At 34.6% G+C, this 72,089-nt stretch overlaps 1 long non-coding RNA gene across 1 annotated transcript; it reads left to right on the forward strand.

The window, feature by feature from the left end:
- Positions 1 to 24,938: 24,938 nt before the first annotated feature.
- LOC120235572 lies at positions 24,939 to 49,215 on the forward strand. The gene is made up of 3 exons (XR_005529455.1): positions 24,939 to 25,346; positions 26,044 to 26,170; positions 49,138 to 49,215. It is a non-coding gene; the product is annotated as an uncharacterized LOC120235572 (long non-coding RNA).
- The last annotated feature ends 22,874 nt before the right edge of the window (positions 49,216 to 72,089 follow it).

Consider the following 72,089-nt stretch of genomic DNA (forward strand, 5'->3'; position numbering starts at 1 on the left):
TATTTGGGATAAAATATGGACCTACTGTGATCTAGGTAAAAGTAAGACTCAGAGGAAAACTGCTGAGGTAGAGGCTTAAATATGTAATGTCAAATTAGACAATTTAAGCATTTTTCTTTAAAAAAAAAAAAACCCATTTATGGTTTTCACTTGCTACGGCCCTATGATCTGAACCCTGCAAACTTGATCTGAAAAATCATTTCCCTGATTAAGCAGTTTAATTTGCACATGTAGTTCACTACATACACAGATCTTTCTATATATTCTGATTTCTTGGTGGGAAACTTTCACTGATCCAGAAGAATTTATATTAAAATTGCTTGGTAATGTGAAATCTGTTCAGGAAGATTAGAAAACCGTATCATATTCCCAGTATATTAGACTATCAATTATAACAGTTGCATCCAAACTAATTCATATTTACTCAATTGCAAACAATGTTACATGAAACATCTTAACCCCAAATAAACATGCTATTTATGCAAATAATGTTAAGTGTTGGGGAAACAAACAAATAAACAACAACAAAAACAAAGATGCCAAAGTCTTTTAGCAACAAGGAGCCAGAACACTTCTAAGGAAATTAACTTTACTAAGTCAATAAAATAACCTAAATCCCTTAAATGTAAGACTCCTATATTTAATCTATAATACAGTTCAACAATTCCACTCTATATTCTGCACCTGAAAGTATATCAGGTTTTCTTTTTCTTCTTTTTTTTCCTCCCACAATCAAACTCTTCTGACAAGAGTAGGGTATCCTAAATCTTCCCCTATTCTCACCATACATCAAAGTTATGTCCAGCAAAATCACAGCTTCTACTGCTTGCGGTTTCTCAAACAATGCTTCTAAAATATTAATGTACAATTAATCTGGGGATCTTGGAAAAATGTGGATTTTAATTCAGCAGGTCTGGAGTATGGCCTCAGATGCTGCATTTCTAATAAGCTACCAGATGATGTCTTTCTGCTTTCAGGTAGCAGCAAGGTCTTAAGAGAAGGTATATATCACCAAATCTTTAAATCATCACAAAAGTTTTGATGTAAAAGTCTTGCAAATCTGAATAGTTCAATAAGAATATAAATATAATATAGGGGGAATTATGACTGTATCCTTAAGAAGTAGCTGAGGAAACTGAACTAAGGAAAATGGCGCTAACCACAGAGGTCAATGCTCCTGTATTCCTGTCAAGAGGAAGTAATGCTTTAAATTTCTCGTTAATACTCATAAAATATTTACTATAATAACAATGTAATGCACTATAGGTGCACTAGTACTCTATTTTGAGTCATAGAGTACTTCTCAATGCTTCTTCTGGAAGCAAATTTTTTTTTCTTTAAGCTTTTATTTTTTTTTTCAAATAGTTTATTGTCAAATTAGTTTTCACATAACACCCAGTGCTCATCCCCACAAGTGCCCCCCTCCGTGCCCATCCCCCCCCCCCACATCCATCAGTCCTCAGTTTTTGTCAGCATTCAAGAGTCTCTCATGGTTTGCCTCTCTCCCTTCCCCCCACCATTTCCCTCCTTCTTCTCCCCCTTGCTCCTCTGTTAAGTTCCTCCTAATCCTTCTATACATGCAAACATATGATATTTGTCCTTCTCTGCCTGACTTATTTCACTCAGCATAACACCCTCAAAGTCCATTCATGTTGCTACACATGGCCAGATTTCATTTTTTCTCATTGCCATGTAGTATTCCATGGAAGCAAATTTTGAATAAAACCTTATATTAATAAATACTATATATTTTTTAAAATGTTATTGCTAAGCATCAAGGACAAAATTGTGAGCAAAAGCTGTAATTGATGGTGTTTAAAATAAACAAATATAACTAATTATAAGATACTTTCTGTATATCAAATGCAAATGCCATAAAGATGAACTCAGCTTCTACTTGCTAGATTAGTAGTAGACAATGCTATCCATTTTTGTTATCTTTATATCTATAGAAAAAAAAAGACAGGTGAGATGAGCATTGATTTGGAGAAAGAGAAACTCTGAAGGAAAATTATCACCTCTGATAATTTTCCATGGCCTCTGAACCTGAGCAGTTAAATAGAGATAGTAACTCACTCATGTAAAGCTGGAAAAATGAAATGAGAGGCATAGAAGATCCCTGCCTGGCACTGTGCCCATAGTTAGCAGCCTACAATTACAAGCTTAACTTATTAGTACTCTTAACAATCTGAGGTTCATTCATTACATAGATGAGGACATATTTATAAAGCACTTTTAACTGGCTTCTCCTTATGACCACAATAATTATATCAAGTCTACTGTTTTTTGAATACTTATATCAAACATCGTGTGAAAAGCAGTACGTAATCTCTTTTAACCTTCATACTTGTTTGAAGAATGTATTTCATTTAATAATTACCAAATCCAGAAAAATAAAGTGGTTTACATAAAATCCCTAGAGTTTATACAAAGCAGAACTGATATTTCAGCATAGAATTGCCAAACTTCACAGTTCTTTCTACTATAGGGTATTTAAAATTATTCCTTGTGGGTGGCTCAGTAGGTTGAGCAACTGACTTTTGACTTCAGCTCAGGTCATGATCTCAGGGTCCTGGGACCAAGCTCAGGCACCTCCCCACCCTGATGGGCTCTGCACTGGGTGAGGAGCCTGCTTAAGATTCTCTATCACCCCTCTTTCTGTCCCTTCCCACACTCATGCAATCTCTATCTCTCAAAAAACAAAATAAAGCCAAAACCTCTTCCTGTGGTTTTGTCATCTGTGAAATGTGATTAATAATGTGGAGAACACACATTGTTTTAAAAATTAGATCAAATAATGGGGTGCCTGGGTGGCTCAGTTGATTAAGCGTCTGACTTGGGCTCAGGTCATGATGTCATGGTTCATGAGTTGAGCCCCACGTTAGGCTATGTGCTGACAGCTCAGAGTCTGCTCTGTCTCTCAAAAATGAATAAACATTAAAGAAAGAAAAAATTTAAAAATGAAATCAAATATTGAATACTGAAAAGCCAGTACAATGCCTGGCACAAAATTAGCAGCTAATAGGCAGTCTCTAAATACAGTCATAGATGAGTGATGGAATGAATATTAAGTTTAAAATGGGTTCTGCTTACAATAACAATAGCCATGGTAATGTTTTTAATCTTAAGACTTTGTCATCATCTACTCTAACCTTTACAACTGTCTGTGCAGAGTTTCCCATCATGCCATTAATTCTATTTAGTCAGATATAGTATAACATTATTGTGGAAAAATAAGCATTCTGCTTTTTTTGGATTCCTGGCAGAATATTCCACATACAACTTCCCTTTTGCTGATGCTGTTAATTGCACAAATGCTCACGTCATCTTGTTTAGACTATGGTTTCATCCTGTTTTGACTATCATGTTGCCCTTATGCTGGTCTCCCTGTTGACAGACTTCAGCTGGTACATATTGCGCCTCAAAGTCGGATAGGCATCAGATGCAGCAAATAGACAACTTCTGCTTCAGCTAGCTGCCAGACACAAGTTTGTATTAAATTGTACTTTTAATTCGCCTTAAGAAAATATTTTTAGATTTATGTATGAAAGATGCCCTTCCATCTTGAGCATTTAGAAATGTCTAATCATCCTTTTTCTCATATGTGCTGAATTGAGTGGCATAAAAAAAAAAAAAACAACAATGGACCTTGCTTTTATACGTTCCTAATAGTGGTGCCTTTTATAAAGCTACCATTCACCTTTTATTAGTACTTTTAGGGCTGATGAAACTGGATTTATTACATGTATAGTAAAAAGAGAAGATAGGGATGTCAGAATTTTTTTTTAATTTTTTAAATGTTTTATTTATTTCTGAGAGAGAGAGAGAGAGAGAGAGAGAGAGAGAGAGAGAGAGAGAGACAGGGTGAGCAGGGGAGGGTCAGAGAGAGAGAGGGAAATACAGAATCTCAAGACAGGCTCCAGGCTCTGGACTAGCTGTCAGCACAGAGCCCAACGCAGGGCTCAAACCCACAAACCGTGAGATCATGACCTGAGCCAAAGTCGCATGCTTAACCAACTGAGCCACCTGGGGACCCCTGGGATGTCAGAATTGTTAATGTTCTTTCCTAACAACAAAAGAAAAGCAATTTACTGGCCCTCACCCAAACAAATGCATGAATGCTAGCCAGTTTAGTGCAGTTTTGCTACAACTATGCATTCCATTATTTTCCATCTTGCTTCCCCCTTTATATTTGTGGTTTTATCTTATATGAATTATAAAGACCAAATTTTAGGGGCATAGGAAAATGCAGAGGTCCACAGCAGAGTGTTAGGAATCTGTGTATGGAAACCATGGCTCTGTCATCTGGGGTCACATGTGTCTCTGAGTCCAGAATGTTATTACCACTTATCTGAGACAGTACAAGTCTGTAATTGTTCCTGTCTGGTTCTTCTCTGATCCAATGGCTCCTGCACAGTGCTGCAAGACCTTAGTTCTCTAAAGTGTTGTATTTATTATGTTGTAGACATTTCCTTTTTTGGCTACCAGGTTTACATCACCCCCCTCTGTTCCTAAGTACACTATTTCTGTTGGAGAATTATCTCTATTCACTATGTGTAATCTTGGTACTATGGAAATCCAGCTGCCTTCCATCTACTACTGTAACAGAAAGGATTGGAGCTTTGTATTTACCACTCAGATACAGCCAAGGAGTGAGCATGTGGATTATATCTCACCCATGAGAGACATTCTCTTCAGGAACTTAGAATCTTGGGAGAGTGTCACAAAGGTAGAAAAAATAGCTGGAGTTTGTTTTCTTAATTTGAGAATCCCCAAGTAAAAGGGGGAGGGGATCCCAACTGGAAGATACTTACTACGAATACACTCCTATCATTCCGACTTCTCCTTTATCTGGGGCTTCCCAAATCCTGCCCCTTGTCTCTTGACTTCTCTTGGAACGTTTGAACTCTGATTACAAGTACAATATATTATTTTGCTTATTTTAGCAAGATTTTAACCACAAACTCTGGATGCTTGCAACTCAGGAATGACCTTTGCCAACTTCAGACTTCTTTATTAGTATGATTGCCTACAGAATGAAGTATCAATTCCTTAGAATCTGGATCAGTTCTATTCTCCAACATTACTACTTTTACCCAAACAAATGTTTTATGTAAGGTAGACTTATTTCTTTATGATTATGTGTGTGTGTGCACATGCACACTTACATATCTTCACTCTCTTAAATGGAATACCCAGTACCCATCCCTTCCTAATTTCTTCCTTTTCCCTCTTATTTGAATCTTAATTATTTTCAATGTCCAAATCAATTTCCCAGTTCCTTTGTGGGGCTTTTTCTTTAGTATTAAATCTATGATGACATCCTCTCTGTTCAAATTTTGTAATAGTCATTTCTATGTAGTGCTAATATTCAGTTAGGATTTTTAGCAGGATTAATTCAACAAAATCTTTTATTTTCCCATGTGCTTTATTTCATCAACTAGACTTTAAATTCTACCATGGATGGGTCCACGTACCCCCATTGAATTCCTATAGGGCTTAGCATATTGTCTCATGAAATACTTTTATTTAATTTGTACTTTCATTCTTAGCAGTTAATTCCTTTTTGTTTTTGGGAAATTCTAGCTGTGAGATTTTTTTCTCCTTTTTATATTTTGAAAGTAATAAGACTACTTGCCTATGCTTTGTAACTCATGTGTATTAATGATGTTAGTTTTCTTTTCTAAATTCTTTTCCATTAAGGAAAATATAGATTGTATATGTGGTGGCTTCCAGTCACAGTAGAGAAAAATATTCAAATATTTAAGAAATGACTTAGTTTGGTGGTCTAATAAGCTGATAATAGCTAATGGTTATTTAATATAAACCAAGTGCCACTCAGTGTACAAAGTTCATACTGGGAGGTACTATTTTTATCCACCATATTAACAGATGAATAAAGTGAAATTAATGATTTTGAAGGGCCTATCCAAAAATCCCCAGCTGATAAGGTGTAGGGTAAGTGTTAAAACTAAGTCTTCCTCCAGAGCCCAAACACTGAACAATGCTATACCAGCATTTGTTGCAGTTTCTGGATATAGATCAGCAAAGGGCACTTAAAAATTTAAAACAACAACAACAACATAGTGATTTAAGAATTATCTTCAGTGATTATAGAATAACTTTGTTTATGGAGTGATTTATATAATGTGATTTTGACCGAAACTAAAAAGACTGACTGTTCTTAAGATACCAAGGCAGGTCCATGATTGAATGTTCTAAAAGACTCCCACTGGAACTATTTCTTTTCAGAACATATTCTACCTACTTAAATGGACTTTCTTTTACCCAGAAAGTATATGCATTTTTATGCCAAATCTCAAAAAGTGGATTTAAGCTAAGATATTTTTGAATACTGTACAGCATGTACATTCACATTCATTAGGTGAAAAATATTGCCTCTTTAGTTTTAAGAACATTGTGCATGCAGTCTGGAAAATGCTCCAAGTTAAAGAACACTAAGGAGGCAAAAATAAATTCAAAGTCTGACACTCAAGGGAATCTTAGATGGAAAAAAATGCCATAAGATATATTATTATGACAAGTGGCAAAATTTAGATATGGACAATATATTGGATAGTATGGCACTCATGTTAAATGTACTGAATTTGACTCTACTGTGGCTATAAACAGATTATACTCATTCTTAGGAGGTAAACTTTGAAATATTTAGAGTAAGGGGATATGTTGCTTTTAGTTTGCCATCAAATGAGTCAACAACAATAGCAATATATTAATAATATACACAAATAGAGGATGCTAAAATGAGTGGTGTGTTAATTTGTGAATCCAAGTAAAAGTTGTGAGCTAAATGCATTTTGAAATTTTCTTTACATTTAGAACTTTTTAAGAACATAAAAAGTTTAGAAATAACTATAAAATGTTAAGAACACTATTTAAAATGCTTTAACTCTTTGGGATATAAAATATTTTCTAAAATATTCCAGCTCCTTTAATATAAATACTTTTATTTACATGAATCAAAAACCTATATAGGTTGTTGATTCTTATTGAGCATTTTCATAAAAGTTGCTTAATGATTACTTGAAGTCACCTGGCACAATGAATTACTTTTAGTATATCATTACATAGTAGCTTAAATATTCTACAAATCTAAAGCATTTGAACTATGCATCAACTGCAATGTTTAGCATAAAATAAGATCTATCTTCTTCAATTCACTTTTCCTTGGTTTTATAAAGTTGCTTGAATGAAAAACTACAACATGGAAAACTATGGTGAAACATTATAATAAACGTGCATTATCCAGGGGCACCTGAGTGGCTCAGTCCCTCAAGCGTCTGACTCTTGGATAAGCTGGGGTCATGATCTCACAGTTCTTGAGTTGAGCCCTGCATTGGGCTGTGTGCTAATAGCATGAAGCCTGTTTGGGATTCTCTCTCTCTCCCTCTCTCTGATGCTTCCCTGATTGCTCTCTTTCTCTTTCAGAATAAATTTAAACAAACAGTTTTAAAAAATGCACTACCCAAATACAGTACAGGTAGCTGGTAACATTAACTTGGTAACATGATATGAGAAAAGGCATTTTGTCATATAATAAAACATAACTTAATATATAATATAATATACAATTCCATAATTCCAGTCATTAATTCAGTACCTTGTTCTTAACAACTGATAGAGCATTTTTAGAGAAAATCATTAAGAATACAAAAGATTTGAAGAACGCTATCAACCAAATTGATCTGACTGATATTTGCAGAACATTCCACCCAGAAGTATAGTAAATATTCTTGTCAAGCATGTATGGAACATTTATTGAGAAAGACTATATCCTAGTTCATAAAGTATGTCAAAATAAATTCAAAAGGATTCATGACTCATAAAATAATTTTTTTGACTGTAATGGAATTAAATTAGAAATCAATAAAAGAAAAATACCTGGAAAATCTCCAAATACTTAGAAATTAAATAATATACTTCTAAACAACCTATGGGTCAAATAAAATTCAAAGGGGGAATAATAAAGTATTTGGACTCTCTAAGGGAAAATATAAAGTTATGTGGATTAAATAAAAATGAAAACACAAATACAAGCAAAAACCTTAACAAAATGAAGCTATTAAAAATAAAATCAGTATTGGGTTGCCTGGGTGGCTCAGTCAGTTGGGCGTATGACTTCAGCTCAGGTCACGATCTCACAGTTTGTGAGTTTGAGCCCTACATCAGACTCTATGCTCACAGCTCGGAGCCTGGAGCCTGCTTCTGATAATGGCTCCCTCTCTCTCTGCTCCTCCCCCACTTGTGCTCTGTATCTCTCTCTTTCAAAAATAAATAAACATTTAAAAACTAAAACAAAATAAAATCAATATTTTCTCTACCTCAAAGAAGTTTTTAAATAATTAAAACTTTATTTTTATTTTCTTACGGAGGCTTCACACCCAGCACAGAGCCCAATTCAGGGCTTTATCTCACAACCCTGAGACTTAACCAACTGAGGCACCTGGGCATCCCAATAATTATGACTTTAAACAAACTAACAAATCAGCACACTGTTTAAAAGTAGTGAGCAAAGTTAAGACATTAATAGACATTAATTCATAAAAGGGCCAAGGTTAAGAATGTAAGGACCAAAGATGGTGATGGTGGCAGAGAATTTGTTTTTGATCAAATGTGACACTGGGTAAAATTCAATAGCTGTCACATAGAAAAGTCCCACAAAATATTTTACTGTTAGAAACATATTGGAAACATTTCAGTTCAAACTGAAGCACAGCAGAAGATCATATAGGAAATCCCTCATTGATTGCTACTATACTAGTATATAATGTATTAATGACATCCTCAAAGTCATTTATTCATTCCTATAATAAATATACCCTGAATGGTGTCATCATTACATATATGGGATATAATATGGGATATAACAGAGATTGTTCCTATACCCCATCTATCAAATAGAACAAATCTGATTCTGGAACTGGCCCAGAGTTAGTCTCTTTGGTTCTAAATTCAAGAATCCCAGGTGTCTATTCATGCTGTTTCAAAAGAACTTCTCATAAGTTAAAAACTTAAATGTTATGTGTGTTTTATTCATACAGTGTACATTGTCTTGGATTTTAGAATGTGAATTCCAGATAAAAATATAATTTCTTTAGATTTGTGACCATGAATTTTCAAAAACCAGTTTAAATGAGCAAAAGTAAGAAACTGAAAGTTAAAACTGTGCTGGAAAAACTTATCAAAACATTTGACAAAGTACTGACAAAATGGAACATCCCTCATTGAAAAACCCTGCATTTCATGAATTCCCCTGTATTTCATGAAGAAATTAACATGTGGAATGCAAATTATGTGTTCTGGGAGAAACTGAGTCATTGTAGCATGTATCAAACTAAACATATACATCAATGATCATTCTGCAACAAATTAAAACAATATATGTTTTTGTGTGTATATATCTATTAGTGATTGTTTATGACTTATAATGTATTACATTATGTGTTTGTGTATATTCATATAGGTTTTTCCTTATTTTAAAAATGACTCATTTTATGTATCATACATATTATAACACACAAAAAAAGTTCTATTTAAGCTTTGCCAATATTGCCCTATTAAAAAACAGCATCTCAAGACTATGTTCAGATTTTTCATCATAGAAATTCTTAATTTTCATTGTTTTAAGGAAGTTTTAAGATTTAGAAGAGCTATAAATCATCAAGAAAATGTACATTGCAACTTGTTTCTGTGGTCAACTCAGTATGTTTCTTGAGCATTCGTTAAGAAGTTTGCATGGTATACTGATAATCATTGTAAAAACGGTTTCTTGGGGCGCCTGGGTGGCTTAGTCGGTTAAGCGTCCGACTTTCGCTTAGGTCATGATCTCGCGGTTCATGGGTTCGGGCCCCGCGTCAGGCTCTGTGTTGACTGCCAGCTCAGAGCCTGGAGCCTGTTTCAGTCTGTGATTCCCTATCTCTCTGACCCTCCCCTGCTCATGCTGTCTCTCTCTCTCTCTCCTAGAAATAAATAAAAAACATTTAAAAAAATAAAAAAAAAATAAAAACGGTTTCTTATTACTTACTATGTATAAGATATAATTTCTTTTGCTTTTGTAAAACTGTGAATATAGACACTTAGCTGAATTTTTCCAATAGATATTAAAAGTTATCTTCCATTTTTTAGTCCATCAGAATTCTGTAAACAGCCACCACCAATGTTCTAAACAAAATATTATTTGTGTTTAGCAAATAGGATTATCTCAATAATCTGAAGAATGGAATGCTTTGGCCAGTGAAGCAATTGCACATATTTACATATGTATAGATATTTTTTCATTGAGGAAGGCCATATAATAAGCAGTGTAGACTAAATTCATCATCAAGATAAATGCCATAACAAAATGGCCAGTGGGTATTTGGATATTTCAACTACCAAGAAGGCAATAGGAACAATGCTATTACCATTGGATACCTAACTTTAGCCAGCACAACAACATAATGGGCACTTTCAATGATTTTTTACTGACTGAAAGAATGACTTAAAACTTATGTTGCTTTGAGAGTGGGTGTGCCTGTGTGTGCATTTACAAGTGTACAAGAGTGAGAAGAGGGAGGAGAGGAGGAGATGAGAGAGAAGTGAAGAACTGGATGTATGTGAACAGAGGACAGTAAATAAGTGTTTGGTGGTAAAAGTGCAGTTGTGGAATACAGACAACTTTCTTTGTGTGTTCACTTTTGGTATAGTCTCACCACACAACACCAATCAAGGTCTCAATGAAAACTATTGACTTCTTTTCACACTCTTGTATTTCCACATAACATTATGTCTTCTAAATTGTTTCTTCATAATTCTCAGACAAGACACTCTATCCCACATTTTTCTTAAAACATTGCAACTTTGCTGATATATGATAAGTGGTGGTATATATATTACTACATACTAAACTATTACTACATATTAGATTTTTATTGGAGGAAGGGGCTAAATGTGTGATCTTGCCAAACTTTGTCACCTGTTTCTCAATGAGCAAAATGGGATGATAAAGGAAATTATCTTGTTGACATATGTGACATCTGTAGGCTATACATTCAGACCTAACAGGGACTTGAAACCCCTTTCATTTTATAGATGTGGGAACTGAAATCTCAAGAGGTAAATTTACTTGTCCAAGGTCCCATCCCTCATAAAAGCTAAAATGTCCTAACCAATTTCTGCACTTCTTGACCCTGAAACTGAATTTTGATAAGACATTTGCATTCACCCTTTCCTCTAACACTGGATTTAAGAGACATGTGCTTTCTCCCAAAAACTGAACCGTAGTCTATCTCTTTGTTCTTACTGTCTGAATTTGTATGAGTCTGACTGATACATTTTTGAAAGACTACTGCATTGATCTTGTTTTCCCTCAGATGACAACTTTCCAGTTTTTAAACTTCTGAAACCTGTCCTTGTGCTAAAATTTTAGGTATAACCCATCCTCACTTTGAACAAAGATCTCCCTCTCTAGGCAGCCATCTTGTTCTTTGCCATCTCCCTGTCCCATCTTTTCCCACTCCCACAAGTGTTCATACCCAATAAGTACCTTCCACAATCATTTTTCACTTGTTTATCTTGTTTTCTTTACCTCAAATGGAGTTTTATGCCTTTTTCTTACTTATTCAAATTATACCTCCCTTCCAAAATCATATCAATTCCCAAATGGTTCTAGAAGACTAACTCCTTCACAGCTACTCAACAAAGACCCTTCCCTTTCTTGAGGGAGCATTTATCTTGCATCATGATTCTAAATAGCACTCTATGATGCATTAAATGGTGTCATTTTTCAATTGTTTTATGTGTTTAGGTGTTGTCTACACAATCAGAATTGTTAATTTCTTGAGACAAAGACTGAGGCTTATATGAATTCTGTAATCCTTGTCATTAATAAGTATGCTATAACTTCATATTGACTTTAATGGAGAGCAGGAAATAGCCTGACATAATATCCAACAGTCCTCAAATTCTATGCTTATTTAGAGACACATTAAATTGAAAATTAGTTCAATAAGTCTTTCCTTTCTTTGAATATAATATGAAAGTACTTTAATTAATTCATTGATTTGTGTTAAATATTTTCAGTCTTATGTAGAACATTTCAGAGAGAAAGCATTAAATGAAGTCAAAGTTATTAATTAATCTCATTGGTGGTCATTGTACTTGTCTTCCCAACATTCATTTTATTAATTTCAGCCTTCCCTTCATGTATAGCAATCATGTAATCTGAAAGGGATTGATTTCTTCTTTCTTCCTCCATTTCACGGATTGATTTGTCTTGTCTAAACAAATAAGTATTGTTTTCTATTCCAATAAATTCCAGTAATACTGGCCTAAGCCAGTTAGCACGTGGTATTCCCCTGGCTGCAAAGCTGGTTCTGTGTTGACCCATTCAGCACAAAATTTAGCTAATTTTGCCAACAGAAATTATTTCCTTTATGGTTACATGAGCCAATAAGTTCTCTAAAAGGTTTAAGATAATTTATATTGGAATTTCAATTAAATATAACCCAAAGCATACTAATGATTGTTCTTGGTTGTGGTGTTTTAAGAGAATAATGTGTGAAGCTATTAATAATTTTTATCTTACATAGATATGTGTGCTAAAGAAAGGAAAAAAATGATTGGAAGTGAAATGATAGATAACACAGATTTATAAAGGTGAAACAGGAGCAAATGACTGCAATGGTCTCCGACAATGAGTTGACTCCTTGGGAAAAGCTGATGAATTTGATATTAAAGATATTTTCAAAGAAACTTAAAATCTAGGCTTCATTTCTTTATCATTACAAGAAATGCATTATGTAATGTTATGCCTAAAAATATAACCCTATACAAATTCACACCTTTAGATATTCTAGTAGATTTTTCACAATAATCCATATTGTTTATATGCTAAGCCTATTTTGTAGATTTGTTAAAATCAGCAAATGTGTTTTCAAAGTTCTTTAAATAGATCATTAGACTTATCATATTACAAAATTGCATGCTTTTAATTTGAAAATATTCATTTATTACATATATAAAGAACATTGAGGAAAAGATTATGATTTAAAAAACTAAAACAACCCTTCTCCCAATTCTTAATAACTTGCCAGGATATTTTTGACCAGGATGCTTCTAAATGTACACAATATGTCTAGGTATTATTTTGTATATTACATGTGGTAATTGGGCTCAACATCTATTGAAGAAGACCCAAGTGCACTGTGATGAGTGCTCAGAAAAAGAATAACTCTAAGATCATGGAAATAATCCTAACTGGGGTGTGCCAAAGTGTGACTTTTGATCTGTATTTTTGAAGTATGAGTAGAATAAAAAGGCAGGGAAGGGAAACAGCATAAGCAAAGTCATGAAGTAGAGAACAGTTTTGAAAATTCTTGGACTGCCCGAAGGACGTAGGATGCGACAGAGTCCAGATTGTAGAAAATGCTAAAAATACTATATTTTATTATGTAAGCAATAAGGAACAAACAAATGTTTTCTGAGTAGGAGATAATATTAGACATTGCTTTAGAGAGGATATTCTGTTGGTGTTATGAAAGCTGGATTAGAAAGGGAAAAAAAATTAAAAAAGGAGAACACTTTGCAAAGAATTAGAACAATAGCAAAAATGGAGTGCAGGGAATGTAAGTAACAGATGTTTCTGAGGTGATTGATAGAACTGGTAGAAGCTAGTCAGTTGTGAGGATGAGGGGAAAATGAGTGCTACAATAGCTGAGGCCCCCAAATACACACATATTTCTTGCAATAATCAAGATGGTGAATACTGAAGGAAGAGCACGCATAATAAGACAGATTGAGCTGTGGGTGTTCAAGAAATTATGTTCTGGAAACCATTGGTAAATCTGTGCCGGGACTTCAGAAAAGAGAGACCAGGACTGGAGAAGTAATATCTGTTAAAGTTCCTCATTATACATGAAAATGAAGATGATGGAGGATGTTGCCATTGGAAACATAGCATCTAAAAGGGTGAAGGGAAAAAAGTTCGAGAAGAAACAAAGACAAGATTTTGATGGAGGAGAAGAATGCGGATAAAATACAGGGAGAGTCCTGACAAAGAGGTTTTTGTACAGGATGGAAGAGATGTCATCCAATGCTGCCAGAACATCAACTGACATAAAAAGTCTGAAAGCACATGACTGGGTTTAGCAATAAGTAGCATTTCTGAGAGGACATTTTCAGTACCTTACTGAGAGAAAAGAACATTAGAGCAGGCTGCCTATGAAAACTGAGAAAGCAGAAACTGCAAATATAGAATAAATGAGTTCTGGGGGGGTAGGGGGAGAAATCAAAAGGGAAGGTGATTTAGGGAAGGCAGGATTAAGGGACGTTTTTTAATTGGATTGAAGGGACTCAGGCTTTTTGTGGGCTAAGGGAAAAGAGAAAGGGAGGGTGCTGAACTATGACAGGCACTTAGGGGAAAATCATAAGATGACATGTAGAGAAGAAAAAGCCGCACGGGAGGGGCTCAAGGGCAGTGAGTTGTAAAAGGGAAAAGATGATTTGTTTCTCTGTGAGAAGAGGTACCAAAAGTTCTGTATTTTGATAAGAATGGCAACGTGAGCTTTATTCAAAACCTGTTGCACTGTATAAGGATCAGGAAAACACAGGGGATAAGGGGCTATAAGTAGATCAAGGTGATTGGATACACTTAGATATATTTTATGTGAGTTATGTGGAAACAGATGTCCCATAAACATGGATTTTTATTGTGAAAGTGAATATTTTACGTTTAAAATAGCCTAGAAAATTATTACCTACTAATGGGAGAGTGCCTCTGAGAACCTAATTAATGAATGAATTTTCAAACATAGCTCATGCCTTTCGGTAATATATACCTTGCGCTCTACTCATTTAAGTACGCTAATAAGTCTTGTTTCTTCTCCTTCCATACCATACAATGAACATTAAGTTAATGCTAAGAATAAATAAAAAAGAATTAGGCAATTATAAGTACAATTCTACATTTTATATTGTACATATATAATACATATTATTCTACATATAATTATATATGAAGTTGTATATGCAATTAATATACTATTATATTTAAATATAGTATCTAAATAGAACAATAATATGAATTAAATATTTTTAACTTAAATAATTTAATTAATTAAAATAATTTATTAAAATAATATCTATTATATGTTAGGACTATAAAATATAAATGAATATAAATAAAATAAAAACAGGAATCTTTTCGGGTGCTCAGTCAGTTAAGCGTCCTATTTTGTCTCAGGTCATGATCTCATGGTTCGTGAGTTTGAGTCCCATGTCGGGCTCTGTGCTGACAGTTTGGAGCCTGAAGCCTGCTTCAGATTCTGTCTTTCCCTCTCTTTCCACCCCTCCCCCACTCATGGTCTGTCTCTCTCTCTCTCTCTCCCCTTCTCTATTTCTCTCTCAAAATTAAATATTAAACAAAAAGAAACAGGAATCATTTACTGAACACTTACCATGAGCTAGCATTGTGCTAGCTAGGGACTTTATATATTATTTCATTTATTCCTCATAGTCACACAGTGAAGTAGAAATTGAGACTCAAGGAAAGGGACACCAATTTATTCAAAGGCACAAAGCAAGGGCAAGACATGAACTCAGGTCTCTCAATATTGCGTTCAGTGGGTTGCTTTAAATAAGTCTGTGACCATGACTAATAACATAATTTTACCTTATTTCCTAGTTTAGATCTGTCCTGGGGTAGAGAACAGTTGATTCTTACCTCATATCTACAACTCTTTAAGAACTCATCTCACAGTTTTTTATTTTTTCTCCAATCAGTAAGTCTAATTTCTTAATGGTCCTTAGTTAGTTTTTTTTTTTTTTTCTTCTTCCTTTTTACTTGATTGGTACTGTCACTTTATCATTTTTTGGGAATCTGTGTGGTAGTCAAATCATAGCAGTTGTAATTTCAAAGGCTGAAGATAACATTTTACCTAAGCTTCCAATGTTATGAGCTAGGCAGTGAGTTTGAGAGTGACTCTAATAGGAAAATTTATTAGGCAATAATGTAATAATGAATTTGGAGGAAGTGCCTGAATGAGGTGCTCTGAAGCATAAGTATGCTATCCTTACTCCGTAGAGTAGTACACCAGCTAGAGAGAATCTTAAGCTGAATAGTGAAAATGATTTTATGATAAAAATACTGGATGGTGACTCTGAACACCAAAAACTCATTTGTGACTGTGTCACTAAATGGGACCTTGGTCAAGTTTCCTTAACATTCTTTGCTACTGTTTACTCAAACTTAAAAGAAAGAATTTGTTAAACAATCTTTCTAATTCCACATAGTCAATAAAACTATAGGATAAAGCTCTATTTATAAAGAACATCCTAGGAGTAGGGGTTACCTTAAACTAATAGATTTTGGAGGAAAAACAGACTAATCACCCTCTCTTGGCCTTAACATATAGACCAACTTCTCAAATGGCAACTGATCAGAAGCCAGAAGGAAAAAGCAAAGACTACACATATCCATTCATTGCTTCTCTGCCATATGAAACTCTGAAATACCCCCCTGAACTGAGTTAACTGTGTTAAGTCCAAAAGGGCTTTTGTTTTCCTAAGAGGAGTTAAAATAAAAAGTACATTACATGTTTCTGGAGTTAATGCTGCTGTTCAGATATCTTCATTCAAATCTCTTGTGATTTACTGTCACAAAAATTTCTGAACAATGCCACAGGAACTCTACCTAACAAAGGAAAGTGAAGCCATAACCGTATATTGTCATGTGCGACAAGTTAATGTGGAGCATTTTCTAGTGCTGCCCTCTCCAGAGGGTCCAACACACAAACATCAGGCTGAGTGTATTTAAACAAGCAGTGTTTGAATTCATTCCAACCTTTCCATTTACAGTAATTTAAGACTATTTGTATTCAGGAAACAAAATAACAAGGGACAGCTGTTTCTCCACTTTGCTCTTACTTGTAGGCTATTTAAAAACACTTTGACAAGTTAAAAATGTAAAAGAGCATCATTATAATTTAGGGAATGCGTAAGTCAGGTAAAATTATGGAGACTAGCATAAAATCAATAGTTTCCTTTTTAAACCAATTTTACCAACAGAGAACTAGCTTATATTTTGGAAGACTGGCAGTGTGCTAGGTATTTATACGGCATATATCTTCAATCTTAAGAGATTCAAGAAGGAGCCCATATAAGAACAGAACCTTATCCATGGGTGGTCCTACATATATCTAGTCCTGTGAAGTATGCTCATATTGTTATGGGGCCAATCCACTCAATCCCACCACTAGCTGAACACCACTCAGCTGATGTGTATAGACATTACCTCTGCATTCACCAGTGGCATTTCATACTATAAAGATGCTGTATGATAGATAATAAGTTAACTCTTCCACTGATTACTGAAAGAAATTCTGGGCTGATATGGCGGCCCAGTCATCTCACTAAAGCAGTGGAAGGGATTGCGCCCACAACCTTAAACTGTCTCCATTGTTATTCAACCAAACAATGAAAGGATGATGTATGAGGGCCTAGTGTGTGCCTTACATTATTCTTTCTCTGTGGCTGATTGTAATGCCGTGCTTGAAGAATTCAAATTTTCAATGCTGGCAGGGCTATACACAACCAGAAATTTTCAAAGATGATCATAGCCTATTGGAAATCTACCTTTCACAACTCTGCATATGAAAAATTAGTTTGGAATCAAACTCGAAATTGCTACTTCAAAATGTGGCACTATTACAGCTACTTAAGAGAAAAAACACAAACCCACTGATTGAATGTGCCCAAAAGAATGCTTTTGATTTAAAAAAAAAACAAAAAAAAACTAATCAACAGATTTTTCCTGCTTCCTAGGACGTGTTGCTTCTTTTCCTGAGATACCACAGATGAATATTAACAAAAGAACAGTATGCACAGGAGAAATGCTTTTTTTGTAAACTCAATGGAATGAATGTTAACAGTTTTAGGAATATGTTATGGTAAGGGGGGTGGGGTTTGTCCATATGCATGTGGTTATTTTTAGGTAAGTAAATTACCTTCCAAAGGAGCCAGATGGCTCTAGGAACACATCTGCAGCTTTGGTTTCATTTTCTCACTACTCACACTGATAATGGCAGGGTCATTGAGGAGATGGTCACAGGCAATCCTATGAAACATACAGTGCCTTGTATAAAAATAGGGGAAAATATAACTATAGATTTTTTTGAAGCTAAGGTTATAAGAAGACGGACTTCTATTATTGTTTAACCAATTGACAACATTTCCCTTCCTGATTGCCGTATGGAGAGGTGAGGAACTTGTTGAGGGCCATTACATCACTGCAGGTGATAGGAGGGAAATCATCAGATTGAAGATTATCCATGAATTAAAAGCCACCTTATTTGGTGGGAATATGTTTGTTTGTTGATATTGAAAAGAAAAACTATGGCATTGTTTTCCTCTTATTCAGTTCTAAAGAGAGGAGCTTTGTTGTGATGAAGACAAGCATGTTATGCAATAATTTCATGGCATACCCACTGTGCCAGTCATCCGTTTTGTGCCTTTCCACTTTCCATGTTTCTTTGCTCCATTTCCTGATACTGATGCTGTATCCTGGAAACACATCTTCCTTTTCAGCTGGTAAGATGGTAAGCCTTTTGGGTAGAATGTGTTGGGGGGACACCTTCAGAGAAGGCGTTCTCTGCCTCTGGTACAGCTTCTAATTAATTCTTTTTCCAAGTACACGACTCCAAGTCTAGTGGAGGAAATCTAGTGGTTCTCACATTCCAGCAAGCTTCCCAGTACCTCCAGGGAATTTCCTTGTAAGATTCTTGAACTTGCAAGCAGGCATCTCTCCCAGGAAGTTTTTATGGGAACCTGGCAGACGGTATCATGCTAGCTATGGTTGGTCTGCATCACCTCAACTAATTCTGTCATCCAGGGATCACTGCCATATCCTCTCCAACAAAGTCTGACTCTCAGCATTGGGGGACAGGGCAGCAGGTAGATAATGGGGCCTCTTCCAAGTTTGCTTCTTCCTTGGGTACTGTGTCTCTCCCTAAAGGTAGTAGCCACTCTCCATATTTGCTATATGAATCCTTTGAAGTTCTCTTTATCCCTTCATTGGCTAATATCCTGCTACTACTTAATCATATATTAAACTTTCCATGTTCAAATCACTCATGTGGCTTCTGCCTCTTGACTAAATCTTAACTTATACACTCAATTAAGATATTCAGGACAAGATGGATAATAAGACAACTAAGTTGAAGAAGTGAATGGGCAACTGAAAGTAAAAGAGTCTGGAAAATTATGAAAACACACAAACCAGGAAGGTATGAATGAAATAGACAAGTGTGGCAGAGACTATTAGCTCTTCACTAAAATTGGCCTTTCTCCTCTTTAAAAAAAATTAAATGTTTTATTTATTTCTGAGAGAGAGAGAGAGGGAGACAGCATGAGCAGGGGAGGGTCAGAGAGAGACACAAAATCCAAAAACAGGCTCCAGGCTCTGAGCTAGCTAACAGCACAGAGCCCAATGCAGGGCTTGAACCCACCAACCATGAGATCATGACCTGAGCCAAAGTCAGACGCTTAACTGACTGAGCCACCCAGGCACTCCTGCCTTTCTCCTCTTTAATACTTACAGGATTATAACCAGGCACAGAACTGCCCACTTGGTCTACATTTACTTGCTGCCTTGCAGTTATGTGTGGCCATAGGACCAAGTCCTCACCAATAGAGTATGAACACGAGTGACACATGCCATATCCTTTTCTGGGACTTGAGAGATCATGTATGTCTCTATTACATTCCCTTCCTCCATTCTGGTTGGAACACAGAAGGAGGTAGAGTGGATCAGCTATGACCATATAGATGACAAAAGTGCGCTAAAGGATGACCGAGCAACCGTTTAGAAGGAAGTTAATTCCTGAATGACTGTGATAAACAGAGGTGCCATGTAAACCTGGATTGCTTACCTGAAACCTATCTCATAGAAGGAGGTATGTTTACAGTTATTAAACCACTATAATTTGGAGTCTATTTGTTATAGCAGTTTAGTTTTGTTCCAACTAATATATCTGCCAGGGAAAGTCACTGTTGTTCCTTTGGCTCAAGTCTGTATCTGAACTAGACGTTATTATCTATAGTTGTTCATAAATATTAAGCTATTATCCCACCATTTCCATATCCAAATGTGTTTAATTGAAAATATATTATTCCCAATCTGTAGAACATGGTGTTAATTTTCTTTTCTGTATAGATGCCCGAGTTTAGTGATTCATTATTTACACCCAGTGCTCATGACAACAAATGCACTCTTTCATGCCCATTACCCATTTAGCCCATCCCTCCATCCACATCCCCTGTTGCTGGTATTGTCAATCCCTATTTTGTATTCCTCGTGTCAATAACACATGAACTAAAACTGGGGCTCAGAAGTTCTCTCACCATTATATGAAGAAAACAATAGTTTAAGACTATGTAGGACTATATAAAAATAATTCCTTAACCTTCACTAGTAATTAGTGACATTAAAAAAATTCTGACATTTTAAACAATTATTGAATATGCACCATGTTCCAGGAACCAAAATCTTATTGAACATCGTAGACCTTATCTTTGCCCTTATGGATCTTACAGTTTAATGAGAAAGACAGATATTAAATATATAATTAGAGGGGTTGGGGTGCCTGGGTGGCTCAGTCGGTTAAGCCTCCGACTTTGGCTCAGGTCATAATCTCACAGTTAGTGAGTTCAAGCCCCATCTCAGCCTATGTGCTGACAGTTTGGAACCTGGAGACTGCTTCAGATTCTGTGTCTCACTTTCTCTCTGCCTCTCCCCCACCCCACCAAAATTAAATAAACATTAAAAAAATTTTAAAAAGGTAATTAGAAGGGTTATTTTGAAAAAGAACACCCAGCAAGAATCCAACGAATGCTGTGGTATTAACTCTAACTTATAAATAGCATTATGATGGAGGTCATGTAGAGTTCAAATAGGTCCAGTAAATAATTTACCTGATAAATGCCACAAAGCATTGATTTTTAAATGCATTTGATGTTTAGTTTGGGAACTTAAAACTAGAGTTTTATCATTCAAGAATTCAAAAAGCATTTGCCTTCCTTTTATTGTTCTCTGCAGTTGCATGCCAAAGGATGGTAGGGCTGTGTGAGTGGTTGACTCTGGCAGAGGGGAGCATTTTATCACTGAGATTGTTTGGAATTGTCAGTACATATTATAGTTAAAAGTTGACTAACTTTTGGTCAGTTTATTGCTGTTTAAGATTCACTTCCGACAAAGAACACAACATGGAAGGCACTTGGGGCAGAATATTCCAAGGGTCCTAACCTCTTGCAATGCCACTGATTTTCTGCAGTGATCTTGGAATCACACAGGCAATAATACTCTAAACATTAATGATTCTTTTGAATTGTGGTATTTTATTATTTCTTACCATTTATTATATGGAAGGCATGGTGCTAACTGCTTCCCAGATACTCCCAAATCTCTCATAACAACCTTTTAAAGAAGATAAAAATAGTTTTAAAAAATAAAGTTCAAAACTATTCATTTAGAGTCAGTGATTTTCTATGAGCAAAACAACTGGTAAAGATTTAAAAATTGTTTTGTGCTGTAGAATTGAGTTTTACTTTGTAGACTGAAATAACAGCTATTGTCTGGGAGAGAATTAATTTGACCTCTTTGAAATGCTAATTAAATTCTTATCTACAAACCCAATATTTGCACTGTTGAGCTACGTAAAGGAAATATAAAATCCATAGGCTTGATGAAATGATAAAAGACATTTGTTTAACTAAATCATTAAAAAGGAACAGTCACTTTTATTCTGGGCATATGTTCTGTCCCACATGTAAGAACAAAACAAAATAATACCGATACGTAGAAAGCATTTACACTTAATTGTATAGTGGTGTTTGTTATTTAGGTTGTTTTGACAATACACAGAGGAATAGTTCCTAAATTTTAAAATTATAACAGACTGAGTTAATACGATTATGCCTTCAGATAAACAATTGAATGATTTTAGTTTGATTTCTGTAAGCTTAACAACTTACATTTTCACCAGCTTCCAGGTGTTCACTCCTGTAAGTCAAATATCCTTTACTCGTTAATTTATTTCTATCAACATATTCTAATTTTAATTAAAACATATTCTTAGTAGGAAACTTTATGGCATAATTTTCAGTAGACCTAATCAGTGGCAAGGATTAGTAACAAACAGATACACAATAACCCACACTACACTACATATTTTAAATAATAAGTGCATATTTTCAGACTCCTACTTCAATCCAATTCAAGAAATCCTGCTGTCAAAGTACATCAGTGCAGGGAATTTGGTATACCCACTGGGATTTCCTGATATAAAAAAAAGAAATTCAGGCCAAAAAAATTACTGTCATTTAGTGTAATTCATTTGGCCATGGCTGAATGTTTCCATTTTTAGATTTTTATTTGATTTTATTTTTTAAATTTAATGTTCATTTATTTTTGAGAGAGAGTGTCAGACATACAGAGAGAGAGAGAGAGAGAGGGAGATACAAAATCTGAAGCAGGCTCTAGGCTCTGACCTGTCAGCACAGAGCCCCACGCAGGGCTTGAACTCACAAACCGTGAGATCATAACCTGGGTGGAAGTCAGACACTTAACCGAGTCACCCAGCCACCCTCCTTTTTTAGAATTTTTAAAGAAAACTGAATATATACCAATACTATTTTTCCTCTTTCTTACAGCCCTATCATGATGCCATAAGTTAAATACAATCATAATAAAATAAGATTTTGTTTTATTTTAATTATCTAACTCAAAGTGATAAAAGAAAAACAATAGGTTAACACTTCTCTATAGGTAATGGACTATAGTGCACATAAAAGGACACTATTTATCATATTGATTCAGGTATAGAAATTATTTCCTATTGAAACTAATGTCATGTCACATGTTTCATAAATAAAATTTCCCCATATGAGAAGGAATGCGCATGTTCAGGGTATATGGATGATCGAGAAGGCTAGAGGTGTTGATTTAGATGAAATATAATTGTAGTTGAAAGTCTGATGCTTAAAATCACCGTGAATCAGAATAATGTATACATGGAACAAATCGATCAGCAGGGCTTCTTGAATAACTGACATGTTAGTGAGTCTATATTGAACCAGGATTGAACAGTCAAGTCAGAGTGTCACTCATGATTTACCTGGTGGAACATTTTTTTTGAGTGAAAGTGAGTTATGTCTTTGATTAGAACATACAGAAAAATAGAGCCATCAGATAGACAGAATAGAGATTGACTTGTTTAAAAACTCCTATTGAACCAAAGCCAGTATTTATCCTTTCTCCCAACATAGGATTAAATGACACAGACACAGGTCCCAGTTGAAGCTGCTGTATAAAGATAACAGCAGAGCTTTTGTTATCGCTCTGAATAGACCTTAAAATTAAAAAAAAAAGGCTTATTGGATTATATCTTTTCACTATTTTTTGTATACTAGATGCTTACTCATAAAACTGATGATCAGCGAATTAATCTATCGTACCATTTTTTTCTAGGATAGAACATGATCTACTCCCTGGAATTCCAACATAAGTGGCTCTCTGTTTCCTAAAGATCATCAACATGCTCTTTTTCTCTTCTTCAACTTACAATTTTTTAGTAACGTTTCTGGGGCTTGGGATGAGGAAAGAGATTTCCAGAGGGTCGGACACGTTACAGGACAGCACTGATGTCAAGAAACACAACTATCAGCTAAAGCCCAGTAGCTGAACAGAAGGTTCAGCTCAATAAGGGATCAGAGAGAAAATATTTGTCTAGAAGAAGGTGTCCAAAGAGACAACAGACTTTCTCATGGCCTAATCTACCTAACCCCGTGTCCCCACTTCCCTTCCCTAATTCTTACTCATTCTTCAGATCTCAAGTTAAATATCATTTACAGAGAGATGTCCTCCCTGATCCCCTGATTATGTTAAGTGCCTTGTTATATTCTCATAGCATTCTCCACTTCTTTTTGGTATAATTCATTTGTAGCTTGTTTATCTTATGAAGCTTTTATCTAGTTTCACTGTATATCTCCAGTGCCTTGCTCATAACAGGCACTCAAAAATATTTGTTGAAAGAATAGATAGCTGAGATCAGTAATAGCAATTGCATATTATGATGGGTTTCAAGAGAGAAAATCTAAGATGGAGAGTTTGAGGTTGAGGAGTTGATACTGGATCATTTTTCTGTAACCTTTTTTTTAATAATTTCCTTCCTCTGGTTTGGAGTCACAGCTCTTTGTTTTAGCGTAAAGAATACAATTATCCCAATTATGTCTTGACAGACACAAACATACTCATCTTTATAGTACACAATCTACAATGCCACAATTTCCACCAGCTTAATGAGTGGACCATCAAGCAGCCATTTGAATCTTCTACCCATTCTTTGTTTACATACTTAGAGACTCCAAGTGTTGACAGTAGCTCTGAATTATTTTTAATAGGCTAATGGTTGACATTAAAATAAACCACAAGTACTTGAACATGACAAACATCATATTGAAAGTGTTGTTAATATCATAACTATCTCATGTATTAAACATGTATCTCACTGACCTTAAACTTAAAAACAATAGCAAAGCAATTATGGTCACTACTTCTACTTGATTCTTAATCACTTACTTTGACTCATTCCATGATTACACTTATTCATGGAACATTTCTTGATGATGATACTGCACCAATTCTACTGAATACTGCAGGGCACTAAAATATATTAATGTAAGTTCACTTTGAACATTAACTAGTATTCGTAAACAACAACAACAACCGTGTTTTTATAAAGATCTTACATTCTTCTATAGAGTGCCACTGATAAAACAATTCCCAATCCATATTTAGTCTTCGAGTATCAATGTCCTGCCACTGCAGTATGGACTGTTTTCAATTACTCAGCACTTGCTGCCAGAAATCTTTTCCTTTTCCCTTCTCACCTCCTGTTTGAGTAGCAAAAAGGATAACACATATCAGGCAGTTTAAAATCCTCCCTGGTGTTATCCATAGGCAGTTAGTCAGAAAGATTTCTAAGGAAAAATCCTTCTCAACACAGAAAAATATACTTGAATATTCTGTAAGGCACTTTGTAGAGACAGAAATAAATGGGGAAAGCTACAAGCTGTTGAATTCACTCCCCTAACGTGTCTTTGCCATCATAAGAGCAAGATTTAATTCAAAACTGAACACCGCTCTGGAAATTTACTTTCCTCAGGAAAAGTGCAGCCTTGAAGAGAAAGTAATTACTAAATATGAGTGAGGAAAGGGAACAATGAGCCGAAGCCTAAACAGATCATTATAGTTGTTACCAGAGGGTTTCAGAGTCAGGAAGAGGAAGAAAATGGTATGTACATGTTTGACATTTTAATATTACACTCTCATTAGCTGCTTTCTAAACTCTGAAATGTTTGACATGTAATTTAACTACCCAGAAGATGGGCCATTTTCTTTAGCCCTCACCGAATGATACTACTTAAAATAGAAAATGAAGAAAAAAAGGAAAAAGTGGAAGAAAAAGGTAGTGTATGACTCCATTTATAGAATTATACAGAAAATGGCTGAAAATGCAATATCCATCTTTTGGGACTAGCATGAATCATTGCCAGTATTTTTAATAGTTATAACCTACTCATTGTTGATTGCATTAACAATTTTTCAATTTTATTGGACATCATTTATTGCTATTGACTGGGAAAAGGTTGAAAAGACTTAAATATTTTGCAAATTTAAGTTTAAAATAGTTCTATTTAATGAGCTCCATGAATCCATACCATAACTTACAAAAAATTCACAAAAAGCTTTGATGACTTTCAAAATCTCTACTAGAGTTGAGGTGATATTTGCTATCTTACTCTCTACTGGCTGTTAAGACATTTGATGTAAATATTTTTCTCCTGGATGCTTTATAAAATATTGGATACTGAATTTCTCTAGTACAAAGAATAAACAATAAAAACTACTGTTAAGCAATGGGATCAGTAGCTTGGCTACCCTATCAAATGGAATTTAACAAGAAGCTCATTTTCTGCTCCTAATTTCAGAGCTACCAGACGAACAATGCATGTTTGAAAATCCTAAGTGAAGAGAAGGCATGACTATCAACTCAACTACAGACGTTTGTGTTTTCTTCTCTAGATCCTCAGCACTGGCAGATTCTCAGCAAATGAGGTATTTTGTTTATCAGTTTTGCATAGTGGTCTGGTTCAGAAAATAGTAAATCCCCTTATTATAAGTTTCCTATATTGTTTCCAGAATTTTTTCCATGTTCATTTCAATTATCTCTTTTGGCACAACATGAAACAAGTCTATTATAAAGAGAGCTTCCAGGTGTAATATGTAAAGTTTCTTTTTTATTTCTTGAATTACATGGTTCCTGGATCTGTCTCTTAGGACTTTATTGTAATATATTAAGACATGCTAAGTGTGTATTTTGTATAATATTTAATCGATCAATGGGAAAAAATGAAGTTAGCTTTTTTATGTATTCTCTTGCGTCAGCTAATTTAACCTAAAGAGTATATTTATTTTGCCCAAACTAACTTTAGCTGCTTCCTATTTATCAAATGGGTTAATTTTAACTCATTAGAGAAATGCTCGTTTCCAATGTAATGGATAAATTGACATGTACTGTATTTACTCTGAATGCTGACAGCTGCTGAGGTTTTTGTTCTTTTGGAATGGTGGAGATGAAAAAGAATTGGAGAGGAGGAAAGGGACAGATCCTTCAGGCTTCTAGTTTTATTCCAGTCTTGTCTTCTACCTCTACCACACTTTCTCTGCACCATCCCTGGACACAAACACAATTTGTAATATTCTCCATTGTCATGGTCATCTAACCTTGCATTAATATGTGTATTGAACAGGGTGGGACACACAGTACCCTTTTATTTAAATGAATTTATATTCTTAACAGCATTGCTTCAGAATGCTCATTTTCTCGTATACTAACTAGACTGATGTTTTGTTTTTAGTTTGCCAATCCAGTTTGGAAATATATAATGCCATATTTTGTTTATTTTCCTGATTACTCATGAAATTGAATATTACATTTGCTTACCTAGCATTTGCATTTATTTTGAGAATGACTTTCTTATATTTTGCCCACATTGCTAATAATATGGTCATTTAAAAGTAATTTATTAAAAGATTAATATATTATAATTGTCTAGTTTCTCATTTATCTATTAAACGTTTTCATGTTATATTTCACTGTTCTTAAATTAGTACAAATAGATTTTTTATCAATAACATAACACATTCCTTAATTTTCATCTTCATTTATATTTTATATAGAGTAGGCCTAAGATAGGGATTCTGAGAAATACAGTTAAATGCAATGATGGTGAAATTCTCCTGAAATCTACCTGAGCAACCAAAATGCATATAGACATTGGGCTATTTTATTATAGCATTGAGGAAGGAGCTATTTAGAATATTTACATATTTCTCATAAATTTGGAAATGGTTACTTTACAACATCACTTATCAAGTACAAACTAATTATAAACTGAAGCATCATTTGTCACTATCCAGAGTTTTTAAGTCTTCTTACAACAAAACCATAACATAGTAACATTGGAAGCCGTTAATCTTGTTTGTACATAAAATTATTGTTAAACAGACTTAAAAATGATGGACAAAATGAATCTAACCATGTCCTAGGTCGCAGGTTCATATTCTCTACACATTAGCAAATTTTTGTGGTACTTTAATTTCAGTTTTTTTGGCTAAAGATCAATCAGTGTTAAAGATTCAAAACAGTGATGTTATTTAAACCTGGGAAATCTCTGAAAATATAATTATTTGGGCCTTGTGTATGTACACATACTTAGAGAAAGGGGCTGCAGGCACAATTTTCTTAATGAGCTATGACAATACTTAAAAAGTCTGTGTGTTATGCTAATTTGACTTTCCTGATAAGAATTGTTTTAATAATCTTCGAAGTTCTAAAGTTTGCCCAGTAAGAGTGCCAGTACAAACAATGAGATGTGCTTATTTATTCTGCTTTCTCAGGAGTCTCCTACCCAAGTTCATTTTGATTTGTATTATATATTGTATATTTGTGTTATATTTTATATTTATAAATATGTATCCTAGCATAGACATAATATATGTAATATTATATGTATTTATACATATATCATTTCTATGCTAGGATACTTTTATGATGGAGAACATATATTTAATTGGATTTATGATAATCATTATGTCGCTAATAATTTTTGTGAGAAACTTGTTTCCCTTGGTAATTTTGTTCTATATGTTTTATAGTTGCATCTCTTATGTTTAAAAAGTGTTGACTGTCTATTGATATTTTATGAATACATTTTAGAAAGCTCTACTGTCTTATTTTAATTATAAATATCTTGTTTTGAAAATTCATATTTTGTTTTTATGGGCAATTGATTGAATGTTTTCTTATAGAAATAAAAGGTTTCATCATGAATAATTGGTTCTATCTTACATAAAGGTAGAAAAAGGCCATAGATGATTAGTTCTTTTCTGCCATTGTTTTTTCTCCCCATTCTTTCAAGTTTTCCTTTTTGAAATTCAGGATAAAGACTTCTTATTTACTCCAATCTTCTCCAAATCTTTTTTCAGGTCTATAAGTCCCTCTAATAACTAAGGGCCCAAATGTTCAAATACTTATGACCTTTGGGTATGGAATGATCTGCTGCAAACATGGTTTTTCTTTGAAAGATCTTTTATCTTAAAAATTCATATGAATTTAAAAATATATCTACTTATTATATATATCTATTTATTTCATTATAACAAATAATGTTGTAGACCTGAAATCATAAAAATACTAGAAGAAACCACAACTTGAAAGCCCCTTGATATTGGTCAAAACTTTGGAATGGACACCAAAAACACAGTCAAAAATGAACAAATTAAAAGAGTGGGACTGCATCAAACTATAAAGCTTCTTCAGAGTTAAGAAAAACATCAATGAAATGTAAAAGCAACCTAATGAATAGGAGAAACATTTGCAAATCACATATCTGATAAGGGGTTAATATCCAAAATATATAAAGGACTCATAAAACTGAACACAGACACAAAACATACAATCTGCTTAAAAAGTGACCAAAAGATCTGAAGAGACATTTTTCCAGAAAAGATATATAAATGGCCAACACACCCATGGAAAGATGCCCAGCATCACTAATCATCAGGAAAATGCAAATCAAAACCCCAACAGGATATCATGTCATAGATGGTTATTATCAAAAAGACAAGACATGCAAGTGTTGGTGAGGAATAAAGGGAACCCTGTTGCGCTGGTAGCTGGGAATATAAACTGATGCAGCCACTATAGAAAAGAGTATGGAGATTCCTCAAAAAATGAAAAATGGAACTACTATATGATCCAACACTTTCACTTTTGGGTATTTATTTGAAGAAAATGAAAATGCTAACTCAGAAAGATATATACAGCCCTGTGTTCACTGAGGCATTATTTACACTAGCCAAGATAAGGACACAACTTAAGGGTCTATCAATGGATGAATGAATAAAGAAGATATGATGTACATGTATGCATGTGTGTAGATAGAATAGGATATTATTCAGCCATAATAAAGAAAATCTTGCTATTTGCAACAACATGGATGGACCTCGAAGACATGTGAAATAAGTCATACAGAGAAAGATAATTACCATATGATCTCACTTTTATATGGAATCTAAAAAAACAAACAACAACAACAAAAAAGAGCTCATAGATACAGAGAATAGATTGGTGACAACCAGAAGCAGAGACGGTAGAGGGTAGATGGAATGGGTGAAGGGGAAAAGGTACAAACTTCCAGTTATAAAATAGGTAAGTCATGTGATGTGATGTATAGCATGGCGACTATATTATTTGCATATTTGAATGTTGCTAAGACAGTAGATCTTAAAAGTTCTCAGCACAAGAAAATAATAATCATGTATCATGGGTGTAGCCTTACTGTGGTGATCATTTTGCAATACACAAATATTGAATCATTATGTTGCACATCTGAAATTAATATATGTCAATTATACCTCAATAAAAATGTATAGGTAAAATATACAATAAAGAAGAAATAATGATGTGGATAATTTAACATAAAATAAATTTGTTTAGGGAAAAAAACCTTTGAATACTACTCAGAGAGAAAATACTCCGGAATACTACTCAGATTCCTGAAAAAACAAAATACTCTGGAATACTACTCAGAGAGAAAATTTTCAGGAATACTACTCAGATTCCTGAAAAAACAAAAAACAAAAAGTAAAACCAAAGCAAAACAAACATATTAAAAAAAAACAAACAGTAACTACAAACTGCCGGGCGAGCACTCTGGACAACAGATATAGAGACAAAATCTCTAAAATCTGGCACAATCTGCCTCTTAATTCTTTCTTGATATGACAAAGATTGATATTTGGTTTTCCAGGGCAAAAAAGCCAGGGTTGGAGTTGAAAGTGTTTACAGAGGATAACAATTCTCCCAAACTGGTAGATGTAGGCCAGTTGATTGCAAAGAATCTGGATGAGATTGAATAACTCAACCAAAATTTACAACGTGACACTCAAAACCAAATCCAATGTTCCAGATATGCTCTGATAAGCAAAGGGAATGGTTTCAGGACTAGTTTTCGAGCTGTTTGATTTTATCTCAACATTCGAGAATGTCATCAGTTTTAAGATGTTACATAAGTAACACTGTTTTGTTAGTTACAAAATGGAGCATGAACCATCACAAAAGATAAATTTCTCAGTGACTATTCTGGTTTTTTTTTTTCAACCTTAAATAAACAATACCAGCATTTTTTCCAGGTTCTTATGCTTGGAGAAGCTGCACATTTGCCAATGACGATGTGCATCTCAGAAACATCTGATCACAAATGCTACACTCCTCTCCTGAAGCCACTGGATTTGGCTAGCCTAAATATAATCTTTTCTTGAACTTTTAATATTGTAGACTTTAAGCTAATGAAAATATTTTTGGAAAAAAAATGATATTTACTTATGAGTCATGCAACACTAGGAGTTTGTCCACCTCATCACCAAGTCCTTATTTAGTAATGACACACTGATTAACACTGATTAACTGATAGATCACTGATTGAAATGGTTCATTAGGGAAGTAACTTGCATCTTATTAATAAACAACCAAATTATTCTCATCTCACAAACTGTCATTAAATAATTTAGTCTTAGAAGAAATTTCTCTGTCCTTGCCAGATAGTAATGCTTTATCTCTTAATACCTTTCTTAATTTCGGGGCAGTGGGGTGGCTCAGCCAGTTTAGTATCCGACTTTTGGTTTTGGCTCAGGTCACGATCTCACAGTTTGTGAATTCAAGACCATGTTGGGCTCTGCGCTGACAGTACAGAGCCTGCTTGGTATTCTCTCTCTCTCTCTGTCTCTCTCTCCCCCTCCACATGCACTCTTTCCCTCAAAATAAGCTTAAAAAATACCTTTCTTAATTTCAGAATGCTAGTTTCTTAATATACTCACAAAAGGAAATTTTTAAAGCTTATTATACTATTTTTTGTCTCAGGTGAATTTTTCACCATTCCTGAGTAAAACTGCCTAAAGTATGATACATAAAACCTGCATGCTGAATACTGAGCTAAATGATAATATTCAATAGCCTTTAATCCCTGTAAACAGTGTCTGTGGTAGTTATTAGTCTTCCTTTTTCTACTTCCAAAATATGATTGTGGCCTAAGGCTTATCTTATAGCTGGATAGCTTTCTCTCTTTGTGCTTCTCTTGAAGATTCATATGAAAAATGCTTTATTTCTATAAAGTAATATCCAAATATTTTCCTCTAACATGGCTACCTTTCCCAAATGTCATCTATGTTATCTTTATATTTCGTATTTGGTATGTCTGATATTCTTCTTTCACCCAAAATTCAATATTAGAAAGTAACTGTGGTCTGATAGAAAGTCATTCAACACTACAAATAATCAAAAAAGTTAGCCTGCGGTCCTGAATGTACCCTGATTATGTGAGATTTGTCAGAGTCATTGAGTACCTTTCTTATCACTAAAACAATTTTATTTTATTTTATTTTATTTTTTAAATTTTTTTTAATGTTTTATTTATTTCTAGGAGAGAGAGAGACACAGCGTGAGCAGGGGAGGGTCAGAGAGAGAGGGAGTCACAGACTGAAACAGGCTCCAGGCTCCGAGCTGGCAGTCAGCACAGAGCCCGACGCGGGGCTCGAACCCACGAACCGCGAGATCATGACCTAAGTGAAAGTCGGACGCTTAACCGACTAAGCCACCCAGGCGCCCCTAAAACAATTTTAGAATAGAACTTGGTCTCTCCCTCTACAAAGTTATTTGATGACTAAAACTAAATAGTCCTCTTTTCCTCTACCCTTTTTGTTCTTTATGACTCTGCCATTCTCATGCTAGATACTTTTTTATTCTTCCACTCACCCATGCTTTAGGAGTCATCTTAAAAATCTCCTTATATTTTGAACTCTAAATCCTGTCAGTTATAATGTACTGATAATTCACTTTATTATGATTTTTGCATAATAACATCGCTCAGATACATCCTTCTCTTCCTAATTCCAATGTATTCTCCATGATTCTACATTTCATTACTTCTACTCTGAAATAATATCAAAAACCATCCTAAATGTTAATTGGTCTTTATTTTATATGTTTCCATTTCTCTCCTCTATTTTCCTTAATTGAATTGTTTCTTTTTTATTTTCTTAATTCTTCACTCTATCTTTAAATGGAAAAAAAAGGATATAAGGTTATTTAAAAAAAAATACCTCCCCTCTATTTTTTAAAACAGAAACAATGGTAAGCAAAAATGGGTTAATAAAAAGGGGTCACAAGTGGGGTTTGAGATAATAGATATCTAAATAAGATGTATGTGATCATGTAAGCACCATGAGAAACTAATAAAGCATTTCATTCATTCATTTATTCATTCAGCACATGTTTTATTTTCTCTAAAAAAATTGTTATTTTGAGAGGATAGTGTCCACTCTCACAAGGAGAGCCAGGATCCCACCAGGGAAATGTGACTGAGATTAGTGGTCTTTTTGCAAATCACAGCTACTTCCCTGTACCATTACTTCCATATTAATTTCCCACTCTTTCCACTAAGTTATTCATTTCCTAATCACTGACAATATAATGACCTATCTGGCCACTTCAGTTCTACCTTCTATAACCAACTCATTACTCATTCCTTTCTAACACAAATGATTGGAGCCACATCATAATTTATCTGCTCAGTTATTTAAATATTTTTTCTATATTAGATTGTTGTAAAATAGGAAAAGCCTCTTCAGAATATATATAATTGGTGTTCATTCATTATATTATTCTAAACCATATCAGAGATTTTTTTAATGTTTTAGTTATTTTTTAGAGAGAGAGAGTGCACACAAGTGGGAGAGAGGCAGAGAGAGAGGAGGAAAGAGCATCTGAAGCAGGCTCTACACTGGCAGCAGTGAGCATGACCTGGAGCTCGAACTCACGAACCATGAGGTCATGACCTGAACTGAAGTCGGTCACTCAACTGACTGAGCCACTCAGGCACCCCATAAACCATATCAGAGATTTTTTAAAAATATCATGAGTGCCTCTTTACAATAGGACTGAAAGTACACCACCTGTTTGTTATGAACATTTTTCATTGTGATGTTATTTTAAAATTTTTTGAATATTTACTTATTTTTGAGAGAAAGAGAGAAAGTTGGGGAAGGGCAGAGAGAGAGAGGGAGACACGGAATTCAAAGTAGGCTCTAAGCTCTGAGCTGTCAGCAAGAGCCCGACATGGGGCTCAAACTCATGGACCATGAGATCATGACCTAAGCTGAAGTCAGATGCTCAACCATCTGAGCCACCCAAGTGCCCCATCATCCTGATGTTATTTAAAAGAATATAAACACATACAGAACTCACTCTACTTCTCTATTAAATTAGTACCATGGATTCATAGATAGTTAGAATCCAAAGATGATGAGGGAATTTTCCATTTTTAATTAGTTATTAAGTTTCAAAGTAGGTGGCAAATAAAATCCATTAGTAGGTGTTCTTATCATTGAACCTATCTGTAGGGAGTCTTCCACATCATAGCCTGTCAATAAATGAAGAAAGCTGTAATTTTTCATTAAATGGAAAATAGGAATTTTAATTTAAGATGTGTTTGTAAGTAATTTTCATGCAAGAACACAGTAGGAAATAAAAACACTGATGCTGAGAACTAATTTGTTGTAGAAGTCTCAACCGCAATGTCAATTACAAGCACAAATCTGCAAGTTAAGACCAATCTAAAGGATCCCATTCTTGACATCCTAAGAAAAAATAGAATTTAATAAAAATTCATTTACAAAAAACTCAGATCTATCATTCTACAAAAAAAAAAAAATCCTGAATGACAATGTATACAACTATTTCACATCCACCATTATATGAGACCAACCTTTTAAGATTGCATAAATAAGTCAGTGTTATTCCTTTGTAACCATAAGTTTAAAAAAAAAAACCATCTTGCCCATTTTTTAAAGATGGTTCATTTATTTTTATTTTTATTGATTTATTTTATGATTATTTTTTGAGAGAGAGGGTGTGTGAGTGGGGAAGGGACAGTGGGAGGGGGAATTAGAGAAAGAATCTTAAGCAGTCTCCAAGCCCAATGTGGAGTCCCAGATGGGTCTCAATCTTGGGACTCAGGACCCTGAGATCATTTCCTGAGCCGAAGATGAGAGTCGGTACACTTAACTAACTGGCCACCCAAGCTCCCCTCCAATTTTTATTTGAGTATAGTTGACACACGATGTTACCTTAGTTTCAAGTGTACAACACAGTGATTCATCAACTCTATGCATTATGCTGTGCCTACCATAAGTGTAGCTACCGTCAGTACCATACAGTGCTATTACAATACTGTTGACCATATTCCCTAGGTTGTACCTTTCATTCTTCAACTTCTTCCCCAACTGTTAATGCACATAAATGCAGCTTCATTATAATGATTCTAATTTTTCATGAATCCAACAAAAAAACTTGTCCACACGTCAGTAACTATTCAATTCTAAGTGTGATTGTGCAGCTCATAATTTGGGCCAAAGTGTAATATTGAGAGAAGAGAGCTAATAGTATGTTTTCTTAACATATGCACAAATTATAAATTTACCACATAAAGTAGAGAGGGTAAATCACATATGTGTGTGTGTGTGTGTGTGTGTGTGTAAAATAAATCATATCTGAATGTATATGTCAGCACAGAGCCAGACTCAGGGCTCAAACTCATGAACCATGAGATCATGACCTGAGCCAAAGTTGGACACTTAACCGACTGAGCCACCAAGGTGCCCCCCCCCCCCCGCACTGTGTAGTTTTAAATGGTAAATATGCCAACTATTTTGGCTGACATCTCTGAGAATTTGAGGTACTTTCTTTCAGAACATGCAGCTACTTTTAAAGTCACTATTAATAAAATGTTTCATTTCTATTCAAGTTTTCTGGCAATCCCTTATTCAGCTTTTAAAACAAAATCCAAGGAATCTCCTTTTCAAAAACTTGACCAGCTAGGGTTTGCTAAAATATGCCACAGAATTTACCTAATTATTTGGAGAACATTTGTTTACTCATTGAGATATCTTGAGTCCTAGTGCAAGAATAGGGACCCATTTCTGCTCAACTGGGTATTCAAGAAGAAGGTGGAAAAGAATTTTAAAAGGCGAAAAATACATTTGTGTGTGTATGCATGTACCTACAACACACATATGCATGCACACACACATACACACACACACACACACACAGAGAGAAAATAAGCAGACCAATGCCTTGATAACTAGAATTAAAATTCTAGAAGAAATAATAATATAGAAAATAATTAACATAGAGAATGTGATAAGGAAAATTATAGACAGTAAATAATCAAAAAGGAAAGGAAAGAGGATTTCAAAAGAAACTTCAAAGGACTAATTAAAATCACCCAGATATAGAAAAAGCAGACCTTCAAGCAGAACCATGTAATGCATTAAGAACACAGACAGCTAGAGGAAGAAGACTAGATGTAATCTTAGTACAAGAGAAACAAGCTTCAATACAAAGAAGGAAATTGATTTCACATCAAGGGAGGGACAGGGGCTCTTTCTTTGGTCTGTAAATGAAAAAGAAATATAGAGGGGGACTTTAATTTAGGATACCAAGGCCATGTTTGGAGATGTGCAAGATCCAAGTTTGAAGATGTTCGACCAAGAAGTAAATTAAGAAAAGATTCAATTTGTAGATGTGTAACACTCCACCGCCTCTAAAGAAATATGAAGGAAAAAATGATTTAACCTTCTTACATATTCCAGCATACTGAAAGATGTGTTTGTTAGGGCAGACTTTCTACTGTGTCAGGAAACAGACAGGATTGAAGAAAACAGAAAAAGACCCACAGGCCAAATATTTAGATTCAGTCTGTAAGACATGAAGGATCCTTATTTAGATATAAATGCCAACAGTTTGGAATACATTTCACACACATATACATTCATGCACACACACACACACATACACAAACACAAATATGGAAGTAGGTCAGTAGAATTCAGAAGCTTTATGAGCAAGAAGTAATAGAGCTTTATGTATTATTGTTTTTCTGACCCAGGCTACAGTAATAGCTAAAAATTAATATCTCAAAAGCTATGAACTATCTATATGTATATAGACACAGGTAAAGAAAGAAATAAAGAAATCAGAGTAAAAGAAGTGGTCGAAAGAAAAGATGCCTAAATCTCTTTTCAAGATATCTTGGCTGCAGGATCTATTTTAAATGATATAAGGAAAGCACTCAAGGGGAGGAGTGAAAAACCAAAGGCTTTAAAGAGAAAAGTAGATATTCCCAGCTGTACAAGTGTTCAGTGGAACATGTAGTTGGAAAAAAAAATAATCAAAAGTGACGTGGAACAGAAACAGCAAAAATGAAAGTGCAAAGGTAAGACATTTGTATTGACAGAGTCAAGAGAAGAACAGAAAAAATGAGTCAAATAAAAATATTCACCTGCAGAAATTCTAAAGTTCATTGATTCATTCAACAATCGCTTATTATGAGCCTACTGTGTGTCAGATACTATGATACAGAAGCTTAGAAATGGATAGGCCACAGCTCCAACTCTCAAAATGCTCACAATATGTTGGGATCATCCTCTGAAAGGGCTGTAACCACAATGCAGTATTTATCCTCATTGATTCTCACTGGTGTGCATCAGGTCTTAAAATGTTTTCATGTTTTTTTTTTCCTCTATAGCCCTTTGCTAGTGAGCACGTATAAAGAATTCATATAAATGCGTCAGAGTCTGCTTATTAAGAAGAACATTTGCTCTGACATTAAACTAACGAAGTTTCATTCTGGCAAGGTTGAAAATAAATTCATAATAAGGCACTGACTCGTGATAGTACTCAGTAAATGTTAGCTATTATTATGGTATTTAATATTCAGAACAACCATTGGAGGTAGGTGCTATTATTATTCCCATTGTAAAGAAAGGTAAGACAAGGTGAAGAGAGATTAGGAATTTAACAGTAATGGCAAAGCTCATCACCGACAGAACCAGGATTCAAATCCAAGGGTTGTATGTCCTCAGACCCTGAACTTTAATATCCTACTATAGTTGTTTTTCAGTGTAGTCTATGTCAAAAATTTGACCTCAAAACCAAGTCCCCAATAAATACTAGCTGTTACTATTATTAATATAAGGGTGCTGTTAAGTTACTTATGACATCATTTCTCAGTCTGTGTACTTATCATTGTTAGATAACAGGCTGCAATAAATCACTGGCCTTCTTTCTGCACCATAAACATACCATGTTCAATTCTGCCTCAAGACTGGTGCTTGCAGCTCACTCTGCCCAGAGCGCTCACTCCTTTCATATCTTCACATGAGTGAATCTCTCCTGTGATTTGGTTCTAAGTTCAAATTGGCTTTTCCAACAAGCTTCCCTTGATCATCCTGTTGAATGCTGGGCTTGCCTCTAGGGTGTCCCTCCCCATTAGCCAGTGCCACTGTTGCCACTCATCACTCTCTCATTTGTTTACTTTTACTGTCTCCCCAGAGAATGTGACCACCACGCTCCTCCGCCTCTGTATCCACACAAGATAGGAGATCAGTAAATATTTGCTAGAAGAGTAATGTAACTAGGACATTTCCTTCTGCATTGACTTCACCCCATAAATATCATCTCATCACTCTGCTTACCCACCCATCAACTTGAGCAGAAAGCTTGCATTTCAAGTGAATGCATAATTTCCCTATAGCTTCATGTTTTAGCTTTCTTAAACTTGTCATTTGTCAATATCAAGAGCCATGCTTGTCTAGGACTTAGCTAAAAGTGACTCCAACTTCTCTGGTCGTCATGGTCTTCCTACTCATTGTAAGTTTTCTCGCAAGTTGTTAAAAGCACTGATAAAATTTGTTTTATGTGTCCAGGTTGGAGTGCAGCCTGTTAAATAAGTTTGAAAAAGTAAACTACAATATATGATCCTGCACAAATATGTAATTTATTATATACAGGGAAATTAATGATTAACTAAACCTAGAACACTCAGCAAAACTGCTATAATTTAAGAAAAGTACAGAAAGCTAAGGGTTTTTTGGTTGTTCTGAATCTGTCTTTTCTTCCCCCACCTTTTCTCCTTTCTTCTTCTACTCTTTTTTTTATTTTTGTTAGGTAGAAAGAAAGGAATATTTTACTATCTAGGGGAATCCCTTTTGTTCCAAGAAGTATGTAGGTAGAAAGAAAGGGATATTTTCTTATCTAGGGGAATCTCTTTTGTCCCAGGAAGCACGTTCAAGTTAATAAGATGAAATCTAATGGCCTTCTCTGAATGCCTCAAACATAAACAGGAAAGTGAAGAACCCAATTATTACTACAGTATTTTTTATAAAGTGGGTGACAAATTATACAAATATTACTAATATTTATTACTTCAGTAGTTGTATCTTTCAAGATCTTATCAAAATTATCTTTGGTAGAATACTTTATGCCTTGATTTCTGTTCTACCTATGCAGACGAGCCCAAAAGAAGATCTGTAAGTTTAAGTATTTACCCATGGTCTTGAAGTTTGTTTCCTAGAGACAACAAAGATAACGGCTCTCCATATAACTTTCCATAAGGCATAGAGTTCCAAGTTCTGCTTCTCTAGAGGTTCACATATCACTGGTCCTTATCCTTTGCCTTATCCTTCCTATGGCACACAGCTAAATATTTAGTAAGCTAAGGTTCATAGGCTCCACATCACTATTAAAGATATTTATATCATCCACACTCATCATTCCAAGAAACAATTTTTTATTTGTGTGTGTGTGTGTGTGTTTAAATGTTTTTATTTATTTCTAGGAGAAAGAGAGAGAGAGTGAGCAGGGGAGGGTCAGAGAGAGAGGGAGTCACAGACTGAAACAGGCTCCAGGCTCTGAGCTGGCAGTCAGCACAGAGCCCGACGCGGGGCTCAAACCCACGAACCGCGAGATCATGACCTAAGCGAAAGTCGGACGCTTAACCGACTAAGCCACCCAGGCGCCCCATAATTTTTTATTTTTTATGTGAGAAGAAACTATTTTGAAGGTGATATCTTATAGTGATTTTAAACTGCTCCTCCATGAGCCCCCAAATAACTTGGAAGGTGAGGTACTAAGAATGGTAGATTTAGTAAGTAGATTTGCAAGACAATTAAAATACTATATACCCAGAAAAATCATTTCCTATATGTTTGTATTGGATTATTAGAAAAATGCTCACAAATAATCCTGTTTAAGTAGTCATTTCTATTTTACAAATAAAGGAATTGTGTATTGAAAAGAATGATTAGCTTTACCAAAACTGATTAGTTATCCAGAAAAAATATCCTAGTGAAAATACTTTAGTAAGTTAATTTAAGGGTGTTACTTTTATTTTAAATAGATTGGCACAGGAAATGCCGCAAGTGATTCAGTCTGGATATATTTTATATTGCTACCCATATTTAATAAAACTGTAATAAATTTTAATGAAACCCATTTGCTGTAGGGTCAAAAAATGGCTTAAAACACAATCAGGACATGATATATAGAACTGAATAATATAGATTGTTCAGATAGAGAAAACCATTTTAATGATAATAACCCATCTACAGATTTATCCAAAATTTCAAAGCTCTTGATCTATTACCTTCACATATAGTATATTTATAGAATTTTTCTTTAAAGTTAGAAGTCCTATGAAAGTTCAATAGCTTTTATTATTCCCCTTTACAAAACTAACAGAAGAACGATTATTACCAAAGTGCAAAATGCAAGTGTTTCTAAATTTAGAATTTACTTTACTTTTAAAAATATGATGTTAAAATCCACTTGGGCTCGTTTGTTTAGACTCAAAGCTATTATTGATGTTAAATTTGAAAGTGAAAGTTTCCAGAAATTATATAAAATAAAATATGTTCTCACCAAAGTTCTACAGGGTTTTCACTATTTTTCTATTTGCCTCTATTGTAAGGGAGCTCAGATTGACAAAGTATAAAAGTTGACAGCTGAACAGTCAATTAAAATATTTTACATAAAATTTTAATTAATAAATATCCCATGGCAGTATGATCTACAACAGTATAATCTACAACAATGAAAAGCAGGAAACAATAAAATATACATCAACAGAGGAAACTGGATAAGTAACATATAGTATATTTATATACCTAAAACCAATACAACAATGAGAATAAGTTACCAATAATATGCAATACATGGTTGAATCTCACATATACTACACTGAATGAAACAAACCAAATATTAAAGACTACAGAATACATGATTCCATTATATAAAATACAAAAGAATACAAAACTAATTTGTAGTTTAGAAGTCATGATAGTGTGGAGCTTTGGGGGTATGCAGTGACTGAAGGGGCCATGATGAGTGCTTCAGAGACACACCATCAAAGATTATATTTTACGTTACATATAGGAGATAACTAGATTGTCTAGAGAAAAGGTTGAAGAAGGAGCCCTTTGTTGATATACAAAATATACAACAGGCCAGTTTACCAAGACTCTCTCTTCTTAAAAATTTTTTAATGTTTATTTATGAAAGAGAGTGAGAGAACGAGCTGAGGAGGGGCAGAGAGAGAGAGGGAGACACAAAATCTGAAGCAGGTTCCAGGCTCTGAGATGTCAGCACAGAGACTGATGTGGGGCTTGAACCCATGAGCCATGAGATCATGATCTGAGCCAAAGTCAGATACTTAACCATCTGAGCCACCCAGGCACCCCAGGCTCTAACTCTCTTAACTCATGTTCTGTCCATAGATGGTGCATCAAAATTGCTAAACTCAAATGTGGTGAGGGCAAAGAGATTCAGAGTAGGGACAAGTAAGTGAGGAGGAATTTGCTGAGAATTGATTTTATGACTGCTTTTAGAGACATTTCAGTCAAATATTAAATATGAATGTGGCCAGGGGCGCCTGGGTGGCTCAGTCGGTTAAGCATCTGACTTTGTTTGGCTCAGGTCATGATCTTATGGTTTGTGGATTTGAGCCCTGCGTGGGGCTCTGTGCTGACAGCCAGCTCAGAGCCTGGAGCCTGCTTCAGATTCTGTATCTCTCTCTCTCTCTGACCCTTCCCTGCTCATGCTCTCTCTCTCTCTCTCTCTCTCTCTCTCAGAAATAAATAAAACATAAAAAATTAAAAAAAATGAATGTGGCTAAATTAGCACCACTAGATAGGCAATGTCACGGCACTTGTAGTGTTTGGAGCTACATATACATCATTGACATTTCTGAAAATGTACTCGACAATTTTCCTCATCAGTCCCTCTGTTTTAGTGGCAAATTCCTGTAATCATCCTAAAGGTTGAAGTTTGGATACAATTTCTCATCTCACTTGAAAATCCTAGTTACTAAGAACAGACCCAGGATACCTTGGAGGTTAGGGGAAACTATGCTTCAGGAGCATCTTCATTTCTGATTGAACAAGTGATACTAATCTTCAGAATGGGTGGATATTTTGATTGAGCAATTTGAGGCCGACCCCAAATTCTATATGACTATATATACCAATGATTTTTTAAAGCTGTATGTTATAACCAGTTGCTAAAATAAAGATTCAATCTTAGTTTGAACTTCATTATGATCATATAAGATGTAGAAATATCAATAGTTTATATGTGACCAAATGAGGAAATATTTACTAGTCAGACTGTTAGCTGAATATAGCTACACTGTTCAATTTGTGTAGCTGGGAGTGTGTCTAACATGCAGAGCTATGGTAGAATCAAAAGGTTCCTCGTGGACTTGCTATATATATTTTTTTCCTGAGCCCTTGACTTAATGCCTGACATTCCTTTTTCTTGACATTCTATTTCTTAAATCAAATTTGCTGTCCCCTAAATTGGATGGAAAAATCAAGTTTCATTTTGTGTTATGCTCTTTGTCCTTTTTCACTTATAAACTCTACATTGATTTTAGTGAGGCACTCACCACAGCTTATGAACCTGGGCAGCTTCTTTGAAAAAAAGAAAATGAGTTCGCTTGTGAACCCATTTTCCCCAAGCCCTTCGCAAACTAATTACCGCATCTGCAGTACAATAGCGAGGGGAACAGAACCACGCAGAAGGTTAGGGAAGGCAATCAGCCAGCATGCTTCTGTCTGTACAACATCCTGTGAGCCAGGATGCTGCCTTATCTTGTGATGATTACCCCCGTATACAGCAAGGAGCCACCAGTCATTAACTCCTTGAAGAACTTCAAGTGTAATTTGGAGTTGCTAGTGCAGTCTGCTGCCTTATATAATGGCATCCTAGGCCATTAAACAGTAATTTGTATTGTTCTGCTTGGGAAAACAAAGGCATCGGACTGCTTTTTTTTTTTTAAGAGCAAAAAGAAAAGAGTAATTTATAGACATACAGACAATAGAGGGCCTAGGCTATGGGAAAATACTGGCAAGCTCAGGGCACAGGGAAATAGCCACCCTGCATCTAAGGATACAGGATTCTTTGTGTCTTTGACGCTAAGCAAACTCTAGCCATGCTCTAATGAGGTGCTTTCCTACTAACCTATGTGAAGCCACTGACATTTGGCATTTTGGGAAGATAGATCAAAAGTGGCCTACAAGCCTGTATAAATGTTTAACACCCAGGTGCTCGACTTGACATTTTCTTGCTATCTAGCAGCTGCCTGATTATTTAAGGATTACCAACAGTCATTGAACATGGAGAAAGGTCCACCTGTACTAATCATTTGCTATAATAGGATCAGTGTTCAACTCTCAGGTTCTTTTGATTATCACTGTTAAACTTTCTCTTAGGTCCCCTAGCTTGCTAGAGGAAAAAGACTTACTGAACTGTGCTATATCAAAGGGCCTACTATTGAAATATTAGTAGACATTTTTTTTCTGTCTCCAACAATAGCTGTTTTCTCTTTCAGCTCAGATAAAGAATACTAAAAAATATTTCATTTTATAAATGTGCTCTGTCATATCGATGGTTATTATAAAATCATATATAAAGTGAATATAATACAAAAAATCCTATCATGTCAAACTGCTACAAAGTAATTTTGTAGTCTAATTTCTTATCACAAAATTAATACTAAATTGGCAACATCTACCTTAGGAGCCAGTGGTGTCTGTTTTAGCCCAAGTCCTGTCTCTCTTTAATAGATACATGAACTTAAACAAGTTAATTTCTCTGAGCTTCAGTTTCTCCAGGGTAAATCATTATAATACGTTTGTTAAGAGAGAGAATAAGAACTTTAAACAATACGCTTGGTAGAGTAAGGGCTAAGTAGGGCAAATTAAGCTTGTGCTCCACACCATTTCAGATGGGAGGGATGGAATTTATAAGAGTATGTGTTGTGTCAAGTGGAGGGAAAATTATCCTTTCCTTTTCTCCTAGATATTTTGCTCCAAGACTATATTTATCATTAATATTATTATGTGCTTGGCATAATCTAGGCACTCAATAGGTAGTTCTTTCTTTTTACTGACGCTTCCCTTTGTCACTTCTTCCCTTCTGTTTTACTGATAATAGAATTGTAATATTTTAGAAATAAGGATGGTTGAGTAGATGAGATAAAAGGAAATTCCTTTAATTTTGTCCTCTATTTGGACCAATCTAAAATAGAGCACTGATAATTTGTTCTAAGTTCTTGTCAACATTAGATTTATTTTTATTGAACTTGAGGATTGCTATCTGGGCGCTCATTTATGTTCCTGCACTGATATCATGATAAATGCTGTGGAAAGCAAAGGAAATATGGCTTGTGAAAATACTTTGCTAATAGCATACACAAGAAAACATATGCTAATTGCTTTGTTATCTGACGCTTGTTATAGACTTAAAGACTGAATTTTTTTGTTTTGTTTTGTTTTTTTACATTTTTGGACTTTAAAAATTTATTTATTTCACACGCCAGCCAAATCTCTGTCTTAATCTCCACTGGTTGCTAAGTGAGTCGCCAGTTTTGTCACTTCTGAGAGAGTGACAATGTGTATCACATTTCCAATTTTCGAATATATATTGAATGTAATACATTGAAAACATTTGTGGATATCAAAAGAATTTTGCAATTAGATTGCAGAAGTCATATGCACTTTATCATGTGGGTGTTGAGTGTTATCTCTTTGTACATGAGGTTTTGGTAGCTCATGAAACGAATTTAAACATTACCCTATGGTGAAAATAACTAAGAAGGCTACGGCGGCAGGGTTTGGCCAGCTATGGTCCACACGCCAAATCTAGCCAGCCATCTGCTTTTGTATAGCCCACAAGCTAAAAAATGTTTTTTGTTTTGACTTTTGTTTTTTTTTCTTTTTTACATTTAAAATGTTGAAAAAAGTCCAAACAAAAATGCTATTTTGTAACATGTGAAATTTATATAAAATTCAAAGTTTAGTGTCCATATGTAAAATTGTATTAGGATACTGCTACATCACTTTATTTAGATTTGGTCTCTGCTTTCATGTTACAATGGTATATTTTAATAATTGTGACAGAGACCATATGGCCCAAGAAGCCTAAATAATTACAATCTGTCCCTTTAGACAAAAAAAAAAAAAAAAAAAGTTTTTCTGCTACTGTCCTAGGGTATCATTTAGAACTTTAAAACAATTTAATATTCTCCTAGATCAAAGAAAGGTAGAATATCTCTCTGTCATTATGTACACATTGATCAGAGAGACAAACTGGAAAAATTTATATTAGATATGAGAATACAGGAGACTAAATTCTCGAAAGTTTTATTTCCTGAAAGTTTTTGCATAAATAAATGGAGAGAATTAAGTTCTACCTATAAGACATATGGGTTTTCCAGCTCTGATACAGTTGATACATACATATATACATACATACATACATACACACACAGTATACATATATACAAAATTTTAAAAGTAAATTTTGGAGCAGGAATTTGATTAGGATTCAGTGATTGAAATTCAATGGAAGAGTTCCCTCCTTTTCCATACCCTCTCTAAACCTGACTTTAATGAAAATAAAAACTTAGAAAAACAAAAATTAAGTATGAAGATATTTATAACAGATCCATATTAATTTGGGTATTAAGACCAATAACTTCTTAAGATAAGACGTAATGCCTGCAGATCTAACTTTCAGTATGTAGCAGTAGTCTATATGTAGTCACTTTTGGTGTGTATCACCAAAAGATTCTGCCCAAGTAAACTTTGGTCCTGACATTCATCAGAGGCCCAGGCTTCATCCTTTTGAAATATTTGCTTTGAAGCAACCGTCTTGGGACAATGTTTTCATTAAACCAATTGTTCAGAGTAACAAAACCAATTGTTCAGAGAACAATGTCTCTAGACAAGGGAGAAGGTATAGTACTAATGGGAAAAATACAAAGGAGAAAACAATACCAGCATCACCTTAATAAATATCTAATACTAATGTTTACTGAGCACTTCTTTAGACTTTAGACTCTATCCTAAGCTCTTAAAGACATCATCTCCATTATTTGTTGTAACAGTCCAATGAGGTAGATACTAACCGTATGACTACTGCTGCAGAAAAAGAAGCTAAGAAGTAGTGCCACAGTTCGTTAATTTCAACTCAGTATCTGAAGTCCAGGAATTTTGTGTGTGTAGGGGGCAGGGGAGAATTTTTCATGGGTTACTCTACTCTAGGTTTTAATCACTAGGCAAGTGAAGGTGACTCAGTTGTCACTCTGGAAGTTTCTGGTGGGAGTGGAGGGGAGTGCAGTTTATAAGATATGTGTTATGTCATGTGTACATAGACATAGCCAAAATGTAATTCTTCCTTCTCTCTTAAGTAGTTGGCTCTCAGTGTAAGTTATTTCAATTTCTAGAACAATATGCAATATGAAATAAATACTGATTTAAAACTAATTTAATTTTCATTTCTTTTTAAAAAGAAGTATACCTAACTGTTCATTCCTATGATTAAAAGAAAAACACCATAAATGTATGATTTAACAAATAAACAAAATATATTTCACTCTTGGTATATAGGTATTATTATTAGATAAGCTATTAGCATAAAACTTTGTATTAGGAGGATATGCTCACAGATGAACTTGAGCCAAGCTTTCTCCACAGCTTAACAAGATAGTCCTACTTCAGTGAAGCCTTTAGTTGATTGATTTCCAGATCTTGAGAATTCCCTGCATGTAAACAATTAAAATACAGGGTATTTATTATACAGTGCCCTGCCAAACTTGAACCTCAGTTTTAATTTCCTGTTCAGACTGAAATAGTAATGCAAGACAAAAGGAGGAGATGGGAACATTAAGAGGGATTGAAACTAAACCAGCCAAAAGTAAAGAGGATGAAGAAAAGAATATGTGCTAATGAAGAAAACTTCTCCATGGTGCCACTGACTGGGCTCTCTGGGGTCTTTTCTTTAGGACTCAGCCTGGAATGATACGAAGAGCTGGGAATATGGAGCAGAAAAGACCTGGTTCAAATCCTTTATAAGGCAACTACTAGCCTTATAACTTTGCGTAAATGAAACTCTCTAAGTCCCACTTTCTACAAAAGTTAATTAGGAAAAATACCTACCTACCAGGATACATGCTAAAAAGAAATGTGTGAAGTTTCAAATGTAGTTCTTGAAAATTGGGAGAAACAAATACTCAATTCTTGCCTTTTCTACCTGCAATCCTTTTTAATGTGTGTGCTCCCTGAGTTTTTGTCTGGTCTCCTCTTTTCTCTCACTAATATTTCTATTGGCCCTACACTTAATTACCTAACTTCAGCCATTACAAGAACTAATAAGAAAAATATTGAATAGTATCAAATAGTCCTCAGTCTTGACGTAAGGAATAACGATCCATTACTGGGGTATAAATAATTCTTATGTGGGGCGCCTGGGTGGCTTAGTCAGTTAAGCGTCCGACTTTCGCTTAGGTCATGATCTCACGGTTCGTGGGTTCGAGCCCCGCATCGGGCTCTGTGGTGACTGCCAGCTCAGAGCCTGGAGCCTGTTTCAGTCTGTGACTCCCTCTCTTTCTGGCCCTCCCCTGCTCGCGCTGTCTCTCTCTCTCTCTCCTAGAAATAAAACATTAAAAAAAATAATTCTTATGTAATTTGGACACATATACTGTGTAACTATTAGGTTTCTTTTCAAGCTAAAAGTGCCTCTTAGACTTATTAGTTACTTAGGATAAAAAAGAGAAGGATTTTGGAGGGAAGATAACATTGCCTCCATATTCATTTTTCAAGTTTACGTATTTATTTTGAAAAGTGGGGAGGTGCACAGAGAGACAGAGAGAGAATCCAAAGTAGGTTCTACGCTGTCAGCACAGAGCCCAGTGCGGGGCTTGAACTCACAAATACTTAGTGAGAACCTACTTTGCACATCAGACATGAAATCTGTTATGAAGGAATTAGAGTATCTAAGACATGCATCAGTGAAATAATTCTTTTACTAAATTTAAAGTTTTAACTATACTAACTGTTGTAAGTGAAAGTATAAATAAAAGTTCTATGTGAGGCTGTACAAGAGAAGAGGTCGACATAGACACGTCTAGAAGCCTTCACTGAGGAAGAGACTTCAGCTGATGTTTGAAAGTGAGGAGGGGTAAGCAGAAGAAGAGGGACTGAGAAATAAAAGCATAAGTAAGGAAATGTGGTGAAAGAGACACGGTGACTGTGAGGAGATAAAGAAGTATGTTGTGACAAGAGCCGAGAGATGAGATGAAAGCATTAAATGGGAACTTCGTTTATCTTTTACAAAATGTTAGCCTCGACTTGAAGTAGATGGCTGACAATAGCGTGATTTGAGAAGTATTTAGAGATGCTACCATTAGAATTTTCTCCCAAGGGCACCTCGATGGCTCAGGTGGTTAAGCTTCCAACTCTTGGTTTTGGCTCAGGTCATGATATCATGATGGTGAGATCGAGCCCTTCGTTGGGCTCTGCCTTGACAGTGCGGAGCCTGCTTGGGATTCTCTCTTTCCCTCTCCCTCTGCCTCTCCTCTGCTCTCTCTTTCATAAATAAATAAATAAATAAATAAATAATAAATTCTCTCTCAGATATTTTACCATTCATTCCTCCATTTAGCTAATGAACTATTTCTAACCAGACACCGGGAGTCTTCACTTTGCACAGTAGTGCAGGACTATAAAAGTGACTCTCCAAGCCAAAACCATGCAAGCCAATTATAGTATCAGTGGGGAAAATGATATTTCTGTGACTTCCAAATTATAGTTAGCATCAAACATTTTCTTATTCTCAGTTATTAATGAATAGGGACATAAAAATAGTAACAGGAATTCTTCATTAAAACACTGATTTAAAAGATTGGAAACTATTTCGTTGCTAACAAATGTATCAAGTGTGGTTTGAGCAGTGGTTGACTTCTTATTATATAATTTATGATCTGGAGTGAGCATCTTTGCTTTGCCTTAGCAAATTGTCACACTTCTTTCTAAGTTTGGGTCAGCTTCCAACATTTTATCTTCCACACCGCCAATGTTATGAAAATTTCTCTAAGAATTCCTTTAATGTCAAGTACCTTGTCAGAGCACTTCCTCTGGGATAACTTCAACCTTTTTGTCACTGCCATTTCCCTAATTTATGTTGATAAGCGCCCTTCTCAGTTTTTATTTCTCTGCTATAGTTGTTTCATCTTTGTTGATCAATTCCCTCTTTCAGGTATCTTCTTTTTCAAACACCACAGGTTATCACTGGGAGGTAAGGAGGCAACATAAGTGCTTATGCCGCAGTTGCATGGTTGCTATCCGTGTGCATACAGATTCACAGGTATGTGAAAACTAACCACTGACAGGCTTTCAAAGAAGTAGTTGATCTGTCACTGATTCTGATGCACATCTGCATCTTACAAGATTGTCAGATAGTCCCAATAATCAGGTAAAGTTGAGGCACACTGCTACAGAAAATCACACTACGGGGAAAGAAACACTATAGGGAAATCACACAAGGACCTTTTAGAATCTTATGCTTACATAGATATAATTGATCTTTGTCTCCAGACCAACTAAATTGCCATCAATTATCAATAAGTATGATTGAGCTTTATGTAAGAACCAGAGGTGTGAGTGTTTTCTACACCCTATTAGTAACACCCAGGATAAGGCATATACATGCAGTATTTTTTCAGATTAGAAATAAAATATACAAAACATCACTAACAATTTAGGATACTTAACTATTAAACAAACAAAGGTGTACATAGAGTTTTTGTTTTATGCTTCATATTCAGTGCCCATTACATTTCAAAAACAGCTTTGATAATTCTGCTCAATTCAGCAGAAATCTCATATACACTAACTAGTATTTTAAAATTAAAGTCATTTATTCAGCAGATGAGAAATTAGAGTTATTACTTATCTCATATATAATTCTACCAGTCGTCCTGGTAGCAATCAGTTCTCTCCATAATATCTCTTTAAAAAAAGTCAATAATCTTTTCACATTGGATAATAACTTACACAGTGAATGTAAAAAGAGTGTTCAACTCCTTTGTGCAATCAACCCAATGTCTTTTGTTAGGTATGTATGACTTCAAATCAGTGTAAAATGGCAGTCTAGCAGTTAAACAGTGTGCATTGCTGGATCTAATTAATTCTACTATTTTATGCCAAAAATTCCATTAGTTTCCATTAAAGGTCTTGATGTAGTGCAGGCTCCTTTATGTTTTGTAGTTAAAACAATCAAACTCCATTTCAAATTAAGGATTATACTGCAGGAATGAAGGAATGCTAGTGTGGCTTTCTAGCACTGAGTTAAGTTACTCACTTTTAACAGGATATTCGGAACATGAGTTAACTGCAAAATGGTTACTGTGTAATAAATACATCAACAGAATACTTAAACCCATAGGAAAAAAACAGCTGGGAAAAGGCAGTTAGGAGTCTGCCCTATGTGTTATAGTTTTATGGTAATATAATAATATGCCATTGGAAACAAAAGTTTCACTAGGGTTACTGGAAATATTGGAAGCAGCAATGCAGCCAAATTTAATATTATTTTCCTCCTTGAGATTTATACCTCTGCTATATATGCTCTTTTAAAGATGCCATTCATTCATAATTCATTGTATAGTTTTACAAGCCTTCTTTTGGTTAGTAAATAGTAGTTATTGCATCCCCACTGTGTGTAAGGAATCATCATCACTGTGTGGTGACAGATAGATGACCGAGTCACATGGGAAATGAACCATGAAAAAGGAAAATGGCAGATCCTCACCAGCTACCAAAGGACGGAAGTATCAGGACTCTTTCTAGTAAATATCAAGACTATATCATTTGTCCAGTTTATGTTTTTGTGATTGATACCAATGTTCTTTTTACTTGGCCAATACTTGTTTATATAAAATAATCACGCTTATAATCTATAATAGATACATTTTAGTTCTCATTAAGGACTTTTTAAATACAAACACCGATACGAGTGATTCTCATGTGTTTTGTTTTTTTTATTACTGCCATAGGCTTATTTTTTATTAATCAATTATTCATCATCAAGCATTACCTGAAAAGTCACTATAAAGGCTTTATATTAGTAGTTGGGGCTAACACTAATATAGAATTATGCTAGTTATAATTATTAGACTTCGGTCATGAGGAATTTATTCAAGATAGTTATAGCTGTGAAGATTCCAAAATTTTGAACATTTTTGATTGCATCCATCTATGCTTTTCTTTTGGGGAAATATTCATAGCTCTGGTCTGAATCTTGAGATATATGCTCTGTTAAAGCTGAGATGCTCTGGATAGAGGGAAAAGCTATGAATAAGAAGAGTTCACACGAAGTATTACGTTGGATGACATGAATTACACAGAAATGGGGGCAAAAGTTCAGAAAAGGCAATAATGCTGTGAGTTGGGATAGTAGAGAAGAGCTCCATGTAAAGATGTACTTAAATGCAAAGATAGAGAATATGTTCTATATCCTTGTTTTCTAGGTGTTTAGGAGATAAATACATTTTACCATTTAATACACTATAGTGATAACTAAAAGTCTTATTCCAATTCTATATTTCACTTAGGCTTAAATTCTTAAGCTATATAAAATAATTTGAAGGCCTAGTTAATATGACTGAACAATTAAATAGCATCAACATACTCCATGAAATGGATTTTGTCAAAAGATCAATATTTTCATCAATACACTTTTCTGAAAAGATGCTAATGCTATGGATGAAATTAGGTTCAATTGATTCTAAAAGGAAAAAAAAACCCTAGGATATTAATAAGTTCTATATTTAGTATTTTCTGTATATATTTTCTTGAACTATAAAATTCAAGCCACCAGCAGAAATATTGTCTTTTGAGAATATAGGACATTTCTTTCAAATCAAAATAATTACACCCTCTCTTCATAACAAAAATAAAGCCTACTTCCGACCTGCCATTGGCCTTGACATTCCTTCTCCTTTCCCTTCCTCCTATTAACTAAAGATGTCTGGGAATTTTATACCCAGCCTGCTAGCGGAGCTGCAAGCACCAATATTAAAAAATAATATAAATCATGGCTTATATCAAGTTTCTCTTTTAAAACTGTGATTCTCCAGAAAATAGAAAGGTTTAAACTAAGATATACTATGAATTAAACCAAGAAATATAATTATTTATATACAGGTTGATCTCTCAAAAAAAATAAAAAGTGATGTATCAAATGGACCCTTTCTACCACCTTTGATATTCCATGATTCTAAACTTATTTTTGCAGTTAAAAACAGAAGAGACAATAATTTACTTGTTATCCCAGGACCAAGAAATCAGATCTTGTAAGCAGTATTTTTAACTGGTTTTTCATAACTGCACTTGAAATACAAAGTACACTCGTGATTTTCAAAATTATATCATAAGCTATATGACATAGCTACTAGATGAAGATTCATTCATTTCAAAGAAGATACTACAGTCTAAATTGTATTTATGTTTTAGTGTCTGGACATGTTTACAGCTTTCTCAATTATTCACTGCCTCAAAGTCTCACTGAAAGAACAACTACATCAGCTACTTGTTTCTAAAAAGAAGCACATTTGTACCAGACTAGAAAAAGTAATCAATATTTGTCCATACTTATCGTATAAAATATCTAGTGGAACAAATTTCACAGTTTCAATGACTCAGTTGGTAATTCATTACTCATGTTATTATGCCCTCTCATCTTTGACTTGTTTAAGACAAACAAACTAAACTCAGTATGTTTGTATTCTCCCCCCAGTTATTTTGTAAGCTTCCCCCCACCCCCAATTCTTTTTTGATTGCTTTTAAAATAACATTATTCAAACAAAGAGTCTAAATCTGATCCCAGTATTCAAAAAATATTCAACTAAGACTATATATGACATACATGTAAAGAATACTACTCTATTCATGGTTATATATATATATATATATACATATATATATGCACTATATATATATGCACATATATATATATACTATTGTATTCATATACACTGTGCTATAAGATTTTTTTAAAACTCATCTTGAAAGAGAAAAACTTCAAATTTGATTCTTATTACAGATAATAAGATCAAAATAATGACTCAAGAATCTTTGATGATGAAGAAAGTAGTAAAGACCAAGGTGTAAAGGTAAGGCATATACGTGTGTGTGTGTGTGTGTGTGTATACATATATATACACACACACACACACACACACATGTATATATATGTACATATATATATATATACATATTTCCTCATTAAGTGCAGAAAAAATCCAATCTATGTGAAAGAAAAATAAAACTTACCTAATAGGGTTGATTGGCTTAATCTTTGAAGTTTTCAAGAAAAAGTTATTGATGAAATCACAATTTTATTTCTCCCCCCAACAAAAAAAGGGCAGAATAAATTTAATAATCTAATCAGACTTAACAATTTTTTTAAAAAAGAATAAAACTTGCATCACAATAAAAGAGACCTTCAAGGCAGATATAATCATGGTATGAAAAACATTTCATTTTATTATTGATTAAAAGGGTTTGATCATGAAACTTCATTCATTACATGAACTGCCATTCATTACATGAAGGCAATGCACATTTATCAAGTATATGCGTGGCTTCTCACATTTATGTTTTTCTGCAATTCTTTTTGTCTTAACTTTGATGGTTTTAGTATTTGTATGACTTTTATCAAAATTTCGGCTTCTCCTCAATCTAGTCCTTTAGAATATCAGCCTATTAGAAAGCCCACTGTGAAATAGACTGTGCAAATAGAGAAACTTCAGCTTCATCCCATTCCTGTATTAATTCAAAATTTTCTGTGTCAGTTGTTGACATAAATATAAATCTTTGACTGTTAAGAACATAGATTCCCACTAATGAAAATGGAAAACAATTGAATTCTCTGGAACTGGTACAAATCATTCACATGATTCAGTAACAGTCCACTCTGGCAAATCACCATGACATAATGATTATAGTAGCCTTTAAACATAGTAAATTATAATGCATGGACCACTCTGTTCTACCTTCACTTCTCTGGTAACTCAATAAGTCCACTCATAACAAAGTCAACTTAATATAAATCTTTTAAAAATTAGAGTAAATAGAAAAATCAAGTTCTACTTCTTTAACATGGATCCCCAAAGATAACTTAAAGAAATATGAGGTGTAATGTGAGGCAAGTGGACTACACTAATTATGGAAAAATTTACCTAATAGGTGTTTTTAATAGGTGTGTATATGTGTATATACATATATATGCAATATATGTTTGTTTGTTTTTACTGTTCATGATTGTTTAGTGACTAATAAAAAAATAATCTTGAGAAAGCACTTTACCTTAGCCCTTCCTTAGATACAGCTATTATAGATTTTGGAAAAAATATTTTAAATTAATTACAAAGAACTCATAAACATATAATCTGAAATCATGGGATGAGGCTACCTCATAAACAGAGCCCATATTCTATGAGGCAGTTTTGTTGTATCAAACACCAACACCCTTGGAGAAGGCCCAGAACAGACTTTCTGTTGTTTACTAAATCATGCTGGAAAAGTTCTTCTCTCTACTATGATTAGGCCATGTACTAAAATGCTAGTGGCAATATGGAATGTTTGTGAATCTCTTCAACCATTCCATACTGTAATTTTTAAATCAGTATTAAAGTATTTTTTCAAAGAAAGAGAATAAGAATTAGTGTTACAACAAGCATTTTATGAGTAAAATGATGCTGAACTATAAAATAAGTAGGAAATGCCTTAAGTTTCTGTCTTTAGTATTTTTATTTTTTCTATAATATTTTTCCCTGAGTTTTATTTATTTATTTATTTTTATTTTCAAACAAATTTTTAAAAATTTATAGAAAACATGTTTTATATTTATAATAAAATATAATAAAATTTATAATATTTTATAAAATGTTGAATACTGTTTAAGGCCAGGAATAAAAAAATACTTCTCTAAATTTTAGCACTTTGTGATACTTAAATACTTAAAAAATGTTAACTTTGAGCTTGATTTATATATATAGCCTGTGAAAAATAACTATTATTATTATGAGATTTTTTAAAGTCTCCATGTTTGAGCAATTCATATTTTAGTATTCAGATTAATTGGGAACGAATATTTCAAAAGGAGAAAACAATATTGTACATTACAGAATGAAAGAAATAGGAGGAAAAACACCTTATTGCCATGCTGTCTAAAGGTAATATCATGTGAGTCCCATATGTAGTTTTAAATTTTCTGGTAGCCATTTTTAAAAGAAGAAAAACAAATGGGTGATTTTAACAATTTTACCAATATATTAAATATATATTTAATATATATTATATAATTTATAATTATATAATATTTATTATATATAAATATATATAAGTATATATATAATTTAATATATACCAATATATAAATATATATTTAATATATACCAATATATTAAAAAATGTTATTATTTCCAACATAGTCAACCGAAACAAATTATCTATGGCATACTTTCCACTCTTTTTTTTTTTTTTTTGTATCTTAAGTCTTTAAAACCTTGCTATGTTTTACATTAGCAGCACATCTCAATTTGGACATGTGGGTAGTAGCCACTGTACTGAACACAAAGCCTTGGAAGACTGATTAATAATCCTCATGAACCCTGCCTTTTACAAGTAATCTGCATTTAAGGAAAGTGAGGTAAAAATGCACAGGAGACATTAAAAAGTAGAAACTATCACAGTATAATAAATTTAATATTTTCCCCCTTGAATGTGAAAACATACCAGTAGAATTTTCCACAGAAGTGTAGTCAAGGGCAAGAAAGTAGGTCTGGAAGAACAGCTGAAGGAAGTATCGGAGCATGCTTCTTTTATCGATGCCTTGTATCCAACACTGATTGTCGCCATTAACTTGTAAGACAAAATCACCTCAGTCGGAGGTACGGGGCTATATGTCTCTAACTCATGTAGCTTCTATTTTTATTTTCTTTGGCTTAGATTTGTGGCTATTTAAAGAAATATATATTTTTAGAAGGACGACTTTTAAATACCTATGTTTTAGAGTTAATCTTTCCCCTCTCTTCCTTGCATTCTTTGTTCCTCTGTGGCCTTTGCAACATGTGCCTCCTAAATAAATAAATAAATAAATACATGTATGTTGGGTGTAAGGGTGCATATTTATGAGAAACAGGCATGTGGGAAGTCAAACTGTGAAGAGAGCTTTGCTCACAGAGCCCCCTGACCCTTTGAAATACCCTCAGCTGTTCTTAAAACCACAGGAAACCTATTTGTTTATGGAAGTGTGCCAGGTGTTTCTTTTTCATAAATTTGTAATTGATTAATCATCATCATCTAGGAAAAAGGGCAACACCATGATGAAAGACTGTATTTTTATCCATACATTAAATAAATAGAGTATTTTGAATGAGAAATGATGAAAAGATAAGGGAGGAAAGAGGAAGAGGAAAAATAGGAGTACAAAGTTAGACCCGTGGCTTTATATTTAACCATACTTTATAATCCCAAGCCATTCAAATGTTACACCTTCTTAGTAAAACCCTGCAAATTTAAACCCTGCGAAATTTTATTTTACAGTTATACCTAACTTAGTTATCTTTTTCAGAATAATATTTAGCCAAAAGTAATGAAGTCAAATGTTGTATGATCGTCATTTAAAAAACTGCTATATTTGTTTAATATCAGATGTTTTATTAAAATAAGTTGTGAATAAAAGAGAGTGCTGACACTGAGTGAAAAATATATTTTTTCGTGTGGCACTATTCTTCTTTGGAACCTTCCAAAATTTATTTTTAAAAATGGGAAATGGTCATTTAACAGATATAGTAAGAATGGAGAGAAAAATCAACAGTGTTAGGACACTAAACTAAACCACGGAAGAGGTGAACAAACATAGTAAGTTATAAAGCAGATCTTTTCTAAAGCCAGATGACTTGAAATAAAGAACATGTGCCTGCAGTGGACAGTAGGGAAGATTAATTTACTGACCTGGCTGTACACTGAAACATCAAGGATAAATTTTAGCAGGGCCTGGGCTCTATGGCAAGAGGCAACAAAGGAATTACAGATGGAGAGCTCATTGGAAAGACCACATTTTGAAGAATACAAAGTAAATATTTTTTTATTTTTTTAATGTTTTATTTATTTCTAGGAGAGAGAGAGACAGCGTGAGCAGGGGAGGAGGGTCAGAGAGAGAGGGAGTCACAGGCTCCGAAACAGGCTCCAGGCTCCGAGCTGGCAGTCAGCACAGAGCCCGACGCGGGGCTCGAACCCACGAACCGCGAGATCATGACCTGAGCGAAAGTCGGACGCTTAACCGACTAAGCCACCCGGGTGCCCCTACAAAGTAAATATTAAAAGTAGATTTGAATTAACTATAAGTGACTGCTAGCTTACAAGGAATGGCCACTGTTTTTTGCCTTACACTCTAGTTTTATTTTGGCCTTTGTTATGATTATGATTTACAGGTAAACAATCTGTACCATACTTAGAGAACAGGCCAGTGTAGATCATCAATCAATGTAGATCATAGATGGAGCCCTAAGTTGTGTAACTGACCAACAAGATAAACCAACATGCTGGTATGTTGGTAGTGCTCAAATTATGATCCATGGAGTATCATCACCACCATTATCATCATCTTCAACACCTGAGAATTAGTTAGATATGTGTACTCACAGGCCCCAGTCTAGACCTACTGAATCATGATCTGAATTTCAATAAAATTTCCAAATTATTTGAAAGTGTGTTAAATGCTAAGAAGCACTATTCTAGATTAGTATGCTCCTCTATCTTGTCATTCAATGCTAGAGTTTCTCAAAGCTCAATTAAAAAGCTCTCTTCTCCATCCCAGAGGCTGGGAAGGTAATAGAGTAAGAGGATCTTACTCAAGTAAGCTCACCTTGTCTTCTGAATACAACTAGATCAAACTCACTTTATTGTATATAACCCAGAAAACAACTTGAAGACTGGCAGAACAAACTCTGCAACTAAAGGTAGAGAAGAGGCCACAACAGAGAGGGGAGGAGGGGGAGGAGGGGTAGAGATGCATTGGGTATTGAAAATGGACCACAGCCTTCTGTGGAGGGGATGGAGGCAGGGAGCCACAGGCAAATAAAAGGGGAAAAACAGACTTTCTCACTGGGGAGCCTGCATGTGGAAGACAATTCCCTCTAGCATTTGGCTTTGAAAGGGAGAGGGCCCTAATTTTGTTGAGTTCTTACTACCAAAGAGACTTAAATCCGGGAATTTTAAAGTATTTTTTCAAATGTTTTATTTATTTCTAGGAGAGAGAGAGAGAGAGACAGCGTGAGCAGGGGAGGGTCAGAGAGAGAGGGAGTCACGGACTGAAACAGGCTCCAGGCTCTGAGCTGGCAGTTAGCACAGAGCCCGACGTGGGGCTCGAACCCACGAACTGCGAGATCATGACCTAAGCGAAGGTCGGACACTTAACCGACTAAGCCACCCAGGTGCCCCAAATCCTGGAATTTTAAAAATCAGCAGCCTGGGTTCTGGAGGAGCCCAGAGGGCAATAGGAAGCTGAGTTCCCATCCTTAAAACGAAGACACTACCACTATGCCCATGGAGATACAGCATAGAAGTAGCAGTTGAGGGAAAAAAAAGTCTGGGGCATATTGGGAAAAAAAACTATTTACTCATCTCAAAGCATATCCCAGAGGGAGATTCCTCCAGGAGCAAATTAGCTGGCAGGGGACATTTCTCTACCTTGTCCCTCAACATACACACACAACCACCTGCAGGAACCAGCAGAATGTCAACACTACCTAACTTGCTTACACCAAGGCCCACCCCTCCCCTCCCACTACCCTTTGGCAGATCGACTCTTTTTGGCCACATGTGCCTCAGTCTAGGCTCTGTGCGTATGCTCCCCTAGAAGATCAGCAAAACCCTTGTCAACACTTCATATCCTGACCAGTGTGCTTTGCAGGGCCTTGGTCTTAGTGGCGGCAGCAGTGGGGGGCCCAGTGAAGCCTGAAGTGTACCTTATTAAAAGTGTGTACCCCACCCATGCAGCCCCAGTCTCTGTAGCAGCAACTGCAGGTCTCATTTTGCAAGCAGACTTGCCCACACCTTGTTAAAACCGTGTGCCTCATCCCAGCCAGGGACCAAACACTGCTCACAACAGGCAGAGGGAGCTTCTGTAGACAACTGGGCTGAAAGAAACAGTTGCCAGGACACAACAGCAGGGCACATGCAACACACATAGGAGACGACCTCTGAAATACTAGTTTCAGGGGAACAAGGGACACTGCACAGCAGGACACTACAGAACCTCTTCTTCATAAGACATTATTTTCAAGAGCAGGACAAGTAACTGTCCTAATACACAGAAACAGACATAGAGAATGAGATGCAATAAGGAGACAGAAGAATAAGTTCCAAGTCAAAGAACAGAACAGAACCATAGCAAGAGACCTAAGTGAACAGATATAAGTAATATGCCAGATAGAATATTTGAAGTAATAATCATAAAGATATGCACTGACCTTGAGGAAATAGTGGAGGACATCAGTGAGACTATTAACAAAGAGATAAAAAATAACCAATCAAATTGTGAAGAACACAATAAATGAAATGAAAAATACACTAGATGTAATAAGTAGCAGGCTAGAGGAAGTAGAGGAATGAGTTACTAACCTGGAAGACAGAGTAGTAGAAAGTAATCATTGTAAAAAAAAAAAAAAATAAATAAATAAATAAATAAATAAATAAATAAATAAATATGCCACACCTGCCAAAAAAAAAANATAAATAAATAAATAAATAAATAAATATGCCACACCTGCCAAAAAAAAAAAAAAAAAGAAAGTAATCAAACAGCAAATGAGAGAAAAAAATGAAAATGACTTAGGGAACTCAGTGACTCCATCAAGTGTAATAACATTCACATTTTAGGGATCCCAGAAGGAGAGAGAGATAAAAGGGAAGAAAAATTATTAGAAGAAATAATAGCTGAAAACTTACCTAATCTGGGAAGGAAACAGATATCCAGATCCAAGAGGTACAGAAATCCCCCAACAAAATTGACCCAAGGAAGTCCGCGCTAAGACACGTAATAATTAAAATGATGAAAATTCCTTGTGTAAAAGGAATTTTAAAAGCAACAAGAGAAAAGAAGCTGGTTATATACAAGGACAAACCTGCAAGTCTATCAATAGATTTTTCACTAGAAACTTTGCAGGCCAGAAGGGACTGGCATGACATGTTCAAAGTGCTGAAGGAAAAAACAAACAAACAACAAACAAAAAACAAAACCCTGCAGCCAAGAATCCAAGAATCCCCTATTCAGCAAGGGTGTCATTCAGAATAGAAGGAAAGATGAAGAGTCTCTCAAAGAAACAAAACAAATTAAAAAAAAGAGCTAAAGGGGTTCATGACCACTAAATCACCCCTCTAAGAAATATTAATGGGGATTCTGAGGGGAAAGCCAAGGCCATAAGCAAGAATACGGAAAGCACGAAACACAAAAGCATTAAAATAAGTATATCTATAAAAAATTAGTGAAGGGATTCACAAAATAAAAGGACACAAAATATGATATCATATACCTAAAATGTGAAGAAACAGAGGAGTAAGAATGGGTTCAAACAGAAGCTAACATCTAATTAATATAGACTGCTCTATGCAGAAAATGTTATATGCAAACCCATTGGTAGCCACAAATCAAAAATCAGTAATAGATATGCAAAGAATAAAGAGAAAGAATCCAAGCATATCACCAAAGAAAGTCAGCAAACCATGAAAGAGAGGAAGAGAAGAAAGGATCAGAGAAAAACTACAAAAATGAATCACAAAACAAGTGACTAAATGACAATAAATATCTATCAATAATTACTTTAACTGTAAATGGACCAGATGCTCCAGTTAAAAAACACAGGGTGATGGAATGGATTAAAAAACAAAGACCTCTCTATATGCTGCCTACAAGAGACTTATTTTATCCCTAAAAAGACATGGGGATTGAAAGTGAGAGGGGGTGGGCGCCTGGGTGGCTTAGTCGGTTAAGCGTCCGACTTTCGCTTAGGTCATGATCTCGCGGTTCGTGGGTTCGAGCCCCGCGTCGGGCTCTGTGCTGACTGCCAGCTCAGAGCCTGGAGCCTGTTTCAGTCTGTGACTCCCTCTCTCTCTGACCCTCCCCTGCTCACGCTGTCTCTCTCTCTCTCTCCTAGAAATAAAATTAAAAAAAAAAAAAAAAGAAGAAAGAAAGAAAGTGAGAGGAAGGAGAAACATTTATCATGGACTGTCACAAGAGACAAAGGACACCACATAATAATAAGGTGGACTATTCAACAAGAAGGTATAACAATTGTAAATATTTATGCACACAACATGGAGGCACCCAAATAAAATAGTTAATTACAGACATAAAAGAACTAAGTGATAGTAATACAATTATAGTATGGGACGTTAACACCTCACTTACATCAATGGAATGATTATCCATACAGAAAATCAACAAGGAAACAGTGGATTTGAATGACACACTGTATCAGATGGATTTAACAGACATATTCAGAACATACCAACCCAAAACAGAAGAATACACAGTCTTTTCAAGTGTACATAGAACATTCTCCAGAATAGGTCACATATTAACACATAATACAAACCTCAACAGATTTAAAAAGATTGAAATAATACCAAATATCTTTTCTGACCACAAGGATATGAGACTAGAAATCAACAAGAATAAAAAAATCTGGTAACAGCACAAATACACACAGCTTAAATAACATGCTACTAAACAATAAATGGGTTGACCACAAAATACAAAAATAAATAAATAACTAAATGAAAAGAAATGGAAATGAAAACACATGGTCCCCAAATGGATTCAGCAAAAGGAGTTTGAAGAAGGAAGTTTATAACAATACAGGTCTACCAGAAGAAGCAAGAAAAATCTCAAATAAACTTCCTAATCTTACACTTAAAGGAGCTAGAAAATAAATAAAACCCTAGACTAGAGAAGAAAGGAAATAATAAAGATTAGAGTAGAAATAAATGGTACAGAAACTAAACAAAAAACAAAAACAAAAACAAAAAACCAAAAGACCTGATCAATGACCAGGAGGTGGTTCTTTGAAAAGATCAACAAAATTTATAAACCCCTGGCCAATATCTCTGATGAATACAGATGAAAGACTCCTCAACAAAATATTAGCAAACAGAATCCAAAAATACATTTAAAAATCATTCACCACAATCAAGTGGGATTTATTCCTGGATGCAAGTGTGGTTCTATACTCACAAGTCAATGTGATACATCACATTAACAAGAGACAAGATAAGAACTATATGATAGTTTCAATAGGTGCAGAAAAAGTATTTGACAAAGTAAACATCTATTCATAATAAAACCCATCAACAAAGTAGGTTTAGAGGGAACATACCTCAAAATATTAGAGGCCTTCCATGAAAAATCCACAGCTAACATCATACTCAATAGGGAAAAACAGAGCTTTTCCTCTAATGTCAGGAACAAGACAAAGATGTTCACTCTCACCACTTTTATTCAACATAGCACTAGAAGTCCTAGCCACAACAATCAGGCAAGACAAAAAGGAAACAGGCATCCACATGGACAAGGAAAAAGTAAAATTTTCACTATATGCAGATGATATGATACTATATATAGAAAATCCTAAGGATTCCACCAAAAAAACCTACTGCTAAAACTAATGAATTCGATAAGGTCATAGGATACAAAATCAATGTACAAAAATCTGCTGCATTTCTATACACTAATAATGAAGCAACAGGAGAAATTAAAATCGTCCCATTTACAATTACACTAAAAATAATAAGACATCTGGAAATAAACCTAACCAAAGTGATGAAAGAACTCTGCTCTAAAAACTGTAAAACACTGAAAGCAGCAATTGAATATGACACAAAGAAATGGAAAGACATTCCATCCTCGTGGATTGGAAGAACAAATATTGTTAAAATGTCCATACTATTTAAAGCAATCTACAAATTTACTGCAATCTCTGTTAAAGTACCAACAGCATTTTCCACAGAACTAGAACACACAAGCCTAAAATTTATATGGAACCACAAAGACCCTGAATAGACAACGCAATCTTGAAACAGAAAAACTGTAGGTATCACAATTCCAGACTTCAAGTTATATTACAAAGTTCAAGTAATCAAAACCAGTATGGTACTTGCACAAAAATAGATTAAAAACCAACGGATCATATTATAAAGCCCAGAAATTAACTCACAATTATATAGTCAATAAAGAAGGCAAGAATATGCAGTGGGAAAAAGACAGTCTCTTCAACAAATAGTATTGGGAAAACTGAACAGCTATATGAAAAGAAAGAAACTGGACCCCCTCCTCTCTCCAAACACAAAAGTAAACTCAAAATGGATTAAGGAGACCTGAAACTATAAAAATCCTAGAAGAGAGCACAGGCAGTAATTTCCCTGACACTGATTGTAGCAACACTGTCTAGATATATCTCCTCAGGTGAGGGAAACAAAAGCAAAAATAAACTATTGGGACTGAATCAAAATAGAAAGCTTCTGTGTAGCGAAGGAAACAATCAACAAAACTAAAGGACAGGTTACTGAATAGGACAAGATACTTGTAAATGACATTTGTTATTATCTATAGTATATAAAGAACATATTTATATAACTTGACACCAAAATTCCTCAAATAATCCTATTAAAAATGGACAAAAGACATGAACAGATATTTCTCCAAAGAAAATGTACAAATGGCCAACAGACACATGAAAATGTACAAATGGCTCAGCATCACTCATCATCAGGTAAATACAAATCAAAACCACAATAGGATATCACCTTATCGCTGCAGAGTAGCGAAAATGAAAAACTCGAAAAACAAGTGTTGGTGAGGATATGACCAAAAGTTACCAATGTGTACTGTATCAGTTCCATTGAGATAAAAGCGAATTTAATAGTATGTTAATATGTTAATTTAAACAGGTATGTCTTTACTTGCTACCAAAATATATCATCCATTTTGCCTATATTCAATGAAAATCCATAAAAGTAGATTCCACATTCATCAAAAGCTAATGTGCACTAAATAATGACTGAGAACTACAATGTAATTCATGCTATTTGATAATCTGAATAATTCAATGGCATTTTGTTTGTTTGAATGGATTTATGTACATACTGAATTAGAGGTTAAAATATCTATGTGATGTACTTTTCCTGTATTGATACATCATGGTACAATACATTGCTTTAAAGGTAGAACAATGAAAAGTTTAATTCAGAAAAAAAAGTCTCTTACTGCATTATACACTAAAAAAAATGTTTTTAAATCATCTTTGTATGCACTTATCTTTACAGAGTGCTCTGAGCTAAAATGGTTCAAATTAGTACATGGAAGAGAAATAGTTACAGGATATATCTATCCTTTGTGTCACTTGAAGCAAAACTTTATTGCCATTTCTATACCCTTAATTATAATGTTTAGCATTTGTGAATTTATGTCACTTATATATTGTAAAGCGCAATGTCATGATGCCTACTTAGAAAAAGATGTATGATTAAACCAGTTAATTCCTAAGTAATTATTTTATGGATCCTGACTGGCTCTCCACACTAATCTACAAACTTTAATAAAAATTTATGTAGAAGTTAAATATTTTGTTTTTTTTTTTAAATAACTAGGGCAATAAAGCATAACAATCGTCCATTCTTAGAAGATAATTGAAAAAAATAGTCTTTAATGCATGAATATTCTGAACATCAATCATTTACTAAAAGGTTTTTGTCATACTTGTTGATTGATAAGAGTTCATACAGAGACGATAAACTGAAAGCAGAAGTCTAATGATGCCAACTACTTTAGGTGTCTTTAGGCACTGTTGTTTTGAGGTTAGGTTAATATAATGTATTGTCCTATATTTATCATTTATAGGTAACTCATCTTATTTTTCTATGCATTGATTCATCTCCTTATAAATTCTATAAACAATGCGAGGGGCGCCTGGGTGGATTAGTCGGTTAAGCGTCCGACTTTCGCTTAGGTCATGATCTCGCGGTTCGTGGGTTCGAGCCCCGCGTCGGGCTCTGGGCTGACTGCCAGCTTAGAGCCTGAAGCCTGTTTCAGAGTCTGTCACTCCCTCTCTCTCTAAACCTCCCCTGCTCACTCTGTCTCTCTCTCTCTCTCCTAGAAATAAGTAAAACATTTTTAAAAATTTAAAAAATTTATAAACAATGCGAATTTTGAATAATTTTCACCTTGTAGAAATCCTTCCATTTCTCAAGCTATGTATGCTCAGTTGCTCTCCTATTGTCATTCCACAAGTCAATATTAGAGGCAAGATACATAGTCTATAGTTCCCTAGTCCTATATATGTCTTCAGAGTATTCAATTACCCTCTAGAGAGCAATGGCAATATTAACAGTGATTTATGGTAAATCGTTAGCTATTGTTCCATGATCCATTTATCCCAATGAGATCTTGCCTATTTAGAAATTACTGCACCTCCACCCCCACTTTGTTTTTAAGGAATTTATTAGTAAAATTCAGGGGTTTGGGCAAGCACGTTGTCCAAAGTAGAGGAATGTGTGTCATATTTCCCATGACAAACATAACAACTGGATAAAACACTACTGCCCTGCTTTGCTCATGTTTTTAATGGATGTTCCCATATGAATCATTGCTTATCTTCGCATTTCTCAAGCAAATCATTGTTTATATTTCCTTTCTGCTATTTTCTTCCCGATGCTTTATAGCAACACTCCACTTTAAAAAGCTGCTAACCTCACTGCTCACACTGTTAAAATGGGAAAAAAAAAAAAAGGTTATTACTTAGGATATTTTGGAACCTTGGGAAAATAGAGCTAGATCTGACTTTAGAGGTTATTCATTGAATTGGGAATTCTCATTTACAGGTAAAGTGGGACAGAGGTAGGGGTGTATGCAAATGGGTGGGTCACAGTTTCGCTGGCTGACAAAGAACTTGGAGTAAGGCTTGGGTCCAAGTTCTTATGTGGCAAAAGCCTACCCTCAAGACTTCAGTCCACAGTTGTAGAGATAATAATGATAGCCATTCTATGTGTGAATTTAGACACATAATAATGTAGATAAAAATTTTGAAAATACAAGTTATTACTGTTGATAGCTACAGAGAGATTAAATGAGATATAAAGAAAAAGAATGACTTCCCTGAAAGCATAGAGATAGATTTGGGGCCAGAGTCCTAGTTGTGACTAGGATTGGTTAGAGTTACTACTGCTGTGTAACAAATTACCCCCAAATTGAGTGACTTAAAACAATTTTCTTTTTCTCCCTATTTTGTGATTCAGGAATGAAGAACTCTATTGGGCAGTTTGCACTTGGAGTCTCTTCTGCAGTTGTAATCAGACGTCAGCTAAGGCAGGCTTAGTCATCAGAAATATGACCTAAACTGGACAGCTGAGATGGCCCGCCAATGGATAGCAGTGATGCTGGCTCTTGGCTTGGATTCCACCTGAGTCTGTCAATGGGAGTACCTATCAATGGCCCCTCCAATATGAGGGTCTCAGGCTAGTTCTTACATGGAGTAAGTGTGTCAAGAAAACCAGGTGGATATTACATGGCTTCTTATGAACTAGTCTTGGAAGCATCCAGCACCATTGCCACCATACTTCATTGGTCAAAGCATTCACAGCCCCACTCATATGGAAAGGGAGGTGACATAAACCTCAGATTGCAAAGGTAGGAGTGACAAAGAAATTGTGACCATTTTTAAAACCTACTATATTAGGTTTGAGTCTGGTGTGCATTGTCATATCCTGCTACTCCTACTGAGAAACTGTATGAAAAGTTGTAATTCCCCATTTCTCTATGAAGGGCCACATATTTAGGTTCCATGGTGGAACTACAGTTGACTTAAAAATAAAAAAAGTGTCATATATTTAAATTAAAAGTGTCATATATTTAACATTTAAAATTTATCTGCATATCATTCAATAGAAAATCAATGTAATATAACTGAGTACAGCTGTGCGAGAGCTCCAAATCAAGGTACTAAAAATACAACTATTAAAAAAAAAGTGCCCTCATGTCTCCAGAAAAGGAAGAAAAGTAATCATAAATTAAAAATAATGTTGCTAAGTTGCTACACCAGAAATATGCATTGGGTTGGCTCTGGAATGGCTATACTGCACAGGAAGTTAAAGAAATAATTGCAGAGGATTGGGATTAGAGGGGGCATCTGGAGGAACCCTGACCACCAAGTGGGCCAGCCATCTCCCTGTCTGAAGACATGGCATTCCAAATGCACTTACATTTGAGAAGTCAAAAAGTATAAACAAAAATTCAACTTAAATTTGATATGCCTATAGTGTAAGACAAAATGTGATAGTTAAAGAAGATGAGTCTGGGAAATTAAGATAGAGCCAGGAACTGAAGTCTCTTCTATCATCGTCAGAAGTTTGTATACAAAAATATGGTCATTTAATGTTAATAATGTAACTCAAACTATTGAAAAGCAGAAGCTAGTATTATAAGATTTCTTTGAAGGTACTTTCAAACAATGGAAATCGTATAATTAAAATATTTCAAAGTAGTTAAAATTGCATAAAGTTACAATTGAATTCAGAACAGAGAGGAAGCGTATTTAAATAAACCATAGATGTTTAATACAAACCTTCTCTGAAACACAAATGAAACTGGATTGAAATCAGGTGTTGACTTAACGTAACTTTGACACGGTATGTGTTGGGTTATGTTTGAATCATCTAGTATTTGCATTTACATACAGTAATCAAGATGGAGCAAGCAACAAGGAGAACAGATTCTACATTAAAATCTCCATGGACAAACACATGGCACTCACATCAATTGGCTCCTGTGATTTTACTGCACGTGAACTGACTAATTGAATTGAGAGAGAGTTCCCTAGATCAGGTACAAAACAAAGATCCTTTGTGGTTAAAATTTTCCACACATGGAATGTGTTAAAGTTAGGATAAATATGCAGGATACTGTTTACAGCTCAAAGATTTAATTATTTGTAAGAAGAATGTCTGTTGAAAATAAGTGGGATGCAGGAAAATAATTTAACAAGAAGAATTGGAGCTTCAGTGCACAGGCTCAATGCAATAGAACCTTCCCCCACAAAGTGTGCTGTGGCATGGGCACCAATTGGCAGCTTGTTAGAAATGCTGTCTCTCAGGTCCCACCAAATCAGAATCCACTTTTTAACCAGATTCCCAGGTTATTCCTATGGACATTAAAATCTGGGGAATATAGATAATGGGTGCAGGACACTGTAGGTTTAGGATAACCTTGAAGGATGAAGTGCAGACCTTTGCATTTGTTTTCATGAGTTGATTCAAAGAAAATGAGTTAGCTCTTGAAGAGGAAGAACACATAGGAAGGAACAGATAAAGATAAGAATGAATTTCAAAAGTGGTCGTGTTTGAACACATCATAAGAAAGGACAGAATTCACATGTATAACTATATATAAAGTATGGAATTATAATGGACAGTTAGATGTAGTCGAACTATTAATAGAATAGTTGGCTATCAAGTGCCTAACACATTGGTTGGCACATGGTAGACGTTCAATATCAATATTAATTGAATGAATAAGCTTTATATGCATCACTGTATCACATAAAGTGATTTTGCATACATTATTTCACTTAGAGTCTTACAGCATCCCCACGAAGTAGGTAGAATGGGTAGTTGGCATCATTAGACAAATGCTTTCAACTTGTCTGCTTTGTAATAACTTAAAATCAACAGGTTTGACAAAACCTTTTAGTGCATGATGGATGTTAAGAATATTCATTCATTAATGATAGCATTTTCAATTGTCTTCAAAGGAGGATAATTTTTACATGTTACTGCCTTTGTTTAAGACACACTAAGATAGTTAACTGCTCTATAAATGCTAACTTTGAATAGTGAATTTACTAAGTTTAATTAATTTTCTAATTTATATCTGACTTTGCTACATCAAGGATTTAAAGGAGGCATCATGAGCAATGTAATTTAAAATATATGAGGGAGATAGGTTAGGGCCACATATACTTTGTCATTATTGAAAGGGAGTTGAAAATGGCATGATTTCATATGTAATTCTGGGAACCAGTGGCCACCTTTGTCAGCTCTTTCACCTCAGTGTGGAACATTTGGCCAGTTACGACTAGCATGCCCTTCATAAAAAAGGGTACACTTTAGCAGGAGAAACAGAGAAAACAATATTGAGAATATTGACATGTGGAGAGGTAGTCACTTTTTAAAATTCCAGGGGGGACTAGGATTTGAAGTCATGCTTTCTGATTAAAATTTAATAAAATATTGAAATTTTTAATTTCAAATTTGAGACAATTGTTTAATGTAATGTGTATATGACCAAGAGATGAGTGTTTGTAGTTACTGTAAGCCTGGAACACATTTTCAACATAATTTGCCCCCTCAAAACAGTCTGCTCATGTTCAAGGAACAAGTAAAAGCTGGAATTCTCATTGTGGAGAAAGAACAAAAGTAATTAAAGAATATATGATTACTTTATTTTGTTGGATAAATCTTTGACTCTTATAAAGGTATACTGAATTATGTGTTTTATTAAGTGAATATTTTTTTCCTAGATACTGAGACTTTTTTTTACGTTTTTGAGGACAGACATCTGTTACGTGACAAACCAAAGAACCTTTAAAAAAGTTCATAGTACAATCTTATTCTTCCAAAGTATTGTTCATTTTAAATTAGCTCAAATTCATCATAAGCAAAAGCAATTAAATAAAATCACTTTAAAGGATAATGAGGTTTTCTGTTCCATCTTTAGTTTTAATTGTCTAAAGTCTTAAAAGTTCATACTTTTTTAAACATCTGAAGTACATACTAATCTCTGGAATCTAATACAGTCTACCACATTATGATATTCAACTTGCGTTGAACCCTACCAACCTACTTAGTTTGGGGAGATTTCTCTGAAGATGAAAAAGAAACTATTTTACTCCATTGTGCCCCACTTATTTACACATAAGTGTCCACTGATGCTATCCAATAAAAAATTATAATTATAATTGCTACCATATTTTCTACACTGGCTCTGCACCAGGCACTCTCTTGGGCACCTGATACACAATGTTCCAATTCTTACAACATCATTTCAAAAAGTGTTATTAGCCTCAAATTATAAAAGAGGAAATTTAAAGAAATTAAATTTGCCAAAGGTCACAACTCAGGCTATATTCTGCTGATCACTTATTACATTATACAAAGTAACAACATTAACGAAATAGTATTTGCATTTTCAGGAGATCATGGGGCTTAGCATATCTGTAAATGTCTTAAGAAGATTCCTGTAGGTAAAGATCCAGTAATAACATTATTATACAATAATTATAAAATTCTATAATAACATAAATTCTAATTCTGAGAAAAAAGACAGCTTATAATATTTAATTTTGAAAGAAATGGTAGACGATTTCTGCATTTTATGTTAGCTAGGACAGCCAATTTGTAGAATGGTTTTATGGTTTATGCACAGTGGTAAAGACACTATATATTTTATTTTCTAAAGCAGAACCCCTATGACACTGAAAAGGAGTAATCACCAGACAGGGAGCTGGACTGGAGGCTTCATCTGGGGCTGTCCTGGGCTAACCGGAATGTGTGGTCATCCTGTACACAGGAAGTTATACATGCTTATAAAATTGAATTGGTAAATGCAGAGACAGAACTGAGACTAGCCCGAACTCTCACTCAGAAGTCCTTTTTTAATCTAAGGCTTGAATTGAGTAATTGTATATACCTTATAGAATTTTTTTTTTCTGTAAGAGGTATGCTGGAAAAGGGTTTAGAAGGTTTGTCCAATGCTATTTATGCTTAAATTGTTCCCTAGTTAGAGTGATCTGATGTAATTAACTTTGAAAAAGGATGTTTTAAAAAAGATTAGAGACTCTCCTAGGTTAGAGAGAAAAAAGGGGAGACAAAATGCAGGAATGATTCAGCCCTTTATGTCTTTCTGATTCAGAAGCTGTATAATTTCCTTCTTAATCAAATTGCACTGTTCTTAAATCAGATATTTAAAACATGTCATTAAGTATCCCCCAAAAGCTGTAAGAACAGCAAACATTTGATGTAAAAAATAAATCTGCCAATACTAAATATTTTTGCATTATGTTAAAAATAATTTATATAATTCTAAAACTAATAAAATTGAATTGGCTATTCAATAAATGGAATTTTATATCATGTTTGTTATCAGCTAAATAATTCATTATTCCATTTAATATACACACTGTTTAATTAACTTACTGACTCAGAGGTAAGATGCTGCTAATCCATTCATTTCCCCAAGCCCCAAAGAAAAAAAAAAAGAAGGAAAGAAAGAAAAAGAAAAAGAAAGTACAAAACATGTGTGAGTATAAGAACAAAAGGTTAGGACTTTAATATGAAGGAATTTTTAATCAGAGGAGAAGGCAGCTGGTTGAGGTTCTCTCTACCTCCAACCAGAGATCCCAGATTGCATGGTGATTAGTGACACCTGTTTTCTACTAACCTTTTCCTGAAGCAGGCAAAGCATGAAGTTGGCTACAGAAGTGTTCTTGGCATTTTGTTGTACTTTCTTTTAAAAACCACATTTTCTTTTAAAGCCAGATATTTATTTTTAGCCATGGTGTGTGTATTAAAAAAAATCAGAGGTTAAATTTGCCTGCAGGTAACAGGAAACTATTTTACAAGGGGAAAAAGAGAGGATAATGTTTTCAGTAATTTGGAAAGAGTCTATTTTAGTATACTCATAAATGTTTTAAAGTTTTTAAAAGATTCACCTGAAACTTACAGTTTTCAATATATTTTATTATTAAAATCCTATTATCTACATTGAATCATTGAGGGAACTAATATCCACAAGTTAGAGTCACTCTTTAATTTTGTGATGTTTCACTATTCCTTTGTTTCATCTACCACTACCTTTATTATTTTCCTCTTTCCACATGTCAGATTTGGAATAGATTTAAAAGACAATCTGGTTTAACTTGGCCATTGTATAGATGAGAATTCTGAGGAGGCTCAGAAAAGAAAAGTTACTCATTCAAGTTTATACATGTTGAAGGCGGCAGAACTGAAACAAGGGTATGGTCCTTTGTTATGGCAAATACAAGGGACTAGTAAAGATAATCATGGATCAGCGGATCCATGGGATTAATCATAGGATCAGTGATCCCATTAATTTCAAATT

The sequence above is a fragment of the Hyaena hyaena genome, unplaced genomic scaffold (assembly GCF_003009895.1).
Source record: "Hyaena hyaena isolate Hyena2069 unplaced genomic scaffold, ASM300989v1 scaffold_132, whole genome shotgun sequence".
NCBI lineage: Eukaryota > Metazoa > Chordata > Mammalia > Carnivora > Hyaenidae > Hyaena > Hyaena hyaena.